Source organism: Phoenix dactylifera, chromosome 5 (genome assembly GCF_009389715.1).
Source record: "Phoenix dactylifera cultivar Barhee BC4 chromosome 5, palm_55x_up_171113_PBpolish2nd_filt_p, whole genome shotgun sequence".
Classification (NCBI taxonomy): domain Eukaryota; kingdom Viridiplantae; phylum Streptophyta; class Magnoliopsida; order Arecales; family Arecaceae; genus Phoenix; species Phoenix dactylifera.
In genome coordinates this window covers 12,573,362-12,640,418 of record NC_052396.1, presented here as the reverse complement: position 1 = coordinate 12,640,418, position 67,057 = coordinate 12,573,362, and the positions used below count along the sequence as shown (strand labels likewise).

Genomic DNA, 67,057 nt, shown 5'->3' with positions numbered 1-67,057 from the left:
GAATTCTTGTTAGGCATGAATATATGGTACGATATATTGTTTGCTGTTAATTCAGTTAGTAAGAACTTACAATCTGAAGACATGCATATTGATGTTGCTATAGATCAATTAAAAAATCTTCTTTCTTATTTGAAAAGTTATAGGGAAAATGGATTCATGAATGCTTTGAATTCATCTAAAGAAATTGCAAATGAAATAGAAATAGAACCTATATTTCGTGAAAAATGTGTGATCCGTAGAAAAAACAATTTGATGAAAATAGTAATGATGAAACAACAAGATCAGCTGAAGAATCTTTTAGAATTGATTACTTTTTATATATAGTAGATCAAGCTATTTCTTCAATTCAAAATAGGTTTGAACAATTCACCATATATGAAGATGTTTTTGGTTTTTTGTTTAATTTTAGAAAGTTAAAATCTTTGAATGAAGAGAATTTGAAAAAGTGTTGTCTTAATCTTGAAAACTTTTTAAAGCACGGTGAATATTCTGATATTGATGGTCTTGATCTGTTTTCGGAGTTAAATGTTTTAAAAGAAGTTTTACAAATAGAAACTAGTACCCCTATTGATACTTTAAGTTTTATTAAAAAAATAGATTCTTTTCCAAATGCATTCATTGCTTATAGGATATTGTTAACAATACCTGTAACAGTTGCTTCTGCTGAAAGAAGTTTTTCAAAATTAAAGTTGATAAAAACTTATTTGCGGTCAACTATATCACGAGAAAGATTAAATGGATTAGCTATATTATCGATTGAAAATAATATTTTAATGAATCTTGAGTACAAAAGTTTGATTAGTAATTTTGCATCTCAAAAAGCTAGACGGATTATTTTTAAATAAATTTTTAAAGTATTTTATACTTATTAAAAATTTATTATTATTATTATTATTTTAAAAAAGGCCTCATTTAGTGAGTTCGCCCTAGGCCCCCAAATGCATTGGGCCGCCCCTGCTCCCTCCCGCCTCTCGGGCCCCCGGCTCTCGTGAGGCCGTGACCCCGTCGCCCGTCGGCCCGTCCGGCTCAATCCAGCGAGCCGGCGAGGTCGTCTCCTCCGCCTGAGCGTCTCCCAGTCCCCGGACCCCGCCTATGACACCGTCAGGCCGTCAGTCCGTCACTCCCGTGAGCCGTGAGCCCGTGACCTCCTCCGCTCCTCGCCCGCCCCCGGCCCCGGCTCCCGTGAGGCGTGAGGCCGTGACGGCAGACGGCGTGACCTCCTCGCCTCCCTCCCCGGCCCCGGCTCCCGTTGTCCCGTGACCCCGGCGGGCCCGGCCGTCCCGTCAGCCCTCCCGTCCGTCTCACTGAGAGACTGTCAGTCTGTGACACTGACAGTGACTCAGTGGGTAGTGGCAGTGTGGCACTGTAGCACAACATATGGTGTGATCCTTCTAACCCTCCTTTTGTTGTTTGATTATATTTTCAACATCCAGTGTTTAATTTCCCTAATTTTATTGCAATTTCTATAATTTTGTTACAATTTTTCTCTTCTATTTTTTCTCTTTTGTATTTTAATTTGTTTGTAGTAATTATCTTAATTGTTTTGTTTGGTAATATAATTTTTATATTCAAATGTCTAATAGAAAATATGAATGTGGATATGAAAAACTTAAAAAAAAAAGAAAAATCGAAAAACTCATTCAATCTCAAAAAGGAGCTCTAGATAAATTTGTTATGACAAACAAACAAAACACTACATCAAGTTCAACTCAGGAATTAACAACAGAACAAGCACCTGAAATAGAGCTAAAAGATGACATGAAAGGAATGAAACAAAATGAGATTGACAACCATATTCATGGTGAAGAACATAATGAGAAATTAGATGAAGATAGGATAAATAAGAATAGTGTAGAGCTTAATGAAATTAGTTCTATTTCTACAAATATATACGATCCTGGTCAATGGAAGCAAATCGATACAAGGTTGAGAGATCTATTAGTAGAAAGAGGTCCAATTAGAGATTATGATCTTCATTTTCCTAAGGATGAAAATAATAGGCACTTCTCTACGCTACATTACATTCGTAAATTACCTAATGGTGAAAAATATGATAGAAGATGGTTAGTGTATTCGAAGGATTTGGATAGAGTATATTGTTTTTGTTGTAAATTATTTGATTCAACACCTAACACAAGTCACTTAGTCAATGAAGGAACTAGAAATTGGAAAAATCTAGATATTATGATCAAAAGTCATGAAATAACTAATGAACATATTACTAGCATGAATAAATGGATTAATTTAGAAGTGAGATTATTGAAAAATAAGACAATTGATAAAAGTCTCCAAGAACAAATAAACCAAGAGAAAGATCATTGGAAAAAAGTATTATTGAGAATTATTGCTGTCGTAAAAAATCTTACAAAAAATAATTTAGCATTTCGGAAAAAGAATGAAAAGATCTATCAAAGCAATAATGGAAATTTTTTAAGTCTTATTGAAATGATTGCAGAATTTGATCCAGTAATGCAAGAACATATTCGACGTATTCAACATGGTAAAATTCACAATCATTATTTAGGTCATAAGATTCAAAATGAATTGATTCAAATATTAGCATCTGAAATTAAAACTATAATAATTAAAAAGATTAAAGAAGTAAAATACTTTTCTGTAATACTTGATTGCACTCCTGATGCAAGCCATCAAGAACAAATGATCCTAGGTAACTAGATGTGTAGATACTTCAACAAGTCTAGTAAAAATAGAAGAATATTTTTTAGAATTTTTAGAAGTAGATGATACCTCTGGAAAAGGCCTTTTTGTTGCACTTATAAATATAATAGAAAAATATAAACTTGAGATTAATGATATAAGAGGACAAGGGTATGACAACGGGTCTAATATGAAAGAAAAACATCAAGGTGTACAAAGAAGATTATTAGATATAAATTCTAGAGCATTTTACACACCATGTGGATGTCATAACTTAAATTTAGTATTATGTGATACTGCTAACTCATGTCCTAAGGCTATATCTTTTTTTGGAGTAATACAACGAATTTATACCTTATTTTCTTCTTCTACAAAACGATGAAAAATTTTACAAGATAATGTATCTATATTAACTCTTAAACCTTTGTCACAGACACGTTGGGAAAAGTCGTATTGAAAGTGTCAAAGCAATTAAACATCAAGCTCCTAAAATAAGAGATGCATTAGTTCAATTAGCAGAAACTAGTGAAGATCCTAAAATAAAGAGTGAGGCTATATGTTTAGCTACATATGAGATTGAAAATTTTGAATTCTTGTTAGGCATGAATATATGGTACGATATATTGTTTGCTGTTAATTCAGTTAGTAAGAACTTACAATCTGAAGATATGCATATTGATGTTGCTATAGATCAATTAAAAAATCTTCTTTCTTATTTGAAAAGTTATAGGGAAAATGGATTCATGAATGCTTTGAATTCATCTAAAGAAATTGCAAATGAAATGGAAATAGAACCTATATTTCGTGAAAAACGTGTGATCCGTAGAAAAAAACAATTTGATGAAAATAGTAATGATGAAACAACAAGATCAGCTGAAGAATCTTTTAGAATTGATTACTTTTTATATATAGTAGATCAAGCTATTTCTTCAATTCAAAATAGGTTTGAACAATTCACCATATATGAAGATGTTTTTGGTTTTTTGTTTAATTTTAGAAAGTTAAAATCTTTGAATGAAGAGAATTTGAAAAAGTGTTGTCTTAATCTTGAAAACTTTTTAAAGCACGGTGAATATTCTGATATTGATGGTCTTGATCTGTTTTCGGAGTTAAATGTTCTAAAAGAAGTTTTACAAATAGAAACTAGTACCCCTATTGATACTTTAAGTTTTATTAAAAAAACAGATTCTTTTCCAAATGCATTCATTGCTTATAGGATATTGTTAACAATACCTGTAACAGTTGCCTCTGCTGAAAGAAGTTTTTCAAAATTAAAGTTGATAAAAACTTATTTGCGGTCAACTATGTCACAAGAAAGATTAAATGGATTAGCTATATTATCGATTGAAAATAATATTTTAATAAATCTTGAGTACAAAAGTTTGATTAGTAATTTTGCATCTCAAAAAGCTAGACGGATTATTTTTAAATAAAATTTTAAAGTATTTTATACTTATTAAAAATTTATTATTATTATTATTATTATTTTAAAAAAGGCCTCATTTAGTGAGTTCGCCCTAGGCCCCCAAATGCATTGGGCCGCCCCTGGATTACACTGATGTTTTTTGAACGCCTCACAACTTCGTTGAAGAATCACACAAAACAAAAACTCTTTCCTTCATTAATCAGTAGTCCAACTCTGTTACGTAAAACAATAAGAACCCTATTTATACCAAAGGAAACCTAACAGGACTTTTTAACCCTAAAATACACCTCATAATATATGGTTACTGTTAACAGTTACTGCAGCATGAACAACGTTGCAAAGAGTTCTATTCCAGTAGATAAAGAAAGTTTGAATCAATCTGGTTTGAAACTTTTGAATCAAGAAAAATAAGTTCAGCAGGGTTAAGGAGATCAGCAGGGTTAAGTTTGAATCAATCAGGCATAGAAATGCTGACACTAAACCTTTTGAAATCTGGTTTTCTAAATGGATGGTTTTCATAATGGTAAGTAAAATATATGAAGCATACGTTGAATGAGTTATTATATTCTCTTTTATTAGCCCTTTATTTAGTATAAATTTATCATTTAACCAAATATTGATTCTTTTTTGTGCATACCAGGTAATAATATGCCCTGAGGGAGATGCTTTAAAGATGTGGAGTTCCAGCATTCTCAGATGGGATCTACTTCTGAGCAGTCCCTGCAGTCCCAGCAGCCATGTGAGGACCAGCAGCACGAGTCAGTATCTCAGCGCGAGCCTCCTGCTGATTGCCCGGAGGATGAGCTCCGGATCCAGAGTAATTTGATTTAAAGTTCATATTTTATGTTCATATTTGTCTTCAACTTTTTAAGACATTTTATTTAATTTGAATAGATGGACAAGGGACAGTGAGGACGAGACGAGGACCCACTCAAGCAAAGGATGTGTGGAAGCTTCCTTTGGGTGAGAAGATCGTCATCCGATGCAACGAATTGGGGCAGCCCATCAATAGAGTTGGAAGTCTTCTATCAAGCTTTTTAGGATCGATTGCACGCAAGGGTCAACTATGTCCGCTCAACTATACGAAGTGGAATGACATGCTTCCTTCATATAAGGTTGAGCTTCTTAGACTCATGCAGGTAATGAATTAAATTTGTTCTTTTTAATTTGATACCTTCTGTATGTTAATTTGCTTACTATCATAATTTTACTTTTGAAGTTTAATATTATTATAACATTCTGTATCTTGTTGTAGGGTAAGTTTGTACTCCCTCCAGAGAGCCATGATTGGGTGCTAAAGTCCCTCAACCGCAAATGGAAAGAATATAAAGTAAAATTGAAGGCGGACTTCAAGCGCGAGGGTATGACAGAGGAGGAGGTTGCTCGTGTGACTCCTTCTGATGTATACCCTCAGCAGTGGAGGGAGCTTGTTCACTACTAGTTTTCTGAAAAAGGACAGGTCATGTATATTGTTTCAATATCTTATATTATCTTTATTATTAATATAGATTGCAAATATATACATTGAATCATATTATACTGTGTGCTTTTATTTTGGCAGACATATTCTAATATTGGTAGATCTGCACGAGCATCTCAAGCAGTTCCTCATACTTCAGGCTCGAAGAGTTATGCGAGACGTAGAAATGAATTCGTAAGTTCTTTTGAAACTATTTGAAACTCTACTAACATATAGCACGTATCATGATATATAGTTTGCCAATATACTTTCCGTATGTATAGATAGTAGAGCATGGAAGGGAACCTGGTGAGGTAGAGTTTTATAAGATGATCCACACTCACCGAGATGGCAGCTTTGTCCGGGACGAGTCGAGAGATATAGTTGTATGTACCCATTTTTTATTTGATCACAATTTTTTTATTAATTTTACTTTTTTAAAATATTAATGTGACTATTTTTTTTTAGAGAGATATAGGAAAGAGCTACAAATCTTATTTCAAAGCACGTCGGAGAGTCATCATCATCCGACGCGGCCAGTCGCGTCGAGGCTTAGGTCTACGCCGAATTGATGGGCCCAGAACGTTATGGTCGCGTGAGGGGTTACGGTGTCGGAGTTACCCCCACTCAGCTGTCTGCAGTGAGCCGATATACCCAAGATGCCAGACAAGGTACTAGCACTGCAGAGGTTTGTAGTTTGAAGACAGAGATGGCACAGATAAAGCAGTCATATGAGACAAGGATAGAGGAGATGAGGCAGAGTCATATGACTGATATGGCGAAGTTGAAGCAGAGCCAAGAGTTGAAGATACAATCTTTACAGGATCAGCTTGACCATATTTCATCTTTTTTGCAGAGATTTGCTCCTCCGATACATAACTAAATCTATTTGAATATTTTATGTAATTATAATGTATTTTTGTATGAGCATGATAACTTTCGTATTTTTAGTTTCTAAAATATTTTTTTTTCTTGTAGGTTGATGATACTTCATCTACTCGTAGAGATGATGATGTCGTCGACCCTTGATACATATCGTAGATTGTGTACTTAGGAATTTGAGCTGTATGTTTTTAGAATGTTTTTGAAGTACAATGTAATCAAATATGATAATATGAATGTAATCAAAGTTCTTGTTTGTGACGTGTATTTTGTTATATATGTAATTCAGTGTATTTGTTTTGTTAGAATTTAATGTACACAGACTATTAAAAATTACTTTTACGAAAAAAAAATTAAAAAAAAAAAATTTATTGCCGACGCTTTTAAGCGTCGGCAAAAGCAACTGACTGGCATGCCTTTAACGACGATTTATCGCGTCGGTCTAGTCCCATATTAACCAACGTCGGTCCAAGTTCGCCGACGCTTTTAAGCGTCGGCATAGGTTGACGATGCTTTCTTAACGCGTCGGCCTAAACCGAGCCCACGCCCACCTGCCCGACGTCTTACCCACGCTTTGGGGAGCGTGACCAGGAGATCTACCGACGTTTATAAGCGTCGGTAAAGATCCAAGAAAGCGCCGGAAGATGTTCTTTCTTTTGTAGTGGCAGGAGCAGGGCCGGCTCGGGCCTTAGGCGACTGAGGCAGTCGCCTAAGTCCCTCGACCTAGGGAAGGCCCCCATCGCACTATTTTTTTTATTATTATTTAATGCGTAGCTTTCAGGCTTCAGCCTTTCCCATCCGAAAGCTAGCTAGAGTCGTAGCTGGGCACTGGGCAGTGGGCGACGACTACCAGTACCGGGATACGCCGCTACAGATGCATCCCCTTCGGCCCTTTGATGTCTTCCCAATGACAGATTGGCTGGGCAACGGCTATGGCAGTTGACAAATGACAAGCAACGGGCATTTCCTCCCTCCTTCTCTCCCCCCTTCTCAGTTCTCTGCCGTCGGTGCTTTTTTTTTGATTGCTGAACCAGTGAACCTTCTCTCAATCTCCCGTTCTCCAGTTCTCGGCAGACTCAGCAGCTCGGTTCTCAGTGCTCCGAAGTCCTCTCCAGGCTCCACTGCAGCACCGCTCCATCTCTCCTCGTCATCCTCAGCTCCTTCGAGGCTCCAAGCCTTTGACCTCCGGGTTCCGGCCTCCTCGGCTAGTCGGCTCCGCTCTAAAGTCCACCATCCTCGGTCCTCCTCCTCCGGCTCCAAGAAGGCAGAACCCGGCGAGTGGCGAGCCGCCGGCCGGATCTCCTCTCCAGCTCTTGGACCGCCGACCGGATCTCCTCTTCTGGCCGACGTTGCCGTCCTCGGCTCCTCCCGTCCTCCAACCTCCGGGCTCTGGCCGACGGAAGACCCGGCGAGTGGCAAGCCGCCGGCTGGATCTCCTCTAAGAGGAGTCCTCTCCAGCTCTTGTCGCCGTCCTCGCCGTCCTCGGCTCCTCCGACCTTCGGGCTCCGCCGCTCCGGCCTCCTCGGCAACTCGGCTCACTCCAAAGTCCACCATCCTCTGTTGGACCGTGAACATCCCACTGAGATTGCTAGTGAAATAATATCTAGTGAAGAGCACAATGAAGAATCAGATGGAGATAGGATAAACAAGAAAAAAAATTGTAAAACTAGTTCTATTTCTACTGATTTTTATGATTCTGGTCAATGAAAAAATATTGATACAAAATTTAGAGATCTAATGGTGGAAAGATGTCTAATTAGAGATTATGATTTTCATTTTTCTAAGGATGAAAATAATAGATACTTTTCTACAATATATTACATTTGTAAGTTACCTAATAGTGAAAAACATGATAGAAGATGGTTAGTGTATTCGAAAGATTTGGATAGAATATATTATTTTTGTTGTAAATTATTTGATTCAAAGCCTAGCACGAGTCAATTAGTCAATGAAGAAAGTAGGAATTGGAAAAATCTAGGTATCAAGCTTAAAAGTCATGAAACAACTAATGAACATATCATTAACATGAATAGGTGGATTAATTTAGAAGTGAAATTGCTAAAAAATAAGACAATTGATAAAAGTCTCCAAGAACAAATAAACCAAGAGAAGGATCATTGGAAAAAAGTTCTATTGAGAATTACTGCTGTCGTAAAAAATTTTGCAAAAAATAATTTAGCATTTCGAGAAAAGAATGAAAAGATCTATCAATGCAATAACGAAAATTTTCTAAGTTTTATTGAAACGATTGCAGAATTTGATCCAGTAATGCAAGAACATGTTCGATGCATTCAACATGGTGATATTCACAATCATTATTTAGGTCATAATATTCAAAATGAATTGATTCAAATATTAGCATATTGGTGCGGGCACCAGAATCCAGAAAAGACTCCAATCAATTAACTCAAAGTCACTGTGGCTTTGATCGAGTCCTGTAAATAAATTCAATAAGTCAGAAAGCAAGCCTCAATAAGTCAGAAAGCAAGCCAAGTCAGGACATGTTGTATGTTTCTACCACCACCTTTGCACACCCTTGGAGCACCACCTCGGCATCCACATCAACATCAGCTGGCCACCTCACCACCACTCCAACCAATGGAAGCACGCCAACCAGGATGAAGTCAAGCATAAGGAGCCGACCACATCATCTCATCAAAGAAACCAATGCAACGTCATGCCACCTCATCAGAAGAACCAATCACCATGCCACCTCATACAAGTTGACACGTCACCCAAATTCAAAGTCCAAGAGGTCGGCCACAATTTAAATGCAAGAAAATTTCAAATGGGAGCCAACAACTTTTCAAATCCTCCCCCTTAAAGCCGGCCAACTTTCTTTCCTTTTCTCTAGCAACCAAGCCTTCAAATGTGGAGCGCCATTCATTATGTGTTTAAATTTCAAATCATGAGGAAAGTCTATAAATACCTCCTCATGATATCTTGTAATTTCAATTGATGAATGAATAAAAAGTGCTTCTTTCTTCCTTAGCAATCTTGCTTCGTCACCTTGAGAGAAGGTTGGGCGTGAGGCCCTTGTTCCAAGTTGGGCGTGAGGCCCTAAAGCCACTACCACATCCACCATTGCCCTACCTCCTCTCGCCTCCTTTTTCTTTTGTGATTTCCATTCCCCTCTCACGCCAAAGTTTTAATCCCTGTTTCTTTGCAGGTCCTTAAAGTACTCCATGTCATTGGGTCAATTATCCTTCCAAACCAATAGCAAAAGGGCCCTGTTGCAACGGAAGATGAAGCTTGGTCATCCAATCATCAACCTTCAAGAGTGAGATCAAGGATCCTCCTCCAAAAAAAATCCAGAAGTTCAATGTTTAGTAAACCTCAACTCTAGGTCTGATTTATTGAAGGAAGTGTCCTAATCAAGTGGTTTCTCAACCACAACGGTCCATTCTTCTAAGTCCTAAATGAATTAGTACATGCGGGTAACTAGTCTTGAAATTACTATGCTCATGTTATTGTTTTCTTATCCCATATGTGACTGAATTTCCTGCTGCTATTAGGCTAGTTAATCAACATAACTTACTGATAATCCTTATGTTTAAATCCCTCGCATTCATCCCGCATCATTTTTGGTATCAGAGCAAGGTTAATTGGGACACGCACATTGATTATGCTGAAATTCTGCACTTGCTGAAATTTCTGCACTTTTCTGAAATCCATTGATGCCAAAATCCTAGTTTGCATGCCTTATTAAGTTTATGAATTAAATCTGAATATTTCAAATTTTAATTCTGAATTTTAGTTATTAAAGTTGAGATCTGATCTTCACAAATTTAGGATTTGAAGTTAATAATTTCAAAGTAAATTTGAAATTCTAGGTTTGGGCTCCAAATCTGAAATTTCCAATATGACTTTTGCATTCGAATTTCAAAACTTAAAATTTTGAAATATTAGATCTGAAATCTAAATTTGAAATTCAAATTTCAAAATTAAAAATGGGAACTTAAATTGAAACCAAAAAAATTTGAGATTCAAAATTTAAATTTGAAATTTAAACTTGAAATTTGAAATTTGAAATTCAAAAGCTGAAAACTAAAATTCAAATCTGAAATTCAAAATTCAAAAGTTTAAATTCGAAATTTGAAATTTGAAATTTTAAATCTCAACTTGTGTGGACATTTAAAATAGTTGCATCCATCATAAATCATATTAAGGGCACTCTAATTGCAACATAAGGGAAGAATTTCATCACCTTTCCTTAGCCCAAAACAACCACCCTCATAAATCTAGAACCTAAGCCTAATTTAAAACTCAACTAGCCAACTTAACTTAGAAACCACAACGAGTCTTTAGGCTAATTGAATTTGGCTAATTCCTTGCTGTCTAGAAAAGTTCCGATCAGGGTCGTGGCTACCATCTTATCTGCCCAGCCCCGTTAAGCGGTTGGTGTCAGCTAAGTATGGTTAATGGCGGTTACACGAACTCTTGGTCCAACTGGCCTGGGCAAGTGGTGAACCAATTTTGATTAGATAAGTCTTTGATTTAGATTTAGCAAACCCTAGCATAGGCTAGTCATTTTGTTTTGTCTTGAGCCTTGTATGACAACTAGATCAGAATCACCCTACAACCCATCACATACACAACCCATTGAAGCCATGGACCCCAATCTTGAGACCATCCTAAGGACTATGACTGAGCAGTTCAAACAATTGAACAATAGGTTTGATCAAGTTGAGGAGAGGCTAGGAACCCTAGAGGAAAATCAACATACCCACGTGGAACCTGAATTGACACCCCAACCCCATCGCCACCTTTTCACTCCTGAACATAATCAACGACGACCACATCAGGATCATGTAGACCAGGATGAACGAGCCCTTAGGAGTATCAGACTTGATGCACCCTCCTTCGAAGGAAGTCTAGACCCTAAGGTATACATTGATTGGGAAAATGACATGGATCAATATTTTGAGTGGTATGAAATGTCGGAAGAAAGAAAATTCAAATTTGCCAAGCTTAGGTTGACACGACATGCAAGGTTATACTGGAGAAATATTGAGAGGATCACTAGGCAAAGAGAAGAACTACCTATCAATACATGGAGACAGATGAAAATTAAGCTAAGAGAGAAATACGTCCCATTATCCTACGAACAGAGGTTACTAGATCAATGGCAAAGATTAAATCAAGGAGGGAAAACTGTATCTGAGTACATTGCCAAATTTGATGAGTTCGCTATGAGGTGCAACATAGTCGAGTCAGAAGCCGTAACCCTATCTAGGTTTAGAGCTGGTCTTAAGGAGGACATTCAAAGGGAATTGTTCTTAAGGGAAATTCATGATTTAGACCAAGCCTACCAGATTGCCAGAGACTGCGAACGATTCCAGAGGGGACCCATTTTTCGACGACCTGAACCCAATAGGATTAGCAACCCTGGAAGCAGGCCAAACCCAAGTTCAAACCCATCACACAGACCCAATCCTATCACTCCACAGGCTCGTAGGGACGACAAAGGAAAAGCCCCTGAAGGTAGAAAGGAAAATAATGTCCCTTGTTTTAGGTGTCATAAAATAGGACATTATGCAAGCCAATGCCCCACTAGAGCGTTACACATAGGAGAAGTAGAAGAAGAAGATCCTGAGACCCTAGAGAATTATGGAGAAGAAGTCTACGAAGCAGAGACCAATTTGGTAGATGAATATGAAGAAGAGGAAGAAATCATTGAGACGTCTGAATTTCTAGGAGTTGTGAGATGTATATTGACCCAGGCTAAAGAACAAGAAGATTGGTGTAGGACCAACATCCTACAAACCTTTATCAAAATAGGAGAAAAAGCCTGCAAAATCATCTTAGATAGTGGAAGCTGTGTCAATGCCATATCAACCAACACCATCAAGAGTTTAGGGTTGCCTACCATACCCCATCCCGATCCCTATAAGGTATCTTGGATAAATTCGACCTCAATACCCATTAAACTTAGATGCCAAGTCCAGATACAATTCCAATCCTATCAGGAGAAGGTATGGTGTGATGTCCTTCCTATGGGAGTAAGTAGCATTATCCTAGGCAGACCATGGCTATACGATCATGATGCTACCCTGTTTGGACGATCAAATTCATGTTCCTTCAATCATAATGGAAAGAAAATTGTAGTTCACCCTACCCCACCTAAGGACAACATTAAGAGGGGAGCTAGTAGTAGTCTGAAGGAAAAGAAACCTGGATTGAACCTAATCAATGCTAAGGAATTAGAGCAAGAGATCAATGAAGGTTCACCCATTTGGATGTTGGCTGTTAAGGAGAGCCTGGACCAAACCCCAGTAGCACACCCTCAAGAAGTGGTTGAAATCTTAGAGGAGTTCAAAGATATATTTCCTAAAGATCTTCCTGACAACCTACCACCTTTAAGGGACATTCAGCATGCCATAGACCTAGTTCCAGGAGCCACCTTGCCCAATCTACCCCATTATAGGATGAATCCTTCAGAGCACCAAGAATTGCAAAAGCAAGTTGGCGAGTTACTTAGGAAAGGGTTCATTAGGGAGAGTTTAAGTCCTTGTGCAGTACCTGCCCTTCTGACCCCTAAGAAAGATGGCACTTGGAGAATGTGTGTAGATAGTCGTGCCATCAATAAGATTACCGTCAAATACCGTTTTCCTATTTTCCGTCTAGACGACATGTTAGATATGATGGCCGGAGCCACGGTATTCTCCAAAATCGATCTTAAGAGTGGCTATCATCAAGTAAGAGTTAGGCGAATGGAAAACCGCCTTTAAGACTAAGGACGGCTTATTTGAATGGGTAGTGATGCCTTTCGGTTTATCCAACGCACCTAGTACCTTTATGAGGATCATGACCCAAGTTTTAAGGACATTCATTGGAAAGTTTGTAGTGGTCTATTTCGATGACATTCTCATATATAGCAAAACAAAAGATGACCACTTAAATCACCTTAGACAAGTTTGTCAATCACTTAGACAAGATAGCCTCTATGCTAATCGAAAGAAATGTGAATTCATGACACATAGGACTATCTTTTTAGGATTTGTCGTGACCACTGAAGGAGTATCTGCCGATCCCGAAAAAGTCAAATCCATAATCGAGTGGCCAGTACCCAAAAACATTCATGACGTTCGTAGCTTTCATGGTGTAGCCACATTCTACAGGAGATTCATTAGAGGATTCAGCACAATTGTCGCCCCCATTACTGATTGCCTTAAGAGAGGAAATTTTGAGTGGACCAAGGCAGCTGAAAAGGCCTTTAGAGAGATTAAGGACAAGATGACACAAGCACCTATATTGAGATTACCCGACTTTTCCAAAGTTTTCGAGGTTGCCTGTGATGCATCAGGAGTCGGGATTGGAGGCGTTCTAAGTCAGGAAAACTACCCAGTAGCATTCTTTAGTGAGAAATTAAACGACGCCAAGCTAAGGTATTCTACCTACGATAGAGAGTTGTATGCAGTGGTCCAAGCCCTAAGGTACTGGAGACACTACCTTCTGCCACTAGAGTTTGTCCTATACTCCGATCATGAAGCCCTACGTTTTCTCAACTCTCAGAAAAAGTTGAACCCTAGACATGCGAAATGGGTAGAGTACATCCAGGACTTCGTCCTGAAACAAAAGGCTGGAAAAGAAAATCGTATTGCCGACGCCCTTAGTAGACGATCTATGCTCCTCACTTCTGTTAGTACCGAAGTCATAGGTTTTGAAAGGCTCAAGGAGGAGTATGAACATTGCCCCGACTTTAAGGAAACCTACCAATCAATCCGTCAAGGACCCTCGAGCCAATTTCCCGATTTTACCATTCACGACGGATTCCTCTTCAAAGGAAATAAGTTGTGCATTCCCCGTACCTCCACCCGAGACTTTCTAGTTTGGGAAATCCACGCAGGAGGCCTAGCTGGTCATTTTGGTAGGAACAAAACCATCTTAGAAGTTGAAGACCAGTTCTTTTGGCCAGGTCTAAAGAAAAACGTTGCCCAAATAGTAGCCCGATGTCGAACCTGCACCACAGCAAAGCAACAACGACAAAACACCGGTCTATACTCTCCCCTACCAGTCCCCGAATGCCCTTGGCAAGATATTAGCATGGACTTTGTGTTAGGATTACCCAAAACCCTGAGAAAACATGATTCAGTATATGTCGTGGTAGACCGATTCTCCAAAATGGCACATTTCATACCTTGTTCCCAGACTTATGATGCCTCAAAAATAGCTAAACTTTTTCTAAATGAAGTGGTTAGGCTACATGGTTTACCCAAGACCATCGTATCAGATAGAGACGTTAAGTTCACTAGCTATTTCTAGAAGACCCTTTTGCAGCTTAAGTAGGTTGAACCCAGAACCACAAATGCAATAATAAATCCTAATCCATCAGTGCCGTAGATAAATGGGTCATTTCAAGCATCTCGTAGTTGAGCGGTACTGCCATCAAGAGTTCCAATTCAAATTCTCCACTGCCTACCACCCTCAAACTGATAGTCAGACCGAAGTCGTTAATCGGAGTCTAGGGAACTTATTGAGATGCCTTGTCGGTGACAACCTAGGAAACTGGGATCTCCTATTATCACGTGCTGAATTCGCTTATAACAGCTCAGTCAATAGATCCACAGGAAAGAGTCCCTTTGAGATTGTCCATGGATATAAACCTAGGAAACCTGTAGATCTTATTCCATTACCCTCACATGCACGAGTCTCAGAGACAGTAGAATCATATGCACAACATGTCAGGGATTTACATAATGAAATCAGTAAGAAAATTGACATGAGTAACAAAGCTTATGCGCAAGCAGCTAATCGTCACAAACGGGCTAAGAAATTCATTGAAGGAGACTATGTAATGATTAGACTAAAACCTGAAAGGTTTCCCCCGGGAACTATGAAAAAATTGCATGCCCGCAGTGCAGGTCCATTTAGGATATTAAAGAAAATTGAAGCTAACGCTTATGTGGTTGACTTACCCCTTGATTTTGGTATTAGCTCGACCTTCAACATCTCAGACCTTATAGAGTATAAGGGACCAACATTGATACCTAGTGAGCCTTTTGATCATGCTCCCATTGAGAGTGAACCCACACCTGAGTGCCCTCCAGCCACATTTCCAGAATCGAGAGATAGGGTTGAACATGTTTTGGATGATCAAGCTATCACCACCCAGAACAAAGGGTACCAACGCTATTTGGTTCACTGGGAGGGTCGACCAAAATCTGATGATTCATGGATTACTCGAGAGGACCTACAGAGACTCAACCCAGATCTCCTAGAAAAGTACCACAGCCAAACCAACCCCTGTTCGACAGAGTCGAATTCTTCCCACCCTGGGAGAATTGGTGCGGACACCAGAATCCAGAAAAGACTCCAATCAATTAACTCAAGGTTACTGTGGCTTTGATCGAGTCCTATAAATAAATTCAATAAGTCAGAAAGCAAGCCTCAATAAGTCAGAAAGCAAGCCAAGTCAGGACATATTGCATGTTTCTACCACCACCTTTGCACACCCTTGGAGCACCACCTCGGCATCCACATCAACATCAGCTGGCCACCTCACCACCACTCCAACCAATGGAAGCACGCCAACCAGGATGAAGTCAAGCATAAGGAGCCGACCACATCATCTCATCAAAGAAACCAATGCAACGTCATGCCACCTCATCAGAAGAACCAATCACCATGCCACCTCATACAAGTTGACACGTCACCCAAATTCAAAGTCCAAGAAGTCGGCCACAATTTAAATGCAAGAAAATTTCAAATGGGAGCCAACAACTTTTCAAATCCTCCCCCTTAAAGCCGGCCAACTTTCTTTCCTTTTCTCTAGCAACCAAGCCTTCAAATGTGGAGCGCCATTCATTATGTGTTTAAATTTCAAATCATGAGGAAAGTCTATAAATACCTCCTCATGATATCTTGTAATTTCAATTGATGAATGAATAAAAAGTGCTTCTTTCTTTCTTAGCAATCTTGCTTCGTCACCTTGAGAGAAGGTTGGGCGTGAGGCCCTTGTTCCAAGTTGGGCGTGAGGCCCTAAAGCCACTACCACATCCACCATTGCCCTACCTCCTCTCGCCTCCTTTTTCTTTTGTGATTTCCATTCCCCTCTCACGCCAAAGTTCTAATCCCTGTTTCTTTGCAGGTCCTTAAAGTACTCCATGTCATTGGGTCAATTATCCTTCCAAACCAATAGCAAAAGGGCCCTGTTGCAACGGAAGATGAAGCTTGGTCATCCAATCATCAACCTTCAAGAGTGAGATCAAGGATCCTCCTCCAAAAAAAATCCAGAAGTTCAATGTTTGGTAAACCTCAACTCTAGGTCTGATTTATTGAAGGAAGTGTCCTAATCAAGTGGTTTCTCAACCACAACGGTCCATTCTTCTAAGTCCTAAATGAATTAGTACATGCGGGTAACTAGTCTTGAAATTACTATGCTCATGTTAATGTTTTCTTATCCCATATGTGACTGAATTTCCTGCTGCTATTAGGCTAGTTAATCAACATAACTTACTGATAATCCTTATGTTTAAATCCCTCGCATTCATCCCGCATCACATATGAAATTAAAGCTATAATAATTAAAAAGATTAAAGAAGCAAAATACTTTTCTGTAATACTTGATTGCGCTCCTGATGCAAGCCATCAGGATCAAATGACCCTAGTTTTAAGATGTGTAGATACTTCAACAAGTCCAATAAAAGTAGAAGAATATTTTTTAGAATTTTTAGAAGTAGATGATACATCTGGAAAGGGCCTTTTTAATGAACTTATAAATATAATAGAAAAATATAAACTTGAGATTAATGATATAAGAGGACACAAGAGTATGACAATGGATCTAATATGAAAGAAAAACATCAAGGTGTATAAAAAAGATTATTAGATATAAATCCTAGAGCGTTTTACATACCATGTAGATATCATAACTTGAATTTAGTATTATGTGATATTGCTAACTCATATCCTAAGGCTATATCTTTTTTTGAAGTGATACAACAAATTTATACCTTATTATCTTCTTCTACAAAACGATAAAAAATTTTACAAAATAATATATCCACATTGACTCTTAAATGCTTGTCACAAACACGTTGGGAAAGTCGTATTAAAAGTGTCAAAGCAATTAAAAACCAAGCTCCTAAAATAAGAAATGCCTTAGTTCAATTAGCGAAAATTAGTGAAGATCTTAAAATAAAGTGTGAAGCCACATGTTTAGCTACATATGAGATTGAAAATTTTGAATTCTTATTAGGCATAAATATTTGGCACGATATATTGTTTGCTGTTAACTCAGTTAGTAAGATTTTACAATCTGAAGACATGCATATTGATGTTGCTATAGATCAATTAAAAGGTCTTCTTTCTTATTTAAAAAGTTATAGGAAAAATAGATTCATGAATGTTTTGAATTCATCTAAAAAAATTGCAAATGAAATGGAAATAGAACCTATATTTCGTAAAAAACGTGTGATCCGTAGAAAAAAATATTTTGATGAAAATAATGATGATGAGATAACAAGATCAGCTAAAGCATCTTTTAGAATTGATTACTTTTTATATATAGTAGATCAAGCTATTTCTTCAATTCAAAATAGGTTTGAACAATTTACCATATATGAAAATATTTTTGGTTTTTTGTTTAATTTTAGAAAGTTAAAATCTTTGAATGAAGATGATTTGAAAAAGTGTTATCTTAATTTTGAAAACTTTTTAAAGCATAGTGAATATTCTGATATTGATGGTATTGATCTGTTTTCAGAGTTAAAAATTTTAAAAGAATTTTTACAAACAAAAACTAGTATCCCTATTGATATTTTAAGTTTTATAAAAGATAGATTTTTTTCCAAATGCATGCATTGCATATAGGATATTATTAATAATACCTGTAACAGTTGCTTCTGCTGAAAGAAGTTTTTCAAAATTAAAGTTGATAAAATCTTATTTGTGATCAACTATGTCACAAGAAAGATTAAATGTATTAGCTATATTATCGATTAAAAATAGTATTTTAATGGATATTGAGTATAAAAGTTTAATTAGTAATTTTGCTTCTCAAAAAGCTAGACGAATTATTTTTAAATAAAAATTTTAAAATATTTTTATACTTATTAAAAAAAATTTATTTAAATAATAATATAAAAAGCCTCTTCTAATGAGTTCGCCTTAGGCCCCCAAATGTATTAGGCCACCCCTGAGCAGGAGGAGGAGAAGGAGACCTCCGCAGATGGGCGGAGGCGGAGCTCGATGGAGATGGAGGTTGGGTTAGGGAGGAAATGGGGATTTTGTGGGAAGAAGGCGTCGGAGAGGGAGAGGGGGAGGAGAAGGAGACCTCCGCGGACGGGCGGAGGTGGAGATCGACGAAGAGGCTTGGTCGTGCAGGGAGGAAATGGGGATTTTGTGGATGATGGCATCTGGGGTTGGAGGACAATGGATTTTGTGGTGTCCGATGGGTTGGAGATTTAGGGATGGGGGTGGGAGATTTGTAGTGTCCGACGATGCATATAAGCATTGTCATTGCTACACCATGGCCTCCAATGATGCTTATAAGCGTCGTTGATGGTAGGCTTAGCTTTGGCCTCTTACGATGCTTATAAACGTCGTTGGAGGCCAAAGCTTGGTCTATGATGACGCTTATAAGCGTCGTTTTTCCATAGGCTTCCGACGACGCTTATGAGAGCGTCGTCTAATTCAGATTTCTCTCGACACTACTAAGAAGCGTCGGAAAATTTTGGCGCGATGACCAAATTACCGTTGCTTCTTTCTTGCGTCGGCAGGTAACAGTCAGAGAAACCTATTTTTGCCAAGCTAGACAATACTTGACCAACCTGCAACTTGAATAGAAGGAAACAAATAATACAAAAAGTCTATACCAAAAAACAAGTGACAATTATACAAAAAGTCCTCGAAGAAGACCTAGATACCGTAACAAGTACAATAGGGAGGAAATACACATTTACCCCAACATAATTGCAAGTTTTAAGATGAAGATGCAAAGCAGTGGGTTCTGCTAGAAATGGCAGCACTTAGCAAGCAGTCAATGACGGAAAAATTTAACAAGCTGATCCCAGTAGTTGGAAAGGCGCTAACATCCCCTTTCAAGAGAATGTTCTACGAACTCTGTGTAAGGTCATTCCAAGGTGGTCCATAAGCCATAGGGCCCCAAATAAAAGAGGCCAATCGGTCCCCTCCAACAACTATAGCTAGGTTTGACCGAGAAGCAAAGCAAAAGGAACTAAATAAATAGAAGAAAAGCAATGGCTTTCCATCTTTTCTTAACGCGGGGGAGAGAAGGATGGATCATGGATGGATAAATAGATTTAAACGCAGGCTGATGCGTAATGAGGTTGTCGGGTGGCGGGAGGACTTTATGGCCCCCCGACGAATCTACACTATTAACGCAAACTTATACACTACAAGGCCCAAGAACTTCCCCAGTGGGTTCCTTCACTAGTGGCATGACACGCGTAACATGATTATTGCTGCCACCCGTTTTGTAGATCAATTCGTCGTTATTCCACGTAGCAGAGTTCTTGTTTTCTTTTTATCACGGGGTCGCGCCCATTCCATGTGGAGTCCCGGACAAATCTTCGCCCACATCACATGCCGGTCATGTGACAGCGACCGCATTGCCGGTCTCGCTCTATTTCCGTGATAAGGACGCGGACGGCGTCGGCTACCGACAACCTCCGACGAAATTACAGATTTCCCCACATCTACTCTCTAAAAGTATTGCCGGTGGCAATTAGATCCGATCTAACAAAATATACATCGGACCAGACACATGGTAGATCTATCAATTCGCATGTGGTTTTTTTATTAATCATATCACAAGTTTATATCTAAATTTGACCATTTCATTAAATTGATAATCTAGCTTGACTTATAATAAATTAAAATAAATTAAACAAATCAAATAGTTAAACATTGCCTGTTTTAAAATTGATTAAGATAATCACTATGAAGAGCATGGGCTGATTGAATTTGACTAACCTCTTCATGAGGTAAAGGAATGGATCCCACACTTTTTTGATAAAGTAGATAACAACCATATATGTGCCATGGAGTGCAAATACGGAAAGGTGTCTACTAATTAAAACGAATATGAAATTAAGGGTGTTCGACATTGCAAAAAGGCTTAGAGAATTATTCCCAGAATATATAGATGTATGCATTGGTAGTTTCCCAATTTTTTCATAATGTAATTTCTTTGGTCTCATCTTTGATGGGGTGCTTGTCAGTCCTTCCCAGAGCTTATTTTTTTAATCAATAAATGTGAGGTACTTTTACAATTATTTTGCTGAAAAAATCTCCTATATTAAATTTTATTGACATGATAAATATTAAATTTAATCTTGTTTGGTTCACTAACTAGGCGAAATCTAGCTAACTACTTACAATATTAGCGGGATATTATGTGTTTTCTAGTTAGTTTTCTTGGCTTATTTTGGAATTTTTCAATCAACTGGTTCACAACTACTTTCACAACAAGATTGTTAGTGGCTACCAGTTCCAAGTTAGTCTACTAATCAATATCCCAATGCGCTACTCTTAATGTGTGTTATCTTTTTTATTATAATTTATCAAAAAAAGGTCATATTTTTTGAACTCAAGTTGGATATTCAAATATGTGTTGGAAGCATTATGTCAATAATCTTATTATTAGCTATAATTGAAAAATAAACCTTATTATTTTATGAAAAGTGTTGCTGTCAAAATCCGATCTGAGGCTGGTGAAGGTCTGACAATCGCCAATAGGTTAGCTCTCAGAAGAAGGGCTCCGATCTACACACAAAAAGGAGAGAAAAAGAAATTAAAGGTCATCTAAGCTGATCTAGTTGGGGCCCTCCAATACTTAAGTCAGATAAGATTTTGAAAAATAGACAAGTAGAATGAGAAGACCTAAAGAGTAGAATACTAGAATTGTATCTAAGATGAGGATGATCCTTTCCCGAGTCTTCTAGCTTTATGTTTATGGTGGAGGAATTAGTCCTATTCGTGTTTGGCCATATGAAGGAGGGTTGGTTTTAGCTTTTCTTTTTCGGATCTGACGAGAAATTTGAATCCATTCAAAATTAGTCTTCTGGCATGTCATTGTATAGATCGTGATTGGGTGTCATTCAAGCAAAATCAAAGAAAGAAATCATACCATGATTCGAATAATGTTGATATTGGAAAGGATGGGATTGGAGCTCATACCTCCATGTTCATGGTGCATCATGTTAGCTAAATAGCCAAATTCTTGAATATATACGACCAAGTACCTTTTAGGGAAGTGTGAAACCCTCGAACTGGGCCCAATCCACTTGATCGGCCTGGCCATTTTTGGGCCGAAGCCTCTCGTGCGACCCACATGAAGATCGAGAGGAAGACTCCATCTAGAAGTCTTCTTCCTCCCGATCGCAATGAAGACTCCCTCCCAATCGCGTTGAATATCGAAAGTTCATCCTGATCTGGAGACTGGCCGGATAAGGCCGACATCAGTTATTTAAGATCTTCTCTCTTCTCCTTCGAGTTCATCCGAGTTTGAGCTACCAATCTCGAGCTTCTTCTCTGATCATGTTCTTCGACTTGTCACCGAAAGGAGCTGCCAGACCAAGATTGGCTTTTTTTTTTCTTCTTCTCTCTCCCTCCAAAGGAGCCCTATTTCGGCTCCTTTTCTTTCGAGTTTTGCCATTGCTGGCCACCATTGCCAACAATGACTATGGTTAAAAGCTGTCGTGGCCACCTTCGCATGGGGCTGAGCCACCATAAGCTGCCCCCTAGATTTGTTGGAAGAGGAGAGACAACTCTCCCCTTTTTCGGGGAAGAAGAAGAGAGTCTCTCTTTTCTTTCTCTCTCCTCTCTCCTCTCTCTTTATCTTCCTTATTTTTTCTCTCCACTTTCTCTCTCTTGTTCTCCCTCATGTTTCTCTCTCTACAAAGTTGCTCTCTATATCTGAACTTTCTCTCTCTAGAGTTGACTAAACCCCGCAAATATGACTCTTAGTGATTTTTGGTTCGATCTCAGTGAAGGATCCTAATCTTGGGTCATCGGACAGCGTGCCAACCCCTACCTTAGTCCTTGCTAATAATGTTGGATTTGATCGCCTCCAATCTCTGTTAAACTATTTGTATTATAGTTCGAGCATGATTCGATGAAAGTACTTGCCCAGATCGACCTGAGTAATCAGGTACTATCACCTAATCGACTTGATTTGGGTGTATAAGGCCGTTTTTCAGTAATGTTTAATTATGACTTTCCTTGACTTCTAAAATGATAATAAAATAATAATATTTTAATAATATTAAAATAGGTGTACCTGACCCATCTAACTAAAGTAAGATTTGTAAAGTAAGAAGAGATAAGTAACATAATACTTCAAAATGTATTTTCTAAATTTTTAATAAAATAATAATTATTTGATTAAATTTAATTATGATATCTATTTTATACTTAGTTAAACGGGCCACGCATATTAATATTGTGATAGTAATTATTTTAAAATATGTTATGTATTATGTTATAAAATCTAAAAAATATGACTTGGCAAAATTTGTTTATATATATATATATATGCATTCTCAGCATTGCTATGATCTGGCTCCGCCAATGGAGATTATTTGTTAGCCCTGTCGACTTGTAATCTATGAGAAACTGGTTTCGACATTGCACCACCGGTGACTAGAATAGTAGTATTTGGGATACTATACCACCGGTGGTTAATAATAGTGGTATTTCGCACTTTGTGTACTCTGATCCATGCCACTAGGTTACGTGGCCATAGCCTGATATCTTGTTTCTAGTATTTTTTTATGAAAACAATAGTATACTTCAAAAAAAAATATGCATTATTTGAAAATGATTTATTTTTTAGTCAATATTTGTGCTTTTAACTAATTATTTGGCTTGCTTTGACAATACTTTGGAGTGTTATGTTGCTTAATGGGCTAGTATAGCTCATTATTATATTTTTTCTATTTTTTAGATCTGAATGCATAATTGCTCGGGACTTATGGAGTGCGCTAGTTTTTTTGAAGATACTTTTGGTTATTGGAGTTTTAGCTAGACTAGTTAGAATATTTTATTTGACTTATGTTAATAGTTAGCAAATATTGATTTGTGTCACTTTTGAACTATTGTAAGGATCATTTGGATAAGTTCTTGATTAAATAATATTTTTAAAAAAATTATTATTACTTGATATAGTCTATAGCATATTACAGACTTGTATGGTTTGCTATATAGGTATGCGGCGTCTTTTATGCTCTAAATTCGGGCCTTATAGAAAGTGGCCGGACTATATGGTATTTTAAAAGGTTGCACTTGTAAAGTTTTTTATATTTCTTATTTACTCGCATAACAAGTTTTAATAACCCTACCAAATTAGGATGTTAGCACGTCCTTATAAGAATGGAAAATGTTTAAGGAATGCCTTGGAGACATTTGCTAAGGTGATGATCCCCATTTATTTCTAAGGACAAGCCACATTACTATCTGGTAGGACAGTATTAAAAATAAAAAAAAACGTTCAGGTCTTACGGCATGTGCTACGTGGAGATTAATGTCTCACACCACGACCATAGCATGTGTCATGCTGATTCCCGACACCCCTTGCCACGAAGCATGGCCTGCACAATGGTGGGCCCCATAGTACTATTGCAATGATGAATGATTAGGCATGGGATATAAGGAAGGGTCTTTCTTTTGTCATAATATATCAAACCATGGGTGGGAGATGAAAGAATTGCCACCTGCTATATTCCTATAATCTCTAAATTCTTAAGACCAGATTCTTAATCAGATGGTCTAAATATTCCCTCACTTTGTTGCACTGATTAATAATGGGTAATTGAACAAATGACATGCAATTAATTATGTATGTTTTGGCTTATTTGTATTGCGAATAAAACTTGAATAAGTTGATTATTTAGTTATTTCATTACTAGAGAAGATTAATACTCTTAAGTTACTGTACTTGTAGGATAAAAAAAGATATCTGATCTGATTCATGGATTGGCAGGGATGAGATTCAGATGGTTAAAAATTCATGCAGAAGTTTATATATTGGGTTGGACTTGCTGTTTATGTCTTATAAATTAGATTTCAAACACTTACATAAATGCAAAAAAAAAAAAAATCCTTCTAAATGGATAAAATGAAAGATTCAGCAGGAGAAGATGTACTTGCGCATATCTTATAATAGTTAAAATTATTATATTATTACCAAACTTGATCTAGAATGGAAATCATTTCAAAGCACACCATTCAACTCACGTTCATTTCACTATTTAAAACTTTTTTATGCGCATCCTTGTATAAAAAGAAACTCTATAAATCCATTTTTCTTTACAAATATAAGAGATCACAGTGAGATTAAAAAAACATGACATAGAATTTGAAACACACTATTGAACTTCTGATTTGGATCAATCTTTAAACACATTCCTAAAAATAAAATAAAATAAAATAAAATAAAATAAAAATAATTATAAACATAATCCCGTTGCAAATATATTCCAAATATAATAAGATACGCATGCCCAAAATAACAGGACAAGAAAACATTTTGTGGGCCCCTGTTCACAACTCCAACCTGCAGCCATAATTCCAGCAGCCACAAATCCTCGTCCGATTTCTTGTCCAAATCAATACCGTTTGGTTGGGGGCAAATCAGTCATTCATCACCGACCAAATTCTAACATAAAAAGTATGTAAGAGCAGAGAGATGGAGAGGATATTCGTGTAATTTCGCGTCCACGGCAGCGGTGTAGCAAGGACGAACCCCGCTTTGGCCTCTTTAATTAGCGGCCGGAGAGGGAGAGAGCTGGCGCACGCGAGGGAGAAAAAAAAAAGATTCCTATTTTAATCCTCCATTATTATTATTAATCCTAATTACCGTTTTCGTTTATTACCTTCTTTATAACGAAAAAAAAAGAAAAAAGCGCGAGCGATTAGCGAGTCTCGAAGCTGCCGAGCATCGCCCCTGCTCCTCCTGGATGGCTTTTCCTCTTCCCCTGTGATCCCCGGACGGCGCCCTCTCTCTCGTTCGCTCGCTCGCTGGCTCGAGTGATCGGAGGTACTTCACATGTCTGTGGTTTTTGTTTGCTTTACTTTTGGTTCTATCGGTGGTCTTTTTGATTTTTTTCTTTCTTTTGTATTTTTGGGGTTGGATCGAGGTGTTCTTCATGGGTTTTGTGGAAAGGTGGGGTTTTGTTGCTGCCAGCTTTGAGTGGTGAACTGGTGATACAAAATGAGGGTTTTTAGAAGAGAGGAATGCAACTTTTTGCTGTTTCAGATTTTTGTTTATATATAAAAAAATTTTGAGGGTGAATTGCTGAGATCTGGTGGGGAAAGTTTTGAGATGTTAAATTCTCTGCTTGGGATTTTGGCATTGATCTCCTTGCCCTCTTCTATTCTCTGTCCGTAACTAAGGAGGGGGATATGGGATGATGTACTTGTCTCCTCGGGGATTTTTTGCGTCGATTCGCTCTCGTTTAGGCTTCTTCCTTGGTTCAATTCCAGCCTCATTTTCGAACTCGTTGAGGTACGAGATTGGCGAGAGTGAGATCTTCCTCCATTTGGAGTGTTGGGTTGTTGGGCTTCTGCTGCTGCTGTTCGTCCTCTGGTTCTTTTAGCTAAGAAAATGGGTCATTTTTATTGGATGCGGTGAATAAGTTTCCATCGTTTTGCTCTCAGAATTTTCCTTCTGTTGTTTTCCAATTAGGGTTAACTATGATTTTAGTTTACAATGTTTGCGTCTATTTGGTCAATTGTAAGATCGAACCATCTTTCATAGATCAGTCAATTTGTGGCATGTTGGAAGATGATATTTTTGCTCATTTTATGTGACCTAAAAGATGTTTCTATGCATAATTTGATATGTTATACTGTGACAGGAAATTAGAGCTTCTGGAATCAGCAAGTTAAAAATAGGTAACAGTGCGATTTTTTTTTAGAGTAAAAACTAGTCGCTTGCAAGTTTATTTTAGAAAAGGAGATAAAGGAGAAGTTAGGTGGATGGAGGGGCTGGATATTCTGCAATTCCTAAAATTTTAGGATACTATAAGACATGTTGTATAAAGATTACTTTGTCCTGTTAATAAATAGTTTATATGTTTCCCCTTCACCTGCTAAAGAACTAATAGCCCTCTTGCCAGGCACCAGCTGAGTTCATGGCGTAAGTTGACTGCTCAAGGCATGTATAGATGAGCTAGAATCCCTCTTATATGATATAACATATAATGTATCATATATCTTAACTTTGGTTTTCAAAATATGAATTTAGGGTTCTGGTTATATGTCCTTGTCTCTTCTTTTGGCCTCCCATTTTGTCTCCGTTTCAAGCCCTTTCAAATTTTGACACTAGTTTCAGATTTTTCGTTTCTTTTTATTTATAGATGAGATGCTCCAACTTCTGGGACTTCAAACGTCACTAATAACAGATACTAACACTTGCACAGGCATCCAATGTTAATATGGAGAAACAGAAAGGCCCATCCTATTGTATCTGTTATCTTTTCTAGAAATGTAAGACTGGCTTGTATAGTTGTACTAGAGCAAGATATTTAAACATTGTGGAACCCTTGTCTACTATTTGCTTCTGTTTATATTCAAAGATATGTGCTGTTGTCCCTTGTTTTATAGGAGAGCTTATCAACTGCTAAGTGGGGTTCTCAGCACAACGTAGTTTCAGAAGGAGCTTAAGCTCATTAAATGACTTCGTGGATGTCGCATGGCTCCTTTGGAACGATTACTTAAGTCTTTCTGCTGTTTCTCAGTTCATAATTTCAGTTAATTTTGCATCAATGGTGTTTGTGATTGTTAAGTATTGAATGCATTATCATGTTGGTAAGCATGCTTTATCATGGCCAAACAATCAATGCCTTGCCTAGTGCATTAATTCTTTTACTGATGTTAAGTGTATTGTTATGTTGTTGCTTTCTATTTCATGTTTTGTTCTCTTCATTTTTCACCACTTAGTATGCTCACTGCCTGTTGCATGTACCCTTTTATTGGCTGTCTTACTTCTTTTGCACATGTGAACCCACTCAACACGTTAGCTATCATGAGTTATTCTGAGCCTGCCCTTATAATTCCCTTAAAATTCAAAGTAGTTTCTCCTCGGGCACTTCCAATATTTTATCATGAGGTTTTTAATCATTAGTAGGTCATATTGTTGATTCCTATTTGTTGTTACTATTGTGAGGTTTTTGTCTTTCGTAGCACTGATTCGGATTCACAAATTTATGCTTTGAGACTAATGAATAGGCTTACCTCTTAAATACTGAGTAATTAGGTGCACAAGTTTCTAATCATCTTTCGTTTTCCGTGGATTTGGTTGCACTACAAATCATTGCATGATGAAATTTTGTGGTTCAACATATTTTGGTATTTTTTTTAGAAATTGCATATTTCTGGAATTCAAGTTATGTTTTTATTAATCAGGTGTCTGGATGTGTAGCGAAACTTCAGTAAACTGCCCTAAAATCATGAAACAGTAAAATTCTACTTTGTGTAGACTTCAAATTTCATGTTCTTATCTCCTTATGATCTCATGTATTTCTATTTTTTGAGTCTTTTCTTTTCAACAAGAAAACATATCCCAGTATATCTCAACTCTCAAAATTAAAACTTCTAAATTTAGGAGAAACAATATTGCCATTTTGAAATTAAAAACTTCCAAAGGCAGACTTATCATTATGCATTGTAAAGTTTATTGAAGAAACCATTAGCATGTCAGTGTTCTCTATGCATGTGGTAGTATCAGTTTGACTACAATTGTCTGCTCCTGCATAACTTTACAAGGACGAAACATCTTGAGGGAATATTACATTTTAATATTGGGAAGTCTATCTTAGGATTTACAAGAAGTCCATAAAACTATTGAGCTGAATGTATATTCACAAACAAATCTTTTAACAACTTCTAGGAGAAACCAGAAGAGGCCATGTTTTCCTCTGTTTATTATTTGTGACTTGTAGATGCTAGTATAAATAATCCTTTGAAGTTTGCGATGCGAACATAATAACAATCATGAAACCTTCTGCCAGCAATCTGGGTCAGCTTTATGAATCCTCATTTGCCAATCATCCCCTTCAAGAAAAGATGACTCTGATGTTCTTATAGGATTTTTTTTCCCAATTCCTTTAAAACTTCCTTTCCTGTTACCTTAGGTCTTCCCCTCCTCTTTTTAAATTTTAAGGAATTAAAGGGGTGGAGCACATCCAAAATTGTGATTCCTTTAACTGGCAAATTCTTCAACATATCAAAAATTAAGGAAAGCTCTGTCTTGTCACAAAATGTTGTACGTTGATTTTCTGTGTACTTGGTTGATAACTTGTACTTTGCATCTGGCTTCTTTATTTTATGTTTTATTTATCAAAGGGAGAAAACAGTGGTTGCTGGTCATCACACTCAAAGTTGAGGAACATTACAGGGCAGTCTTGTTAGAAATCGTGGTAGCATTCAAGTGCTTCAGTCACATGCTGAAGTCTTATTCGGGGATCCTAACTTCTTCGCTCTGATATAATGAATTTGTTGTACCTAGAGAAGAGCCTAAAAATGTAAACTTTCATATTTTCAAGGACAATAGATGATTAGTTTGTGATACCTATCAGAACTGTTTAATAATTGGAACAAACACTTACATGCTACCTAACTCAAGCTGTATTCCATCTGAGATCCCATTTCGCTTTCATAAATTATAAAACAGCTGAACAATTGAACACCGATCTCTTATCAGCTATATAAGTTAATGAATTTGTTGTATCTAGAGAACAACAATTATGCCACTCATATATCACCTCATTCTAGCTCAAATCCCAACTCAGTTGAATAAATGCTGTAGGTACTAATTTTGCTATCCTAAAGATGTTGTTAGGAATACTCAGTTAAATTCCGGCTTTAAAATTCTATTAAATACTGAATCTTTTGTCTTCCCAATTCCCAAGATATCATCAATCATCTTTAACTGAATAAAAAAGATATTGTGCATCTGAGCATAGAGTCCCAATGACTCAATATAGAGGATAAGAACCGTAATAAAAAAAAGTCCAAGCGTTCAAGGAGTGTATGAGTGGTATGTTGCTGGTCTTGATACCTAGAATTTTGTATCTAAGGCATCGAACGAGAGGAGCTAATCCATGGGGATGCTTTATGCTTTTTGAGTATGCTTATAAGGGCTTCTTAAGAAGGTTAGGAGTGCCTATTTAAATGCTTTCTATTTATATCATATGCTTCTACAACTACAAGTCTAAAATTTATAAAAAAATAGTTTGGTCCAAAGTTTTGCATTTTTTCCTTTTGCAGTGATGATCTGCACAACTGCACTGCGCCTTTGGCTGCTAATCTTTATAATAGTGAGGAAAAAGTGATTGCTGGATAAACATTATTACTATAAGGATTCTTGTTTGCAGTATTGAGTATTCAGAAGCTTTCACTTATGGAAGATGGATACTTGAAATTAGGTTTTATAGGGCTACGTATTCGGGTTCTACTGAGTTAAGGCGCAAGGAATGCCCTTGTCCATCCCGCTGTTTTGGCATTTCTATCTCTGAGACCATTTGTGCAGTTCTTTCTTGTTTGATTTTTGTAATAAAATTGAGGCTGACAGGCTAATACATGGTATATTATTTGTTTACATATCAAAGACCATCTGCCAGCATAATACGCATGCTTCATGATTTCATATGTGTTCACCAAAACATACTCAAAAGTGAAAAAGATCATGATACAGTTACATGCATTGGAATACTAAGATTAATAAAAAATACTCAAAAATTTTAAACACCATATTACAAATTTATGGAATCTAACTTGATTCTCTTGTGATTCAGCAGTTCAGTACTATGGGGCAAGATGTAGCTTTGAAATGCGAAAACCATTTGCAAACGGAATCAAGGCCCAAAATTGTCCATCCTTCTCATTGCAGTACAAAAGTAGAAGAAAGAGATACAAAAGGACAACCCACTAGCAGATATCGCCACTTGAAGAGTTTGGATGGTGACTTCAAAGAATCGGGTCTCAGCTATTCTCCGAGCCTCCATTGCAAAAGCATGCCTTCTGGGCCTATTGGAGTAGATGTTAATGATAATGAAGTGGTAAAGAGGGGTTCTATATATCAGAGCTCAAAAGAAGTGAGGAGAATTAGGAAGCTAAGAGAGGGAAGAAGAAAAGTAGAGTTGGCCAGTTATGATGATGGTGCTTTCCTCTCCTTTGAGATTGTTGCTTCCTTGCCTGAGCCTAGGCCAAATGGAGTAGATACGTCTCTGCAGCAAAACCTATCATCTCTTGTTCTTTTAAATGCCGAGCCAGCATCCCAATCTGGTGACACAAGTCAGTCAGTTACAAAAAGATCCATGGAGTTCCTAGATCTTTCATTCCGTGATCTTCCTGAAGAGCCCTTGAATCCCCACACTTTATGCTCAGCTTTTGCTGCAGAAAAAAATAGTTCCGGAGATAATCATTTGGAGATCTGTCTGCACTCTGAGGATGCTGATTATCTTTATACTGATGCAGCTCCTGAGCTGGTACAAACAAGTTCATTTAGAGAACTAAGTTCTAACTGCAATCAGATGCTTGGTCCTGAAAATAATGAAAATATCATTACTGATAAAGAGAGAATTAAATCTCTCTCGAAGTCCTTATCAGCGAAAGCTGAAAATTTTAGCTCATCTTGCCAGTCTCTTAATGCCAGCCCCAAAAATCGGTTTAGCCCATTCAAGCGGATGCTGGATCCCATCATGAAATCCAAGTCTATGCGGAACCCACCAGTCATGGAAACAGAAACTCCTGAAGGCAAAGCTACCCATCCTGCAAGCATCAGGGGGAATGGATTAACTCTGAAATCTTTGTTGAACGATTTCTCAAAGGTGAATCAGAAAATAGTGTATGATGGGCAGTTGATTGGTAACGACCAGATCTTGACCAGTGCTTCTTCACCTGCTCACCTACATGGCATTCTTAAATTGGAGTCTAAGAATGGTACCCCATCGTTTGAGTTCTCTATAAAAGATCCAGCAGATGTTCTTTCTGCAAAGACATGGAGAACAGATAATGCATTTAATTGGGTCTATACCTTCCATAGTTGTAAAAAAAAGATCAACAATACTGGCAGGGGTACTAAAGATAGGCATGTACAGTCATCACAAGTGGTTGGACAGATGCAGGTTTCTTGTTATCTGTGCTCGGAAGTGAGAGAAAATGGATCCTTGGATAACTCTACTGTGACAGAGTTCAGTTTATACCACATTGCCCAGGCAAGGAGCTTTGTTGCTGAAGAAAGATCTAAATGCTCTTCAGGTTCCATTCAACCTCCCACGGATTTTGTTTCTAAAAACTCAATGATAGATGGTCCTCTGGAGAGAAGTAATTCAATGGAGCACCAACTTCATGTTAGACATGCTGTCAGTAGTTGTGACTCGCATGCTTCGACTTCTTACCCTTGGTCACCAGCAGATTTGCATCCACACCTGGAAATTGCTGCTATTGTAATTCAAATTCCTTTTAACAAGAAGAAAAAAGATATGATAGCAGAAGTGGTCGGTTCCAGAGAAAATTCTAACTTATCAAATGTTATTAGAGTCGATCAAGGTAGGGAGACAATGAGAGGTGGGCTAGATCCTGGAATTTTGAAGGTGGTTATCCCAAGTGGGACCCATGGGTTGCCAAGTACTGATGAAGCTGGTCCCTCATCACTACTAGATAGATGGAGATTTGGTGGAGGCTGTGATTGTGGTGGCTGGGATATGGGCTGCCCTATTATTGTTTTGGGTAATGCCGGTGCTGACGGTTGGGCAGATTACATAACCATGGAAAATCAAAAGCCTATGGCTTTATTTGTCCAGGTATTTCTTATCTGTAGGTTTATGTTATATATCTCATTTTTGATGAAATATGATGGATTTCTGTTGTTATGGTAATCATGTTCTAAGTTTGAACAGGTAGGAAGCAATTCTGAATTGTAATGATGTTTTTTCGATATTCTTGCATATTTTTTGCTTAATCATGACATGCACATCATTTCAATTATTTATTCTGCCATGGTGGAATAGTTGTTCTGCAAGGTTTAAGGTGTAATATTTTGAATTAACAGAAGATACCATCTACTAGTCTTGAGATTTGAAGGAGTGTGGAAAACTATTTGATGGGTCAATGCCAAAATTTAAGCTACTAGCGTTATGATAGCTGAAAGTAATGAGGTACCTCTTGAGAAATAGTTCATTTATTTGGGTGTAACATATTACTGAAGCATAGTCTGGCAGGTCATACCATCAAGAGCATCTAGACATGAACAATAAGTTTCAGACTTTGTTCTTCACAATAAGCAACCAAAATGCCATATCTTATTTTATCTTTTTAGTTTGGTAGAAGGAGCATTCACTAACTTGCTTGTGTCTGCGACATGCATTTATTTGGGGATCTCTAAAACAAATGTGCCATGTATCTATGTAAATCAATTCTTCTTCATACTTGAGACTGCAATTGTTCTATTGATGCATGAAGTAGATCTATTTTCTTGGTTGTTATTATCTCAACCTCACAAGTTCTATATATTCCTTTTCTTAAACAGGGAACCAAAGAAAAGTTACCTGCAGTATCCATGATGGCTGATGGGAAAGGACAGTATTCAGTTGATTTTCATGCACAGTTATCTGCATTACAGGCATTCTCAATATGCATTGCTTTATTACACAGTTCAGAAGTGTCTTTAGCTGTTGGGCATGAGAAGAACAGCCAGAGGCTATATTCTAATTCGCTGAAGTTACTCCTTGAGGAAGAAGTGAGGCACTTAGTCGAAGCAGTTGCAGTAGAAGAGAAAAGAAAAGCAAAGAAGAAAGTAGAACAAATCCCTCCCTCTTTCTTCCTCGATCCGCCTTTTTCTCCAATGGGCCGAGTCTAGTTTGAACGTGTTGTATAGTGGTTGAACTACATGCCTCGAAAGTCCAATTAAGGACTGCATTGCTCATTGCAGTTTCGGCTTGCTAGAATGTGCCACCAGCTCTGGCAGGGGAATCCTTGGATTGGTCACTGGGTACGGTTGGACTTGGGCAGGGAGAATAATATTCAATTTATTGTAACCCTTAGTTATAGTGTTAATGTGCCTGATCATGTTCATATTATTTAGTTACAAGTGATGCCAAGAAATATCATACATTGTCAATAAGAAACAGGTTTTTTCTCTCTAGTTTGAATCTAGTTTGTAGCCACTGGTGTAAAGAGAAAGAAAGAATATCGAATCTAGTATCTGAACTCATCCATTAACAGGAACATATAAGAGAGTTTTGAGAAACCTGTATTCCTTGCAAAAAGAATATGGAATTCAGTGTCCCATATTCCAGATAATAAGCTTCAGTTTCCGCCAAAACACCATTTCTTGTTTTCCTTGCATTCTGATGGCTGTGTGAAGCAATGGCCATGTTGGTTAAAAACAATAATTTTGCTGATCGCCAAGCTGCCAAGGAGTTATTATAACCCGCCCACGAAAAGGAGGTAAGAGTGCTCAACCATTTCTGTTCTCCGAGATCCTTATTCCTCTATAAAAGTGCCTTGGAATATAATTTCTTACACCAAAGCAATGTAAAGTTCCACTGCACTCTGGTGTCGATCTCTTATTCTACTCTTTATACGCATGAATAAAGAAGGTCGATCGATCATCTCAGATCAAGTGCTCATCCACAATTCAATCTCTACACCTTTTTAAGGAGGCATCTCAAAATGAGGATACCAATAATAGCAAAGCCTGCATTGGAGTCTGCTAGGGACCTCTTGGTTCTGATATGTTACCATAATGACTTCTACCATCAAGCAAGGAGGTGTAATTGTTATAGTCAGCCAGTGCCATAACTTCAATGCTCATGTTTTGTGTTCGCAAGGAATTCTGCATCTTGATATAGCATCTTCAGCATGAACCTATCTGTTCAATTAAATTAAACTACATCCAGATATACCTTTTACTTTTTTTTCCTCCATCACACTTCTGATCTTCATCACCTCATCCCAACGGTCGTCACCTGCGTAAATGCTCAACAAAAGCTTGTAAAATCCTGCAGCTGTCCATCCTGATCCCTCCAAGCACTCCTCAAACACCTTCCCCATCTCCAAGTGCCCATGAATTCTACAAGCTCCGAGTAGAGCCCCCACCACACTGCAGTCTGCTTCCATTGGCATCTCGCGTATAAACTTAAACGCTTCATCAATGCATCCTGCCCGTCCAATAAGATCGACCATGCTGGCATAATGCTCCATTTTCAGTTGAACACCAAACTGCGTTACCATGTAATAAAACATCTTTCGCCCTTGCGTAATCAAGCCACAATGGCTGCAGGAAGCTAAGACCAGAAGAAAGCAGATGTCATCAGGAACAATGCCTCTCTTCAGCATTCCAAAGAAAGCCATTAGAGCCTCCTTCCCATATCCATGCATACCAAGGCCATTAATCATGCAACTCCATGAACAAATATTCCCTTCAGATATTTCACTGAAGACGCAACAAGCAGAACTCAGTTCTCCACATTTGGAGTACATGTCTATGAGAAGGCCTTTTACAGAAACATCCGAACCGAAACCAAGCCTTATAATATAGCCATGGATAGTCTTCCCCATATGAAGAAATGATAAGTGAGTGCCTGCTTGAAGTGAAAGCAGCATGGTAGGAATGCTGGGCTTGCAGCCTTCAGATAACATCCTCTTGAAGAGCTGAAGCACCAGTCTGGGTTTTCCGATTTGTGAATACCCGGTAATCATCGCATTCCAACTCACCACATCCTTGTTTGAAATCTCATCAAAGATCTGCTCTGCGGTATCCAATTCTCCACATTTTGCATACATGTCCAAGACTGCAGTTAATATAGCTGTCTCCCGAGACAAACCCAACATAACCACATGGGCATGAATGGATTTGCCTAGCCTGAAAGCTTTAACATGGCCGCAGATTGGTAGAACAATCATTAAGCCCACTTTATCTAAAGCCATTCCATGATGCTTCATTGAGCTACAGAGCTCCATTGCTGCTTCAGGATAACCATTTGTCCCATAACCAGAAATCATCAAATTCCACGAAACCAAATTTCTCTGGGGCATTTCGTTGAAAACCCGACGAGCAGAGGCTACAGAGCCGAATCTAGAGTACATTTCTATAGTAGAATTCATGACAAAGAGGTTGTGTTCGAAGCCACATTTTATGATGTGTGAATGGATAGACATGCCTTCGGCCATGGCTGATATGCCGACGCAGGACTTGAGCACGTAAGTGAATGTGAAGCGGTCGGGCTTTGTGTCGGAAACACGAAGATGTTGGTAGAGATCACGAGCTTTGTCAAAGAATCCATTCTTAGCCAAGTGTTTGATCCTGTGATTCAGGGATGGGATTTCTCTTTTAATGTCGGATTTGAATGAGGAATTGGATATATCGAGATAGCCGTTCCACGGAATGTGCATGGGAATTGGTTTTACCAAAAACAAAAGAGAGCTTGGAATCAGAGGTCTTTTCCGTGAAAGCATGAGAAGATCGAAGAATTACTGGATCCAATAGATTATTTACCAGTACAATATATAGAAATCAAAACTTTGTGTTAAGCTCGTAGCATTTACTTTGTCTCTAATACAGAACTAGTGAATTAAGAAAAAATAGAGAACTAGAAAGATATCTTCCACCAATATAATCAAAAGAAAAAAACACAAGCTAATATCTAAAAATGAGCACAAATGAGAGAGTTACCTGTAACGAGCAGTTGGACAGGAAATGGACTTAGAAACCTATCTATAATATATGTAATTAGTGCAAGATTTTTGAGATTGATAGGTGAAAATGCTAAAAATATTAATGGCTTTATATACTTATCGGGATTTTTTCTCTTTTTTTTTTGCTAAGACAAGTGGATCATACCTGCCGAGTACGGGTACATCCAATAAAATCGAAAAACAAAATACCTCGAAGTGTCAGGAAGAACTTCCCATCTTCAGCCCACAGAATACTACCGGAGTGACTGGCTACATAAGTAGCCACCCAGTTCGTAGCCGCATTATCGGAATTTTTTAAGGAGAAAAAACTAGAAAGAGATTGACTTTAACAAATTTAATTTAAAAGGCATAAATTAATATCTGAAAATGAAAGTATTAATTAATGTGCTCATAGCAAAATTTTATTGCTACATGTTCAAAATGGGAAGAACAAACTAAAATCTAAATTTAATAAATATAAAAAAATAGTGAATTAAGATAGCTTTTGGCACTAGTATACTTAATGGGAAAAGCAAAGATTAATGTCTTAAAGTGAAATCACAAATTGGCACAAATCGATAAGTAAAAATGAAATATATCATATTCATATTTAAAATTTAAGAACATAATTTAATATCTAAGATAAGATTAATGTGCCTGTTTTTGAGAAAGTGATAAATATGTAAGTTGAGAAAACAAAAGTTTAACAATCAAAGATTAAAAATTCAAATTCAAATGAAAAAATTAATCAACATACTTAGTGCAAAATTATGATGTTGATATATTCAGTGGAAAAATAAGCTAAAATGTAAATTTAGAAATAATTAAGAAAATAGTGAATTAGGAAAGTGTTTGGAACTAATATACTTAAAGAGAAAAACACAGATTAATATGTCAAGTTGGAAGAGCATAACACAAATTGTTAATACAAAGTTTAAATTAAAAATTAAAAAGAATCATGTTAATATCTTAAATAGAAGAACGTAATTGAGTATCTAAAATGAGATTAATGTGCAAGTTTTAGGAAAAGCGGTCAGTATGTAAGTTAAGAGAACAAGATTTTAATAACCAAAGATAAATAATTCAGATTTGAATGAGCATTAATTAACATGCTTAGCAAAACTTTGGATGCTGATATATTCAAAACTCAAAAAGAAGCTGAAATCTAAATTTAAGAAATATAAAGAAACAAATAGTGAATTAGGAAAATATTTGCCAGAAGGATAGTTGATAGAGAAAATCACATATTAATTTATTAAAGTGATAGCACATTGATGGCTAAAAATAAAGAAAACATCTTAATGTTCAAAACTAAAAGAAGAAACTGAAATCTAAATTTGAGAGATGTAAAGAATATAGTGAATTAGGAAAGTGTTGGGCACTAGAATACTTAAAAAGAAAATTCACATTAATTTATTAAAGTGAAAGCACAAATTTATAGCTAAAAATGAAGAAATCTAAAAGATATTCAAAAATAGAAAACAGATAATTGACAGTAGGAGACTTGATAAAAAAATAATATATTAATTTATTAAAGTGAGAAGCACATTGATAGCTAAAAATAAAGAAATCATCTTATTATTCAAAGCTAAAAGAAGAAATTAAAATCTAAATTTGAGAGATATAAAGAAAATAGTGAATTAGGAAAGTGTTTGGCAGTAGAATACTTAAAAAGAAAAATCACATTAATTTGTTAAAGTGGAAGCATTAATTGATAGATAAAAATGAAGAAATCTAAAAGACATTCAAAAATAGAAAACAGATAATAGTAATAAGGGCCCAACCGGGTTCGAACCGGTGACCTCTTGATCTGCAGTCAAATGCTCTACCACTGAGCTATGGACCCTCCGTTGTGCATGTCATCAACTTATTATCATTTAGTCAAAGCTATTTGAAATACATATTGATATTAAAAAGAAATGGGAAAAGAAAATTATATGTAATATTTATCATTTGTTATACGTGTCCCTACTTGACAATGAACCTTTGTTACTTTATCCAGACTTGTCCATTTGTCGGCTCCCAATTTGTGACTCAAAATATGATCTAGCCTATTTTGAAAGATCCAATGAGATCCATCTTGTCCTGATATTGGTCATTCTATCTCTGCCCAAACTTTATCACAATTATTAAAATCAATTTTCTTAGGATTTTAGATCCCTCACCAAATTTAGTTGATGCAGTTTAAACCTAACCTGGCTTGACAAAATCCAACCAATAAAAAACCTAGCCTCATGACCTAAATATGGTCAAAATTGTGAGCCATACTTGATCCATTTAACTTTGTCCAAACCAGATGAAAAAAAATTGCTAGCTAACCCATCTCAAATCAGTGTTAAACCAGGATATTATCAGCCTAAATTACTTATTTCTGCTACTAATAGCAACAAGCAATCCAACAAAAAAACGAAAATACTATCCCAGATTTAAATAGTAGGTCTAAGAGAATAATCACTACTATTATTATTACATATATAATACTTAATCTAGTTGGAATAATCACATTAATAGTTGCATTGATAGTTATCTTTGTTTTAAAATCAGAACTAATAGTTCTATTTCGGACAGTACCAACAATTACAGTGACAGTTCATTTATAATTTTATTCGTACTAATCTTTATGAGTGATGACAATCCAAAGATTCCAAACTGAAAAGGACCCTTGTGGTTTTCTTGGCTTTTAGATTGTGTGACCATCCAAGTTACCTACAGAATGGGCCTTCAGAATTATAATCAAGTGCTGAAACCATTCCAACAGACAAATCATCTGTAACAAATTCTCCATATGACCAACATTTTGGGTCAGGATAAATTGACATACATGCAACTGAAATTTCTCCAGTATAGAAGCAGCATTAAAAGGGGAAACCAATCCAAGAAAGTTTGCTTCCTTATCCAAGCCACTGAGAAAGATCAGCACCAAGTGCTTTAAGTGAATAAATCCAGTAGATCTTGTTGGTAAATCAAGCACCTGAAACATTGAACATAGAAAAGAAAAACTAAAGTAAATCTCCGTAAACCCATTAATAAACAAACTCTATGAAGATTGGAGGAAAAATTTAATGTCATCCATTATCTCTATAGTAAATCTCTGTAATGTCATCCATATAAGGTCTGGGTTGCAAATTTGCAGGCACCAGTGACCATCATAGTTCAATGGATGCAGGACCTCCCTGCTTCCCCTACGTAATATGTGCCCAATTCATACTGGTTTAGTGCCTTATGATGAAACAAGACTAGATTTCTAGAATTTTCTACGATGCTCCAGTGTCAGTTAATCCTCATCATGTACTATCAACTCTTGTTATTTCTTTCAATTCATCCCACCTATATGTGACAAATACAAACTCTGACTGCATCTTTCAATGTCAATGATTACATTACTCAACAAAGCATATCCTGCAATAAGCATAAGCATGAAAAATATTTGAATTACTACTACCATTTGTCGGGGGAATTAAAATACCTACAGCATCAAAGGATTCCAAACCTCATTAGTGCCTATGTTCTTATATATTCAGCTTGGCAAAAAAAGAACTTCTAGTTTGGTAGATCTCTTCATTTTGGCCATTGGATTTCACTGGCGAACTGCAACAGTAAGAGGTAGAGATTATTAGTCACACAGTGAGTAAAAGACAGTATCTACTTGAATGAACAAGAATCCTCGAAGATAAAATATTTTGCCCATTCATACCTTCTGAAAGCTGGCATGTTTCTCATTTATTATGTTAATCTTTCAATTCTAAAATATATTTGATAGTTTTGAAAATTGTCTCAGGACGCACTGAGCTTTGAATCAATATCATTTCCATAACCCTAATTTAAAACCATGTTAAGGGTTTGCTTTTCTATCAAATTTTAATTCAATTTGCCCATGGAACCGACCAGTGTACGATTCCATGGGTGCACAACCTATTGTTTCCTCAGGAAAATAAGGCAAAACAGAACTCTATCATCCAACATTACATCAGCAACATATCCCAGCTTGATCAAATCTGCAGGTGGGCATCGTTCATATACTTGCATATTTCATGCATCTTGAGGGTGAGATTGTGGGCTAAATTATGTTGGATGATCAATACTCCAACACACACAAGAACTCCCTGCATAATGCTTCTTGATGAGATATCAAACATAGATGAATTCATCAACACTTAATTTAAATATTTTCACAAGGTTTCAGCAGGAGAATGAAAACACAAACTCAGTCACTGATAATATCCATGCTTGGAACACTTATGAAACCATCAAACAATATGAAAGGGAAAAAGGAAGAAATGGCAGAGATTAATTAAGATAGAAGCAGAAAACAAAAGGTCAAACTAAACTATATAACAATATCCCATTACACTTCTCTTCCTCCTGGTTCCAGGTTGGAGGAGTATACACAAAAAGGGAAAACAAATTCTTTTTGGGCTTTATAATGATCGGATTTAGAATCTTAAAATCTCGGCTATATTTTTTAATCCAGGTTGCTGTAGATGAGAAAACAAGCAAATTTATCTAACAAACCACATATAAAACCACAACAGCATATAGATCAAGTAGACCATCTTACTTCCTTGAATTGAAACTTAATTATATATACTAAACTGACCAGCATCAACAAGCAATCACAGAACTGGTTTGCAAGATTAGATTTTTTTTCGTTTTTCTTCTCTATTTCATAAAAAGATGAAATGGAACATGATACTTCCATTCCAGGTAGACAACAAGAACTCACAGCATCTCGCTCACATAAGAAGCGCCCAAAACCCTAAAAATGTTTTAAAAAAACAACCACCGAATGGATGGATCTCAGCCGCCGAAGCCATAGAGAGTACGGCCCTGGCGTTTGAGAGCGTAGACAACGTCCATGGCGGTGACGGTCTTGCGGCGAGCGTGCTCGGTGTAGGTGACGGCGTCGCGGATGACGTTCTCGAGAAAGACCTTGAGAACTCCCCGGGTCTCCTCGTAAATGAGGCCACTGATGCGCTTCACGCCGCCGCGGCGGGCCAGGCGGCGGATGGCCGGCTTCGTGATGCCCTGGATATTGTCGCGGAGCACCTTCCGGTGCCGCTTCGCCCCGCCCTTGCCGAGACCCTTCCCGCCCTTCCCGCGACCTGACATGGCTGCTTTGACGAAAGGAAATTTGATTTCCTCTGAGATGATGGGAATTGGAGATGAGAAGATTAGGAGGGAGGATGGGGGAGAGTTTATAGAGCGTGGACATTGGGGTTTTGGAGGGAACGGAGCCTACTTGGGTTTCCTAGAGGCGGAAATTTGGTTTCGGCGGGCGGGGCTTGGAAAAGGATTTTAGAATGCTTTTGGGATTCATCGGTGGATATGGGTCGTTGGGTTTAGGATTGACGGTGGAGTTGGTTTCGTTTTGTACGGTGCGGATCGGTGACGTGGCGGGTGGTCTACATAACAGCACGTGAGACGGTCGTTTTGCTAGAAAGCATTATGGGCTCGTTTGGTTCGCAGGAAAAGGAAGGGAAAAAGTATGGTCAACGGAAAAGTAATAAGATGCCTCTTGTTTGGTTGGAATTTTCAAAGGAGAGAGAAGGAAAAGTTGTATTCCCATAGGAATGTGATTCCCACATTTCATGGGAAAGTCTTTCCCATGAGAAACATGGGAAATTTACTTTCCCATGAGGCGGGAATCACTCCATTTTTACTTTTTCCCAAAAAGTCCCTTCAGTATTAAAGAAACATTAAAGAGGCATTAAAAACCTAATTTTTATTAAGGGCATAATAGGAATTATATATAACTTTCCTAGGAAAGCGGATGGCCAACCAAACATAAGCACCTTGGAAATTTGTCACTTTCCCATGGTCAACCAAACATGCCAAAAGTATTTTCCTAGGCATCCTCTTCCTAGGAATTTGTTTCCCAGGAATCATATTCCTAGGAAAGAAAATGCTTCCCGCGAACCAAACGAGCCCTATAAGAAAGTCTGTTAGATGAAATCAACGCCAGGGGTTTGCGCCTGGTGCGATCGAGTACCTAGCTGCTTCAATTGTCGTGCAACTAAGTGTAATTTTTCCTGAACACCTGGTGTGCTGCATTGACGGCGGATCGTGCCAGCAATGCACCGGAGGGATGGGATCGGCAGCCGGCGAGGGCCGGCGTGCGAGTGCAGCCAAAAGCCCAGCGAGGGGTGTGGCGAGACCTCCTTCGGGGGTGGTTGGGACCACCCCATCGTGGTCAATGGTGGCGTAGGGCCCACCCCAACATGGACCAACCACCGTATCACAGAGAAGGAGCTGCGAGTGCTCCAACGCCACTTCACCAAGGTGTTGGAGCTGTCAGCCGATCGGATGGGGAAGACTTGAACTTCTGTCCAAAAAATTTGAGATGAAAAAATATACGTGAAGTCGCTAATGTTATCAACATTGAAATTCATAAGGGTAACTCTTTAGGGTTTCTTTTGGACTATCTCAAAGATCTTACATCTTTATAGTGTTAAAAAAAAATCACGATGTAAATATGATCATCCGAGATTGCTCTTAATGTAAAGGTTGACAAACTACATAAGCCACAACATCAAAGAAATGAATTTGAGAGAGAAAATTAGGTATCTACCCTATGCATATGTTTTAAGAGTTTAAATTATGCTAGGTTTGTGAAAGTGAATCCTAGGTTCTTCGGTGTTAAGCATGCTGATTTTTTTTTTTTTTTTGAAAACCATGGCTGAACCTGATCGGGTTGCCTACGTACCCCTTCATAAGGGGGATCAAGTCATACGTAATTCTTTTTAAGTTTCAAAAACGCAGCGGAAAAATAAATCAAACAATTTAATTCATGCATGCTTACAAAATCAAATCTAGAAATCAGCACATTAAGGGCTCGTTTGGTTCGCGGGAAGCATTTTCCTTCCTAGGAATATGATTCCTGGGAAACAAATTCTAGGAAGAGATGCTAGAAATATTTTGCATGGTTGACCATGGAAGTGACAAATTCCAAGTGCTTATTTTGGTTGCCATCACTTCCAAAATATATAATCTATTATGCCTTAATAAAAATTAGTTTTAATGCCTCTTAATGCTTCTTAATACTGAAGGACTTTTGGGAAAAGTAAAAATGAAGTGATTCCCGCCTCATGGAAAGTAACTTCCATGTTCTCATGGAAAGACTTTCCATAAATGTGGAATCACATTCCATGGAATACAACTTTCCTTCTCTCTCCTTTGAAACTCCAACCAAACAAGAGGCATCTCATTACTTTCCCGTGACCACACTTCCCCCTCTTTCCCGCAACCAACGCCCTAAGAACACATAGATTATGCCGGAATTATTTAAACAATTATGCTAAAACTTTCATGCATGATAACTATCAGATCTGAAACTTAAAAACTCTATTCCAATTAATCTCCGAATATCCATTGAATGGATTCTGGAGATATCTCCGTGAGGAGCCCCAAAAGAGGGTAAAACCTCGGAGAATCGGACCTAGATCTTGACACCATAATAAAAGATTAATGTAGGATTAATACCTTTTATGATGGATGAAGCTTGTGGATCTGATCCTCGACTTCGCAGCCACGCACACGAATGGCCTCTACGAGAAGTCCACGCGAAGTTCTTGAAGAGATCCAATCCTGCGGAAGTGCTAGCTTGCGCAGAATTTCTTGAGGCTGAAATTTGATCTTCCCAACGCTATCAACTTTTGATCCGCCTTCTTGGAAGAACTTGGAGAAAAGGTTTAAAGAGATTGAAGAGGATTTAGATCTGATCTAAAGACTCTTATCAGGGACCCCTAACACTAATGGCATGATGGACTTAGAGGAGGAAGAAATCGGCTAGATTGAATGCAGAATTTTTCCACGCATGAACTAGGGTTCCTCTCTTTCCTTTTCCCTTTTTTCTTCTTCTTTTTCTCTCTTTTTTTTCTTGAATTCGACCACCAGCTGATGGAGGTCCTTTTAATGTTGCTCTCTCACCTAACTTCATGCCAACCATCCCATATTTGTGGAGGATTTTGTGGGGTTTTGAATTCAAAATTCAAAATTCAAGTTCATGTGCCATTACATGATGAAGCTTGATCTAATCTAAACCATTCATCATGTTGCCACTTTCCTCTTTCAATTTCGAAATTTCCATGCCCCCAATCAGATTAGAGGGTCACGTGGTGATTTTGTGGTGATTAAATTCGAAATTCAACCTTAATTAGAAGTGAGATAAAGATAAGGATGACATATGTCATGAAGAGAGAGAATTTGATCTTATTCAATTCTTTTCATGAATTTATCTCTCCATTTCGACCCATCTAATGATGAAAGAGGTCCCTGATGTTGCCAAGTGTCCCATGGCACCATTAAATAAATTAAATTAATTATTAATCATATTAAAAATCAATTTATGGCGCCTTGCATGGATATGTGACAAGTGGATTTCAAGATCCGAATAGTTTCAGATCAAACCCATTTAATTTAATTAAATCCTAACAATTAGAATGATCCAATTACCATGGGTTGAACCTAATCCAATTAGGTCAATCCCTAATTAAGCACAAATTTAATCTAATTTAATTTGGCCAACCTAAGTTCTCTTGATTCAGACCTAATCCAATCAGGTCAAAAAACCTGATTGAGCCCAGAATTGAATCTAATTCAATTTGGCTCATCCTTAGTCTAATTACTCAATCCAATTGAGTTCATTAGCAATCTAATTACTAATCAATCCTCCGATAATTACTTTAATTATTTTATAAGATAATTTGCCAATCGAATTGACCAAATTACCCCTGAATGATTCTTAATCATTCATCAGCCTTCTTGATCAATCAGGAATCTTCTATGCGTGTGACCTCATAGGTTCGAACCTAAGCCGGTAGTATAGGAACGACTTCCTACACTAATCGATGTGACCATCTAGCAATGGTACCCGACGTCCAGATAGGCCGAATATATGCGAAGCAAATATTCTGGAACCTTGAACTATGGTTACTGTATAATTCAATCCCTTTGACTCCTAATGCCAGGATGACTTAGAGCTCACTGTCAACCCTATAATTAGTACATCCATTATGTGATTAACTTTAGATATCCCGTGACTCCTCACTGGGATTATCCTGGCCAAGGTTTTGCTAAATTAATCACAAGACATTATCTCCTGTTTTCAAGAGGGGTCAATTCCATCTCGACTCACAACTGACTACGCAAGTACTTGACTGCACCCAGTGACCTTCCATCACTGAATTAGAAATCCAGGTAGTCCGGTACCAAAGTACAATGAGTTGCTTGCTAGTCACAAGTTGCGGTCTCAGGTCAGAGGGCCAAACTTATACCCATATCCACTCGAAACATCTCTTGACAGTAAAGCGTTCCGAAATTGGTCACGTTCAGTGAAATATACTCCTACACTTCACCTGTGTGGCATACCAGTGTCTCCACACTCCTTGGTTAAGAGGACAACCAACGTATATGTCACACAACGACCTAATCTTGATAATGCTATCGTCCTTGTAACAACATATCATTTGGTCGCGAACTAGTTTAAGGACTCGAAGATAAATCCTCCTTTATCATTAATAAGTCCTAAGGACTTCATCATATAAGAGTTCCTTTGAAGATGTAAAATGATGAATTAATGCCAAAAAATACTTTATTGATTTGTCAATTCATTTAATCATCAACATGCTGACGATTGACATTTAGGATACAATTCCCAACAACTCCCACTTAGCCTAAAGCCAATCGGCACAGTATCTAATACCCATCTTCGACTTGTGTTCGTTGAACTCTTTAATGCCGAGGACTTTGGTAAATGAGTCAGCCAGATTTTCTTTTGTGTCAATCTTCTGAAGATCAATATCACCTCGTTCTATAATCTCTCGAACCAGATGATAGTGTCGCAGAATATGCTTGGTCCGCTGATGTGCTTTAGGTTCCTTTGCCTGAGCTATGGCTCCAGTGTTATCACAAAATATAGGAACTGGACCATCAATGGAAGGTGCCACTCCCAGCTCAGTGATGAACTTGCGCAACCATACGGCTTCCTTGGCTGCATCAGATGCTGCGATGTATTCTGCTTCACATGTAGAATCTGCCACTGTATGCTGCTTGGAACTCTTTCAGCAGATGGCCCCACCCTTAAGAGTAAAGATATATCCCGACACACTCTTGCTATCATCTTGATCTGACTGAAAACTTGAGTCGGTATATCCCTCAAGTTTTAAGTCAGAATCACCGTAGACCAGCCACTGATCTTTAGTATTTCTCAAATACTTAAGGATGGTTTTTACAAACTTCCAGTGGTTGCTACCTGGATCAGACTGGTATCTGCTCACTACTCCTAGTGAGTATGCCACGTCTGGTCTAGTACATGTCATGGCATACATTATAGATCCTACTGCCGAAGCATATGGAATTCTATCCATACTCTCTCTTTCTTGAGAGGTTGTCGGACAATCCCTTTTAGAGAGGTTAATTCCATGGCCCATTGGAAGATAGCCTTTCTTGGAATTAATCATACTGAACCTCTTCAGTATAGTATCAATGTATGTGGATTGGGATAATCCAAGCAATCTTTTAGATCTATCTCTATAGATCTTCATCCCTAGGATGTAAGATGCTTCTCCCAAATCCTTCATGGCAAATTGAGATGATAGCTAAACCTTTATTCCTTGTAATGCAGGAATGTCATTCCCGATTAAAAGAATGTCATCCACATACAAAACAAGAAATATGATAACTGAACCATTTGCCCATTTATAAATGCAAGGTTTCTCTTCATTCTTAATGAAGCCATATGATTTGATCACCTTATCAAATCGTATGTTCCAACTCCGTGGAGCTTGCTTTAATCCATAAATGGATTTTTGAAGCTTGCACACCTTAGACTCATCTGCAGATATAAAATCTTCAGGTTGCATCATATACACCTCCTCTTCTAAATCTCCATTTAGAAAAGCGGTTTTAACATCCATCTGCTAGATCTCATAATCTAAGTATGCTGCTATCGCAAGCATAATCCGAATGGATTTGAGCATTGCCACAGGAGAAAATGTCTCGTCATAGTCAATACCATAACATTGACGATATCCCTTGGCAACCAGACGGGCTTTATAAGTCTCTACTTTTCCGTCTGCGCCCCGTTTTCTTTTGAAAATTCACTTACACCCTATGGGTTTAATCCCTTCGGGTGGGTCAACTAATGTCCATACATCATTGACCTTCATGGATTTCAATTCGGATTGCATGGCTCCAAGCCATTTATTAGAGTCATACCTCTGCATTGCATCCATATATGTGATCGGATCCTTATCATTTTCATCAAGTTCGATAGGATCCCTGTCCCGGACCAAGAAACCGTAGTATCTATCCGGCTGACGTGGTACTCTACCCGATCGCCTTAATGGTGCATCTAATATGGGTTCTGGATCTGATCTAATCAAATTCGACTCAACTAGTTCAGTAGATGGTATCGAATCTTCTACATGTTGAACTTCCCTAAGCTCAACATTAGAGCTTTTAGTTCCTTCACTAAGGAATTCTTTCTCTAAGAAAACAGCTCTATTGCTTACGAATAACTTTTGTTCTTTAGCAAAGTAAAAGTAATATCCTTTAGTTTCTTTAGGATAACCAACAAAGAAACATTTGTCAGACTTTGGTTCAATTTTGTCTGTCTTCAAACGTTTGACGTACGCCGAACACCCCCAAACCCTAAGGTGAGAGAGCATCGGCTTACGTCCAGTCCACATCTCATGTGGTGTTTTATTTACAGACTTACTTGGAACCTTATTTAGAATGTAGCAGGCTGACTCAAGAGCATATCCCCAAAAGGATATAGGCAGATCAGCAAACCCCATCATGGATCGAACCATGTCTAACAGAGTTCGATTTCTTCTTTCTGATACACCGTTATACTGTGGTGTACCAGGAGGAGTCCATTGAGAGAGAATCCCATTTTCTCCTAGATATGTCAAAAACTCACTGGTGAGGTATTCACCTCCTCGATCTAATCGAAGAGTTTTAATACTCTTTCTAGTTTGTTTTTCTACTTCATTACGATATAATTTGAACATTTCAAATGATTCAGATTTATGTCTCATTAAATAGACATAACCATACCTAGAAAGGTCGTCTGTAAACGTAATAAAATATGAATACCCACCTCTAGCATTTGTGCTCATTGGCCCACATACATCAGAATGTACAAGGGTCAATAAGTCACTGGCTCGTTCACCTTTTCCGATAAAAGGTGATTTAGTCATCTTACCAAGAAGACATGACTCACAGGTTGTCAATAATTCACAATCATTAACATTGAGGATTCCCTCTTTACTTAACCTGTTCATCCTATTCTTGTTAATATGACCTAGCCTATGATGCCAAAGGTAGACATCTGTGATATTATCTATTCTAGGACGCTTACTTGACGTGTACATTACATTAACAGGTTGTGATAACAAGTAGATGCCATTGCTCAATTGTCCATTCATTACAGTAACACCATTCATAATGATATCACAAGAACATTTCTTTATTGAAATTTCATAACCGTTCATGGCCAAAAGGCCTACGGAAATTACATTCAATAAGAATGTAGGACAATAGTGACAATCACTCAAAACAATTAAATGAGAATTGAAAATAAGTTTGAGATTTTCTAAAGCTAGAACTGGAACAGATCTTCCATCTCCAACATTCAGAAATCTCTCGCTGTTTTCAAATCTCTCATTGACCTGAAGTCCTTGCAACGAATTGCATATATTAAACGGACTTCCAGTATCTAATACCCAGGTCGAATTATCACATATAGAGAAATTACAAGGTGTTATCATATAAATATCTTGATCAGCAACTGATTGCCCTTTTCTCTTGCTTAGCCTGTTCGGGTCAAGTGAGGTAAGGTACTGAGGACAATTCCTCTTCCAATGCCTCTGCTTCTTACAATAGAAGCATTCTGCCTGACTTTGGTCATCCTTAATTCTTTTGGTCTGACTATGCTGAGTTTTCAGCTTTCTATACCAATTATTGAAGTTGGGACCAGTCAACTTGTCATTATCCAATAATGAGCGAAGTGACAAACTTGTGGCCATTTCTACATAAAAGAAAATTTGGCTATTAGTATATGAATTGACTAAACACAGTAGACTTGGACTTTAGTCTAAAGATACTCCCACTATTTTATACAAATTGGTAGCCTCTACCTCCAATTTGAAAAATTACTCCTAATTCTTTAGTAGGCACTAGAACCCAATAGATCGCATATAGGCCCGAGTGTGGCTCGGCTAACCCATATGCACCTATTGGTAGGTTCTAAACCAGTTGCTTCACCAAGCAACTTCTAGTGATAATTTTGCCCTAGGTTCTTCGGCAGGTGTGTGGCGCCTCCACCGAATACCCTAGTCAGGTCCAACCATTAAATGATAGGGTTAAGTCTAATCAACTAATAGACGATCAAGCCCGAGTGTGGCTCGGCTCACCTGACCGCCTATTGAAGGTACACTTAACTCATCATATATTGAATGACAATTCCAATGCTTGATAAGTACCAGGCATGTCGCGCCTCCAATAATTATCAAAACATTGGACCCATTATCACCCAACTTAATGGGAGGCTATGACCTAGTTATCCCCATAACCATTTCATTTTAAGGACCTAATAATTTTAGAGGATTTCTTAATTAGGATAGATAAGAAGATCCGGTTAGTCTAATTTCTCCCACTGACTTCACCAAATCAGATTAGACTCAAACCGATTAAGGAGGCACCTAAATCAGTCAAACTGATTTTTCTTATAGGCATGGGCTAACTCGAATCATTAAGTGATCCAATCAAAATGTGATTGACCATGTCGGCCAGGTAAGTGAGATCGGTGGAAGGGATATGCCATTAACTCGACAAAGACGAATCAGTGCGAGTAGCTCCCAATTAAAAACCACCGGTCAAAACTGCCAAACTTACCTTAGACACCGACTGGTTAATCAATTTCGATTTGATTACTCAAATGACTCGGGCTACACCTCTGAGCCTAAATCAAGTTCCATCTTGGTCTAATCAAAGACATGGACTTAATCCATCTACAACTATTGTAAATTGACCTAGAATTTCCTTGACCTAATCTAATTACTACTTAATTAGATTTGATCAATTAATTCTATTTGTCCATGTATGATTCTAACCTTAGGTCTAACCCAATCCTAGAAACTTGATTCAAGCTAACCCATATGCCCAAATAATTATGCAATGTCAATTAATTGAGTTACAATTCTATTTCATAACACTTAATTCTCAATTAAGTTTAGACTTATGAAAGTTTTGATCATTGCATATTTATTTTTAATTACATATTAATTACAATCTTTCAGTTCTTAAAACATATTTTCAGACCTGAGTTTTTGTAATTAATCACATGTAATCAGATTTAATTCATGTTTAAGTCATTATATTTAATGTTCATGCATCACATATACATAACAACATGAATTAATACAAACAACATACATCTTATGTATTTGTTTTTTCACTTTTATTTTCAGATCTGATTTGTTCATTAAAATCAGAGATCATATGAATCATAAATTTTATTTAGATCTAATCTAAACAATATTATGATTTCAGATTTATTTATGTTACAAATCTTAACACAAACATGCATCATATGCATCCAAAATTTCAGATCTAGTTAATCATGCATAATCAGCAATTAAATCAATCATAAAAAATACTTTAGATCTAATCTAAGCATGCTCATGATTTCAGATTTAATTACAAAAATTAAAACATAAAAGTTTAAACATGAACCTGGCTCTGATACCACTGATAGGAGGGGGAGTCTCCACTCCTACATGGGTTCGGTCCTATTAAAAATAGGGTGACACCCATGTATACCTATCAGAGCACGCATCTCTATACGCATCCGGACGGAGAGCCACGCTTCGTCACACGATCACGCGTGAGAGTTTCCAGAGATCGGTCACAACTCTTGGACCTTTGCTCTGATACCACTGAAAGTGAATCCTAGGTTCTTCGGTGTTAAGCATGCTGCTTTTTTTTTTTTTGAAAATCATGGCTGAACCTGATCGGGTTGCCTACGTACCCCTTCATAAGGGGGATCAAGTCATACGTAGTTCTTTTTAAGTTTCAAAAACGCAGCGAAAAAATGAATCAAACAATTTAATTCATGCATGCTTACAAGATCAAATCTAGAAATCAGCACATTAAGAACACATAGGATTATGCCGGAATCGTTTAAACAATTATGCTAAAACTTTCATGCATGATTAACTATCAGATCTGAAACTTAAAAACTTTATTCCAATTAATCTCCGAATATCCATTGAATGGATTCTGGAGATATCTCCGTGAGGAGCCCCAAAAGAGGGTAAAACCTCGGGGAATCGGACCTAGATCTTGACACCATAATAAAAGATTAATATAGGATTAATACCTTTTATGATGGATGAAGCTTGTGGATCTGATCCTCGACTTCGCAGCCACGCACACGAATGGCCTCTACGAGAAGTCCACGTGAAGTTCTTGAAGAGATCCAATCCTGCGAAAGTGCTAGCTTGCGCAGAATTTCTTGAGGCTGAAATTTGATCTTCCCAACGCTATCAACTTTTGATCCGCCTTCTTGGAAGAACTTGGAGGAAAGGTTTAAAGGGATTGAAGAGGATTTAGATCTGATCTAAAGACTCTTATCAGGGACCCCTAACACTAATGGCACGATGGACTTAGAGGAGGAAGAAATCGGCTAGATTGAATGCAGAATTTTTCCACGCATGAACTAGGGTTCCTCTCTTTTCTTTTCCCTTTTTTCTTCTTCTTTTTCTCTCTTTTTTTTCTTGAATTCGACCACCAGCTGATGGAGGTCCTTTTAATATTGCTCTCCCACCTAACTTCATGCCAACCATCCTATATTGGTGGAGGATTTTGTGGGGTTTTGAATTTTGAATTCAAAATTCAAGTTCATGTGCCATTACATGATGAAGCTTGATCTAATCTAAACCATTCATCATGTTGCCACTTCTCTCTTTCAATTTCGAAATTCCCATGCCCCCAATCAGATTAGAGGGTCATGTGGTGATTTTGTGATGATTAAATTCGAAATTCAACCTTAATTAGAAGTGAGATAAAGATAAGGATGACATATGTCATGAAGAGAGAGAATTTGATCTTATCCAATTCTTTTCATGAATTTATCTCTCCATTTCGACCCATCTAATGATGAAAGAGGTCCCTGATGTTGCCAAGTGTCCCATGGCACCATTAAATAAATTAAATTAATTATTAATCATATTAAAAATCAATTTATGGCGCCTTGCATGGATATGTGACAAGTGGATTTCAAGATCCGAACAGTTTCAGATCAAACCCATTTAATTTAATTAAATCCTAACAATTAGAATGATCCAATTACCATGGGTTGAACCTAATCCAATTAGGTCAATCCCTAATTAAGCACAAATTTAATCTAATTTAATTTGGTCAACCTAAGTCCTCTTGATTCAGACCTAATCCAATCAGGTCAAAAAACTTGATTGAGCCCAAAATTGAATCTAATTCAATTTGGCTCATCCTTAGTCTAATTACTCAATCCAATTGAGTTCATTAGCAATCTAATTACTAATCAATCCTCCGATAATTACTTTAATTATTTTATAAGATAATTTGCCAATCGAATTGACCAAATTACCCCTGAATGATTCTTAATCATTCATCAGCCTTCTTGATCAATCAGGAATCTTCTATGCGTGTGACCTCATAGGTTCGAACCTAAGCCGGTAGTATAGGAACGACTTCCTACACTAATCGATGTGACCATCTAGCAATGGTACCCGACGTCCAGATAGGCCGAATATATGCGAAGCAAATATTCTGGAACCTTGAACTATGGTTACTGTATAATTCAATCCCTTTGACTCCTAATGCCAGGATGACTTAGAGCTCACTGTCAACCCTATAATTAGTACATCCATTATGTGATTAACTTTAGATATCCCGTGACTCCTCACTGGGATTACCCTGGCCAAGGTTTTGCTAAATTAATCACAAGACATTATCTCCTGTTTTTAGGAGGGGTCAATTCCATCTCGACTCACAACTGACTACGCAAGTACTTGACTGCACCCAGTGACCTTCCGTCACTGAATTAGAAATCCAGGCAGCCCGGTACCAAAGTACAATGAGTTGCTTGCTAGTCACAAGTTGCGGTCTCAGGTCAGAGGGCCAAACTTATACCCATATCCACTCGGAACATCTCTTGACAGTAGAGCGTTCCGAAATTGGTCACGTTCAGTGAAATATACTCCTACACTTCACCTGTGTGGCATACCAGTGTCTCCACACTCCTTGGTTAAGAGGACAACCAACATATATGTCACACAACGACCTAATCTTGATAATGCTGTCGTCCTTGTAACAACATATCATTTGGTCGCGAACTAGTTTAAGGACTCGAAGATAAATCCTCCTTTATCATTAATAAGTCCTAAGGACTTCATCATATAAGAGTTCATTTGAAGATGTAAAATGATGAATTAATGCCAAAAAATACTTTATTGATTTGTCAATTCATTTAATCATCAACATGCTGACGATTGACATTTAGGATACAATTCCCAACAGTTTGTACCCATTTAGACATTGGTTTTGTTGTATGAATGCTTAGACAGTGTCAATATAATCTAAGAGTGAAAAATTGGAAAGCTGCAAAGAAGGTTACATCATCAACATAGCACAAAAGACTACATGCTCGTATAAAGATAGTCAAATTATCTTGAAATTATTGACCACTTGGACTCTAACTTCGCTCGAGGCATAAATAGTAGGAATTAGTCTACCACCGGATATATCTTCCTACTTACAAGATGTGCAATATAATGGATAAGTACAAAATAATAAAGTCTTATCACTACAACTATTATGGAGGCAGAGTATGTAGCCTATTATGAGGCTTCCTCGTAAGTCATTTAGTTGCAAAATTTTATTATAGGACTTTAAGTTGTTGATTGTATTAGCAAACTATTAAAGATATATTGTGATAGTAATTCTCTACTTAATGAGGTTCTCCCAGCATATGAAGAGCACGGATAATTGCAGGCATATTGATGCTAAGTATTTAGCTCTCTGTGAAAGAATGAAAAAGAATATAATGTCTGTTGAATATATTCATGCCCGTGATTGTAGATCCAATAACTAAAGAACTTGCTTCTGAGATTTTCAAGAACCATGTGAGTCAAATGGGGCTCATTAGTACTTTCTATGAATAATATTCATTGGACACTATGTAAACTGATCCTGTTTGGTTTCATAATGAAGTTCATTTTACTCTATTTTCATGCTGATTTCAATTGTTTATTGTGTGATGATAATAATCAAGACCAAGGAAAACATATCAAGTTTTGCCTATTCATGAAGTGAAAATTTTGCAAGTACTTAGTCATGAGGTGCCATTAGTTTTGTACTGCATAAAAGGTCATGTGTTAATTTGATAATTCATATGATTCACATTGATGCTTGCTTTTTAAGTGAGTATGTACAGTAAATCCTATATCTTATGCAAGAACTAAATTTCTAAAATGTGGATCCAATTTTTCAATTTACAGACCCAGGCAATTTTTGTTAAAGTTTTTTTTTGGAATGTTTCAAAATAGTTACAACAAAGCTGAATATGTTGGATTGGGCAAAGTGAGAGATTGCTGCATCTGATCCAATGATAATCTATCCAGATGTGACCCACGCTACGAGGTTTTAATTTTTTTATGTTTGTAATTAAAGACATCAAATATGGTGATTGGATACATATGATTTGTGGTAGTTATGATATAGGGTAGATTCTCTATCTTATTATATTTTACCGTAACTAAATAGGGGATAACACAGTTCTTATTGCTCTGCAATTGCCTTTGATGGTGAGGCATGTTAGAAAGGAATACTCTATAGGTTTGGTATCCAACTTATCCAAGAGTGTTTGTGAGCTTCTTCCTTTCAGAATTGCTTGAAGTTGGAGATTGGGAAATTAAGATGCTGCTCGAATGTGACGAGCAGTGAGCTAACATTAAGAGGTAATGGCCTTGACTTCTTGTAAGTTATCCTAGCTACTGCTTAAAGTCTACCACCCTCTTGAGCTGATTTAGTTAGTTCAGGTGGATAGCTGGAGAGCTGTAGTTTCTTTTCCATTCTAGAGCTATGCTCCGAATTTGTTACCTTAAAAAAAAAAAATCTTGAGCCTCGTACAGGACTGCCAAAATTTTTCAAGAAATCTAATATGGAAGCATGATTTAGCATGCAACCGTCCAAAATGGTGCACAGGCAATAACATTGTTCCACCATGCTGCTATTATATATATATATATATATATATAATGGAAGGATTTGGGTTGTACGTTTTACGCTAAAGGATGATTGATCTTTCGCATCCGTTGGATTACATTTTGCATAGATCTCAAAGCAGCATAATTTTTTGAGTTTTTTGCATGAATATCCTTCCACAAATTCAAATTTGCGTGAATACCCTCTTCAAAATTTATATTTATTTCTGTATCCTCATAAAATACTGTTTTTGCATAAATACTCCTAATATAATGATTCTTCTAACACCATTAATAAAAACTATATTTATTTTAATTAAAAATAAAATAAAATTTTGAAATTATTTTTTTATCTCCCATCGCGATCACCTTATAAATATTTCTTTTTCCACATCTACCCATTAAAGATATTTTAGTTATTTTAATTCAAAATTATTAATTTTTTAATGGCATTAAATGATATGAGTATAGATGTAAAAATAAAAATAAAAATAATAAAATAATCAAGCAAGTGCTCTACGAGGATATATATATATATATATATATATATATATATATATATATATATATATTAATTTTTAAAAAATATTTATGTAAAATTTGGTATTTAGAAAGTACTTTTGTATTTAATTTTTTTTATATGCACAGCTTTCAAAGTGGCTGTTGCGGCCATTGAATGGTTGATGTGGTTAATCATCCGAAAGATACAGCAATCAACGATCTGCAACTTAAACCTCATCGGCAAAATTCGCTGGCCGCCAGCCAAACCCATGTAAATTTGAGCGAACTTCGTCATTTTGCCGGGCAGAACCGTGGTTGGCACTACCAAATTAACTTCTTCTTACCTATCGCTTTTTCGGTCACTTTCGACTCTGTGCCCGTCAAAGTTAGTGTTTTGTCCACAAACTAATATTCATTTTATATTTTAAGTTTTTTGGCAGGTACCATCCCATTTAGCCGCCCTCGGACCACACAACCGTGTTGAAATGGTCACCTAAACCAATACAGCCGTGTCGCTCTCTACTCGGCGGCTACTCACGACAAAAACTACACAGCCGTGTTGATATCCATCACCTAAACCAAAATGGTCCTCGTCGAAGCAATGCAGGTCCAGGAGGTGGCCGTGGTGATGGTGCCCTTCGCGGCCCAAGGCCACCTCAACCAGCTCCTCCACCTCTCCCTCCTCCTCTCCGCCCGCGGCCTCGCTGTCCACTACGCCGCCCCCCCTTCCCAAATCCGCCAGGCCAAGTCCCGCCTCCAAGGCTGGCAACCCGCAGCCCTCCATGCCATCCACTTCCACGACCTCCCCATCCCTCCTTTCTCCACCCCTCCCCCGGACCCCAACGCTGCCACCAAATTCCCCAACCACCTGATTCCCCTCTGGGAATCTACTCTCCAACTCCGCTCTCCTCTCATCTCCCTGTTCCACTCTCTCTCCGCCGTCTCCCGCCGCCTCGTCGTCGTCTACGACCCCCTCCTCTCCTTCGCCGCCCAGGAGGCCGCCACCCTCCCCAACGCCGAGGTCTACGGCTTCCACTGCGTCCCGGCCTTCTTCCACCTCTCCTACAAGTCGTCAGTCCAAGATGAGCCTGCCCAACCGAAACCAAAGCATCTCGAAGCCATCCTTTGCCAGTCCTTCGACGACTGCTTCACCAACGAGTTCTTAGAATTCGTTACCACGCACAGGGTCCTCCCGGACAGTATCGCCGCCGACGGCGGCCTCATGAACACCTGCCGCCCGATTGAGGGCGAGCTCGTCGACCTGCTTGCTGAAGACCCATTTTACAGGGGCAAGAAAAAACTATTTGCAATCGGCCCTTTAAATCCTGTAACTACTCCAAAAGGAGACGGCGGTCGACGGCATGCATGCTTGGAGTGGCTCGACAAGCAGCCGCCGGCGTCGGTCGTGTATGTATCATTCGGGACGACGTCGACGATGCTGGACGAGCAGATAAACGAGCTGGCGATCGGGTTCCAGCGCAGCGGGCAGCGGTTCATTTGGGTGTTGAGGGATGCCGACATAGGAGACATATATGCTGAGTGCGAGGAGAGTCGAGAAAGGAAATTGCCGCCGGATTATGAACGGAAGGTGGAGGGGGTGGGGATGGTGGTGAGAGGGTGGGCGCCGCAGCTTGAGATCTTGGCCCACCCTGCGACGGGTGGGTTCATGAGCCACTGTGGGTGGAATTCATGCATGGAGAGCCTCAGCATGGGGGTGCCTGTCATGGCGTGGCCGATGCACTCCGACCAGCCGAGTAACGCCGTGCTGGTGACGGAGTTTCTGAAGGTCGGGGTGGTAGCGAGGGAGTGGGCTCGCCGGAAAGAGATTTTGCCGGCCGGAGAGATAGAGGAGTCGATCAAGAGAGTTATGGTGAGTCAAGAAGGGCAGGAGATCAGGAGACGTGCTAAGGCCTTGGGCAATGCTGTTCGAGAGGCTGCATCCGAGGGTGGGTCATCTCGAGCTGAATTGGACTCCTTCATTGCCCATGTTAGCAGATGATCAGTGAGCGTAAGGGCTCGGGTCTGCGATTTGCCACATCTCTGCTTGTTGCATCCATCCAGGTTTATACTCAGATTTGTATTGGCATTTACGCTATATTTCTTCAAAGGAGAAATAAATAAATAAATTAGAATGATGGTTCCCATTCAAGCTTCAAGTTTGTTTCAAGCTCGATTCTGTAATCGATTACATATTAATGAACCCAAGGTGAACTACTGGATTGGAACGAACAATTTACTTTATGCTAACTAATGGATATTATGACACACTTTGTGAATTTAGACTTCTCTTCATCAAAAAAAAAAGAGCAAACATCCGACTTCTCCAACCAAGCCTAATCGAGCCAGGTACTTCATTGGATGTTACAAAAACTCGAGTCATCAATTTTGCAAAGTAAGATTGCTTTTTCAAAGGGGTTCTTGAATAATTCTATACTTGAATCAAGTGTAAAACCGTCGACATCAAAGACAGTCTATATGGGCCTGCGTATTTGGGTTTTCTGAGAGGGCGGGCATGCCGGGATGAGACTGTGTGGACGGAGGAGATAGAAGAAACGACAAAAAATTTGTGGTTTGCGGGGAAGGAAAGGAGATAAGGGAGAGAGCTAAGGCCTAAGCAAGCTTTATTCTATTCTGAAAATGTTTTTTTAACATATTTTAAAAATATTTACTGACACAAAAATATAACTTAAGAAGTCATTCATCTAGCTGGCGTGCCCCTTTGAATTGAGTTTTTTTGCTTTTGTTTTTGTTTCTGTTGTCGTCATCGTCGTCGTCATTTGGAGATTCTAGATGTCTAGAAAGAGGTTTTTGAAAGAAATAAGATCTGAATCTAGATCAAAAATAATAATTTTTAGCAACTCTGCTTATTGAATTGCTTGGGACCCCTTATTTGGCAGCATTCTATGTTTCAGCTTTTTTTTTTGGTACATCGGCTTTTCACACGTCATGCATGGGCAAAACCAACAGAATCAAAAAAAAGTAAATGACACAAAGCGTAGGGCACCTCATCGGTGCCAGCTCAATCTAGTCTAATGAGCTGCGAATGAGGCCACCTAGTCAGCCGTACCGTTTGCCTCTCTATAGACGTGTGTGGCCCCGGAAAATCTATACACAGCTAAGAGACTACAAATATCACGTAGCAGCAGTCTGAAGCTTGCACCGGAGCCCCGACCCCAGATCCACTCGACTACTGTGGCAGAGTTTTCCTTGAGAAGGATGCGGGATCTGCCCCTAGCACCCGCCTCGCGTATGTGAGTCCCTCCCATGCTGCCCTGAGCTTAGCTCCAACAATAGGGGTGTCAAATATCCCCCGGTCTCCAACCGCTATCAACCTGGCCTCATGGTCCCTGATGATGAAGCTCACACCTCCAGTGCTCCCTCCCTCACCAACGTTGCCATTGAAATTCACTTTGAGGAAGCCAGGGGGTGGGGGCTTCTAGGAGACTAGAATAGTCTTGGGTGCTATAGGAGCAAAAGGGGAGTCCCATATTTTTCCGACCATCTCAAGTGGTGGCAGCGTGGCGGCACAGGTGACCTCCACCGTATGAAGATGAGCTCGGTCCGCTACCGACCTCGGTTGCTCCATTCTGTCCTCGAAAACTTGGGCATTCTTGTCCAACTAGCAATGCTAAGCTAGATAGGCAGCCCTGGTCCCTAAGTCCTAAGCACCAGACCTCAGCGAAGAAGTCTCCAAAAATAGCAAGAAGTCCTCTGTCGACAGCCAACCTGGCTAGGAGGCTCGGGGGGCTGTGGCGCATCTCCATATCTGGACAACCCTCGGACACTCGAGGATGACGTGAAAGGTGGACTCCTCCACCTCAGGGTAAACCGAGCACTCGGGCAAAATGTGCATCCCTCGTTAGGCCAACAAGCCCCTGGTTGGCAAACAACCCCAAATCACCTTCCAAATAAACAAGGAGATTCGGGGGTGAATGTGAAGCTTCCAAATCCAGCCTACCTCAATTTGTCGAGCTGAAGACCTTCTGACCACCCGGACTAGGTCCCTGATCCTGCTGACTCTATTCCTCTACCGTCGAATAATGGTAGACCGGTGGAAGAACTTGATGGTCCTATCGCCCTCTACTATCCACTGAACCTATGACTTCTATCTCCAGAAGATCTTTTACTGTCTGAGTAGAGAGTGGTGTCTGGAGAGTAGTTCCCAAAGGTCCCCCTGGGCGGAGTCAGATAGCCTCGCCCCGCTTTTATCTATGGTTTGGAGTCTGGCAATGGCAGCCTCAGTTTTCTTCACACTTCTGAAGATGTTTTCCACCTTTTCTCGATTCCATCTGACTAATCGGCGCCTGGTTAACAACAGTTTCCGGGTCACCCTGTATATAACATCCCCCCGCACTAGTGTTTGTCATGCCTTTCGAACCATGTCCCACGACTGCGGGTAGGAGAGCCAAATCTACTCAAATCTAAAAGGGCTATGAATAGAAATAATGTGTGAGGTACTCACCAGAACAGGGCAGTAGTCAGGTACAATCCGAGGAAGGTGGCATACGGAGTAATTCGGGAACTTCTGGATCCAACTGCTTGAAGCAAAAACCCTATCGATCCTCTCCCAGATGCGTACCGCCCCAGCCTATTGTTGCACTAAGTGAACCTCAGACTGGTGAATCCCAAATCAACCACTTCGTTGATCTGGGTGAACTCCTAAAACTTTCTGACTCCGATCTTATTGGTGAAGGGTTCCCCCCTCACTTTTCCTATGGACTGTCGATACAATTGAAGTCACCCAATATCAACACCGAGTTCCTTAGTTGGATCAGGCTGGAGGCCTCATTCCACAGCAGTCTCCTCTCCCTATAGTCTATACTGGCATAGGCAGCCAACAAGACCCAAGGGGTACTGCTCCCCTTGGTAATGACCATCACCACTTGCTGGTAGTTATAGTGAAAGATGTCAATGGTGAATCCTTTAAGCCCCCAAGCGACTCGGATGCCCCTTGACAGCCTGTGTGACTCGACCACATAACTCCCCCAGGATCTGGGGATATCCTGCTAGGCATGTTGCAAACTAGCACCGAAGAGGTGGGTCTCGACAAGGATGCAAATATTAGGGGCATGCACCTGTACCAACCTGTGGAAGGCAGGTTTGAAGGATGGCTTTCTGGCCCTCCGACAGTTTCATAGAAGGATCTTCATCAAGCAAGGTGAGATTGTGTGATTGCCTTCAGCTCCAACACCCCTGCAGGTGCCTCCAACACCTGATCTGCCCTCATCCCAAGCCCTTGCAGGACTTGTTTCAACATGTGGGCCACCTCATCATGTGAAGGCCCAACTTGGCCTGCTGCAGAGTCGACCACAGCTAGGCCCACCCCCTTTCTCTCGTCTGGCTTGGTGGGAAGGCTGGACACCAGACCTTTGCTGCGGTCGGGTCTACCCCAGACCTGCACCTCGCCACCCTTGGTGCCACCACTTGCCGCCATCATGCCCGCGTTGCCGCCTCTCCCCATGGCGTCCCCAGCTATCACCTCCCATGCTTGGTCGCCTTGCCGAGGGAATGGAACACCATGGGGTTGCCACCGCCTGCCTCCACCTCCGGTCGCACTAGCCCGAACTGACCCAGTCTGGCCTTCACACACTGCCGGTGAGAGGCTCCATCTCTGGAACCGTCGAGCCCCATTGGGGACTGGCATGATGAGCCCTCGCCCAGCACGGGATGCAGGGGCCTGTGAGTAGCTGGTTCGTGGGTTGCATCACTGGCCTTGCCCTTCTTTTTTGATGGGCTTCAGGTTTAGTGGGCCCAGCTCGTTCCTGCCCGACACAGCTGCCAAGCCAAGCCCATCAGCTCTAGCCCCGCGCTGGCCCGCAAGCTCCTCAAGCCGAGTTCCGCTAGGCCTTCCGCCCGGCCCATCCAAGCCCAATCCTGAGTCATGGCGAGGAGGACTCACCTGGTTCACCAGCTGGGCCGAGTTGCCATGGAACAGGACCTCCGTTGCCGCTGCCGATGCTGAGGCGCCGGTCGGTGTCATCTTCTCCGGCGAACCCCATTGTGCCACCTTCTTGGGTTTGTGCCACCCCTCGGTATCCGGCGAGGACTCGGCAGTGCTCGTCGCGATCCATGGTGAACTCAGTCCCAGGACGGAGGTGCATGCCGTCCGAGTCGGCTTAGGAGCCGGCTAAGTCTTCTTCCTCAGTCCCCGCTTTCCTTGGGTATCCTTTGTTGGCAGACTCGTCTTGCCATTAGGACTTTTGAGAAAGGATTTAGGCCTCAATTTTTAAAGGATTGGTGGGCTATGGCTCAGGCCACGACTAGACTTGGATCTAACTGTTGCGCCCCGAACCTAGCAACTGAGTCCAAAATGCGACATGACCGCCCACTCTCTAGAGCTAGACCCTAGAGAATATACTAGGCCTAAAAATTTATCACAACTTCAATATCAGTGAACCAAAATGATCTTATTTTATAACAGATAACAAAACTATTTTAATTACAAAATTTAATCATCCAACTAGTATCACTGATGCTCTATCTAATCATCCCCTTTACCCGTGATTTCAACAACAACTATGTACTATGCAACCTACAACTCTGAAAAAAAGAAAGAAGAAGAAAGTTGTGAGCTATATAGCCTAGTAAGAATCCCAAACTGCTACACCATAAGTAATTAGACTCTAATCAATTAATAAATTCAAACAAATAAATATCGTATAAAAACTTGAAAAGCTCATAAATAACATGCATATAAGTTTTTATTAAAATCTTTTCAAAGTAGTATATACACACACACACACACACATATATATATCTCAAATAAAACAAATTGTTCAACAACGATTTTTTATGCCATGTTATTCGTTTCTCATTAACTTGATTTTCAGGTTTCTTATCAATTTTCTTTTTTCCTTCGGCTTTGAACTAACCAAGATCATGACCCAACTCGAGGCTGATACCGTATCACGTTATAACCCTTGATGGCTATTCGACCTATGTTATAGTTCGTGGTGGCTTTATAACCCAGCTTGAGGTTGATACCATGCATAAGCCCGTGGTAACTTTATGACCTAGCTCAAGGCCGATACTATGCATAAGTCCGTGGTGGCTTTATAACCCAGCTCGAGACGGATATCATGCAAAAGCTTGTGGTGGCTATCCAACCTACGTTATAGCCCATGGTAGCTTTTCATGTGTCAGTGAGGTTAGTCCAAACCATATCTTATCCGTCTGATATGCCTATTACAATTGTCAAATAAATTATCACATATACAATGAATTCTTCTCAAATTCAAAATATCTTTATTCATATAATCATGTTCTCAATATCTAATATGTATAATAACCATATAAATATATTTGTATTGGAAATCATATAAAAACATATCGTCACATGCCAAACTGATACAAATCTCATGATGCAAATCCAGCGATACAACTCAATATATATTCATATATATAACTAGTGACTAGGTATAAGGATTCTTACTTTTACCGAAGACTGACTAAAACAAGGATCATTGATCCGCTTCAAAGTCTATGAGCTGGGGTGCAGAATACTCCGATCAGAACATTCTTGCACAGACGACTCTCCCTCTACAGAATCAAATTCGATTATCAAAAAAAAAATCAAACAGTAGACTAATAACTTAGACAGCCTACCAGCATCCACCAAGGGTCTATCACCTTGTCCCGCGAGTCCCCATCACCACCTACCTGTTCAACTAGAGAGAGACACCAAGAGAGAAAATGAGGAAGAAGAAAGAGAGAGAAACTGGAGAAAGAAGACAAAGAGAGGTGAGAGAAAGAGAGGAGGGAAAGAAGAGAGAGAAAGAGAGGAGGAAGAGAGAGAAATCCACTCTCTCCTCTCTTCATGACGGCCCGACCCTTTCTCTCTTCCCTCTCGCAAGTCCTAGGGGTTGGCGGCCATGGTGGCCCGCCCCCGACTCGACAGTGGCCACAGCATTGGCCAACCGGCGGCTAGCGATGACAAACTAGAGAGGATGAATTAAGGCCCCTATTTCGGATAAAATTTCTAGCAATTTTCAGCTCAAAACAAGGTGAAACGAAGGCTCAGACGGCGGAAAAGAAGGAGAAAAAGATGAAGAACCCTTACCTAGGTACATCAAGGTGTCTCGGCGGCTCTTCAACGACGAATCAAGGAAGAAGGATCCAGAAGAGAGCTCAAATTTGTGGTGATTTCTCTCATAATTTTTGATGGATTCTCAAAGGAGGAGGATGGAATCCTTAAATAGGAAAGAATACTTGTTCGATTCGCTTTCAATCATTAGATTTTTAGGCGCAATAAGGCAATGAAATCGTGAGACATCGGGGAATCATGGGCTTGGACACTCCGGGCCGACCCATGATCGAGTTGGCTGACTGGGTAGCTTGGGTCGAGTTGGCCCTGGCCTATTTGGGCTGACCCACAAGCCCAAAGGCTAGGCTAGTCATGATAGGGCTGGGCCTGGCCACTCCGGGCCGGCCCACGAGCCCAAAATATCTGGGTTATTACACTAACCAAATCAAGCCCAAACAAATAAGTGCCTAAAATTTGAGACCCATACCAAGCCCATGGCCAATGCCAAAATGCCTTACCCGATCTAAAACTAGCCTGACCCCATGGTCTTAGGTTATGCTCGTGTATATTTGTAGCCTTAGATATTGTACAGATCTAAATATTTTTGTTATAAATTTTTTAATTAGACGACTACAAGTTTTCAAACATGGAACTAGAAAAATTTAAAAAAATTACAGTGACACCTCTTTAAGTTTTTACAATTTATCTTTACGCCCTAAAACTTCTAATTTTTTCAATAAGACCCCAAAACTTAAGATTTGGTTGCAATGTAACCCAACCATTCATCTCTATTACGATTCATGAATACACGATTGTCTGGTTAGATAAGTTTAGAAATAAAATTCCATTAATACCCTTTTCTCCTAGATTAGAAGAGGAGTTACTTTATGATGGGACCAGAAGGAAATCTCATGGCGATCACCATTCCTCTGTCTTTCTTTCCTTTTGAATAGGGGCTTCCTAGTTTGGTTGATGATAGTCAACTTTAAAGACCACGCAATAGCACGTATCTGGTAGGATAGTGATTACGGGTATCAATCCACAGGGATTGGGGTATAGTTGTTTTCTTAAAAATAAAAATATTTAAAAAAATGAATTTGTGAAGACTATTAAACTAAGCAATTTAATAAAAGAAAATACAATTAAAATAATATCAGTTTAGGAGAACCTAGGGCAAGAAATCCACCACTAACATCGAGACAAGGGTTATTTATATTTTAATTTCTTCTTGGATAAACATGCAAATTGGCTACAAGCCTAATAAGCATTTAAATAAAAATTTACAAAAGTAATTTAGGCATAATCCATCTTTAGTTAGCATGAAATGTCTATCCTAATCTAAGGTGGCAGCACATCGCATCTTCCTTAAGCATGGACTATCTTATATTTACTTAGTGATCATGAAGAGCAGTTGTATAAACTTCACATTTAAAATCACAGAAATTAAATATGAGATGAAATAAAATATTCATTAGAAGCAAAATAAGGTTTATACAACTCTAAGAATAGAAATCAAAAATATAAAACTCTTGGCCCTTTGTTAGGGCTGCATCCAGCCCTAGAGAAGAGCTTAGCCCTGCATGGAGAATTGAACAGCCGCAGCAGTAGAGAAGGCTTTCATCGTGACCTGCTCTTCTTTCTTTCTTCCTCTGGCGACTTCCATTGAAGAAACTCCCTCTTAGCACTTCATTTTTTTATATAGGAGAAATCATTCCCGAAATGCCCCAAAGACTTCTCTCTGTCCTTCTATTATTTTTTTGGGGAATTTGCTTCGCGGTCCAAATTTTGACCCCTGTATAATGAATAGTCCCTGTTGACTGTGCATTTAATAAGCGTTCCAAAGACATATCAAATCTCAAAAGGAGACCAAAATACCCCTGACCTGTTTCCTCTTCCGTCGTTCCTCGTATGCATGTCTTCATTTGAACGAGCCCTATTCAAAGTCCCTCAATTCCAGCCCTCGTTCGTCCCCAATCTTCGTATCCTAATCCTCTCTTCCGACGGACAGAATTCCATAAAAATCTCGCCCGATTCCGCTTGATTTGAACGCCTCGGTTTCGAACCCTAGAACTGCAAATCACTTCCCAACGGTACTCGATCTTCCTCTTTTTCCCTGTTTAGCCGTTCCCCTTTTGGAAAAGTAGAACCCTTCCGATCCGATTCTGAGGAGCAAGGAGATTATTTTCTGTCCCCTTCGAACCGACTTCGCCCTGTTCGTTTGTAGCGGAAGCTTAGGCGGAAGCAAGGAGATATTTTCTGCATTCTTTCAACAGGTTTGTCACCGCATACTTTCTCGAATAATGTATTGAACACGGACGTGATATGCAGTATTGTACGGCATTCCAGGTAGTTGTTGGAATGGTCCAGTGGTTTTGCGGGATTAATGGACAGAGAGGTTGTGGTAGCACATTTGAGAAATTTGTTGTGGAAAATTTCTTCCATTCCGTGCTAATTGTTTACTTTGTTTTAGTTTTTAGGATGATTTATTTTTTGTTGATATTATCAAAAATATAATTTGTAACTATATTTGTGATGCAGAAATCTAAGATGGCCCCAAAGCAGAGTATCGGCCAAAAATCCTCTGTTGGCCCGAGTACTATGGTTAATGGAAGATGTTATTTCAACCACTTTGTAAATTTTATGGTCACCCTAATCCCATTCATGTCTGATGAACAGAAGGAAAGAATACGTGGCACTCCATTTGGGCACATGCTAGGTCTACCGTATATAAAACAGAGTAGGCCTGTCTTGGACACATTGCTCTCCCTTTGGGATAATGTTGAGGAGGGTTTTTGGTTTGGTAGGGTTATAGTGCCTTTTGTAGGGACTGATTTCGCACTAATCCTTGGTTTGAGTGCGACGGGTGATGAGGTGCAACTGCATAGGAAGGGGAGGGTTACGTGTGACCTCATCAACCGGTTTTTTGATGGTGACCACCAGAAAGCCAGTAGAGATGCAATTAAAAGTAGATTACAATTCCTTGTCGGTAAGAGCAGTCGACAAGATGTGGAGGATTTTACAAAATTATGGGTTCTTTATCTTTTTGGGACCATCCTCTTCCCAACCGTACGCTACTATATCCCTAAGACATTATGTTCATATGTCGATGATTTAGACCGCTTAGGTTCGTATAGTTGGGGTCTTGCCGTTTTCTCTTTTCTTCGGCAGCAAATACCTAGTCTAGCCGATAGTGTGAAGACTAGGAACGTCACAGG

The 67,057-nt window shown here is 38.9% G+C and overlaps 5 protein-coding genes and 1 non-coding gene across 8 annotated transcripts; 3 read left to right on the top strand and 3 right to left on the bottom strand.

The window, feature by feature from the left end:
- Positions 1-11,362: 11,362 nt before the first annotated feature.
- LOC120110943 lies at positions 11,363-13,156 on the top strand. The gene has a single exon (XM_039126996.1). The coding sequence runs from the start codon at positions 11,363-11,365 to the stop codon at positions 13,154-13,156; it is 1,794 nt and encodes a 597-aa protein (XP_038982924.1).
- A 12,045-nt stretch (positions 13,157-25,201) lies between these two features.
- Positions 25,202-33,537, top strand: LOC103710319. 3 transcript variants are annotated; one of them, XM_039126818.1, is made up of 3 exons: positions 25,202-25,428; positions 30,191-32,197; positions 32,923-33,398. In XM_039126818.1, exons 2-3 carry the CDS (start codon positions 30,200-30,202, stop codon positions 33,250-33,252), a joined length of 2,328 nt encoding a protein of 775 aa, XP_038982746.1. In that variant the 5' UTR covers positions 25,202-25,428; positions 30,191-30,199; the 3' UTR covers positions 33,253-33,398. The 3 variants fall into 3 exon arrangements, with proteins under 3 accessions (XP_038982746.1, XP_038982745.1, XP_038982747.1); XM_039126817.1 differs by having other exon boundaries at positions 25,207-25,428; positions 26,997-32,197; XM_039126819.1 differs by having other exon boundaries at positions 25,208-25,428; positions 30,188-32,197; positions 32,923-33,537.
- On the bottom strand, positions 31,658-36,055 carry LOC120110884 (putative pentatricopeptide repeat-containing protein At3g11460, mitochondrial). Its single transcript, XM_039126820.1, has 2 exons — positions 33,644-36,055; positions 31,658-31,822 (listed from the first exon to the last, which is right to left on the bottom strand). Exon 1 carries the CDS (start codon positions 35,850-35,852, stop codon positions 34,275-34,277), a length of 1,578 nt encoding a protein of 525 aa, XP_038982748.1. The 5' UTR covers positions 35,853-36,055; the 3' UTR covers positions 31,658-31,822; positions 33,644-34,274.
- Positions 36,056-37,845: 1,790 nt separating this feature from the next.
- On the bottom strand, positions 37,846-37,917 carry TRNAC-GCA. Its single transcript has one exon. It is a non-coding gene; the product is annotated as a tRNA-Cys (tRNA).
- Positions 37,918-40,629: 2,712 nt separating this feature from the next.
- On the bottom strand, positions 40,630-41,367 carry LOC103710317 (histone H4-like). The gene has a single exon (XM_008795988.4). It carries the CDS (start codon positions 41,178-41,180, stop codon positions 40,869-40,871), a length of 312 nt encoding a protein of 103 aa, XP_008794210.1. The 5' UTR covers positions 41,181-41,367; the 3' UTR covers positions 40,630-40,868.
- A 15,012-nt stretch (positions 41,368-56,379) lies between these two features.
- On the top strand, positions 56,380-58,051 carry LOC120110883 (putative cis-zeatin O-glucosyltransferase). The gene has a single exon (XM_039126816.1). It carries the CDS (start codon positions 56,403-56,405, stop codon positions 57,816-57,818), a length of 1,416 nt encoding a protein of 471 aa, XP_038982744.1. The 5' UTR covers positions 56,380-56,402; the 3' UTR covers positions 57,819-58,051.
- The last annotated feature ends 9,006 nt before the right edge of the window (positions 58,052-67,057 follow it).

Coding starts and splice junctions, on each gene's coding strand:
- LOC120110883 (XM_039126816.1), top strand. CDS start 56,403: ATGGTCCTCGTCGAAGCAATGCAGGTCCAGGAGGTGGCCGTGGTGATG.
- LOC103710319 (XM_039126819.1), top strand. CDS start 30,200: ATGGGGCAAGATGTAGCTTTGAAATGCGAAAACCATTTGCAAACGGAA. Junction 32,198..32,922: donor CTATGGCTTTATTTGTCCAG/GTATTTCTTATC, acceptor TTTCTTAAACAG/GGAACCAAAGAAAAGTTACC.
- LOC103710317 (XM_008795988.4), bottom strand. CDS start 41,180: ATGTCAGGTCGCGGGAAGGGCGGGAAGGGTCTCGGCAAGGGCGGGGCG.
- LOC120110943 (XM_039126996.1), top strand. CDS start 11,363: ATGTCGGAAGAAAGAAAATTCAAATTTGCCAAGCTTAGGTTGACACGA.
- LOC120110884 (XM_039126820.1), bottom strand. CDS start 35,852: ATGCTTTCACGGAAAAGACCTCTGATTCCAAGCTCTCTTTTGTTTTTG.